Below are 69785 nucleotides of genomic sequence, written 5' to 3' on the forward strand. Positions count from 1 at the left end.
AATGAACCCAAAGAAGTGTGCTTTCGGTGTATCGGCCGGTCAATTTCTGGGATTCCTGGTGCATGAACACGTAATCGAGATCGGCCTAAAGAGTCAAGAAGCTGTGAAGACGATGAAGCCACCTACTACGAAGAAAGAATTGCAGAAGCTCATCGGTAAAATCAACTTTGTCAGACGGTTTATCTCTAATCTGTCTGGGCGCATTGAGCCGTTCATGGGTTTGGTGAAGATCAAATCTGATGATGAGTTTCGCTGGGGGGCAAAACAATAGCAAGCTTTCGATGAAATCAAAGAATATTTGTCAAAGCCTCCAGTGTTGGTTCCTCCTAAGCATGATAGGCCGTTTTATGTGTACCTATCCGTGGGTGACACTTCTATTGCTTCAGTGTTGGTTCAGAAGCATGACGGCCGGGAGAGGGTGGTTTTCTATCTCAGCAGACGCATGTTAGACGCCGAGACCAGGTACCCTGAAATCAAGAAGCTTTGCCTTTGCTTATATTTTACGTGTACAAAGCTTCGTCATATTTTGCTCTCGGCGGAAACAATTGTTATATGCAAATTAGATGTCATAAAGCACATGCTGTCGGCTCCTGTCCTGAAAGGCCGACTTGGAAAATGGATGTTTGCATTGTCAGAGTTTGATATCCGATACCAGCCTGCAAAAGCAGTCAAGGGACAAGCACTGGCGGATCTTGTTGCGGACAGGATCAGCACTGATATTGCTGCAGTATTTATTCGTGCTTGGGCTATGTTCTTTGATGGATCGGCTTGTGATGATGGGTGCGGTGTGGGAATTCTGTTGGTCTCGCCTCGTGGGGCGACATATTCCTTTTCCATCAGAATGACTGCCCCATGCACCAATAATTTGGTGGAATATGAAGCCGTTCGCAAAGGGATGGAACTACTCCTTGAAGTTGGAGCAGAAGCGGTGGAAATTTTTGGGGATTCAAAGTTGGTGATTTCTCAGCTCACGGAGGAATATAGATGTGAGAGCGAGGCTCTTTTCCCAATATGGATGCAATGCCGTGAGTTGATGTCACAATTTAGATACATCAATTTCCATTGGATATGCAGGACTCTGAACAATGAAGCCAATGATTTGGCACAGATGGCTTCCGGGTACAGGGAAGCAGCCGATGGAGTCGACGTGGAGATTCAGTTTCTTGAACCCGGAGACTGGAGAGCCGATATCTTCAATTACTTGAAGGATTCGGCTCGGGGGGCACCCAGAAGGATAAGACTCAAGGCCATGAAGTATGTTCTGATAGGGGATGACATGTTCTACAGGACCTTGGAAGGACTACTGCTCAAATGTCTGGGGCCTTCAGAGTCAAATCGGCTCTTGCATGAGGTTCATGAGGGAGCCTGCGGTACGCACCAATCGGCTCATAAGATGAAATGGCTGATTAGGCGATCGGGTTATTACTGGCCCACTATGCTTGAAGATTGTTTCAGATATTACAAGGGATGTCAAGCATGTCAGAGGTTTGGCAAAATTCAGATAGTGCCGGCATCAGTGATGAATCCTATCATCAAACCCTGGCCATTCAGAGGTTGGGGCATGGACATGATTGGACAGATCAACCCGTCGTCTAGCAAGGGTCACCAATGGGTCTTAGCTGCCACAGATTATTTCACAAAGTGGGTAGAGGCAGTGCCCATGAGATCAGTAGCATCGAGAGATGTGATCAGCTTTGTCAAAGAACACATCATCCACAGATTTGGGATCCCCCAGACCATTACGACCGATGGAGGATCGGTCTTTATATCAGAGGAGTTCAGAAAGTTTGCCGATGACATGGGGATTAAGCTGATCAGATCATCTCCGTATTATGCCCAAGCCAATGGACAGGCTGAAGCATCCAACCAGAGCCTTATCAAACTCATAAAGAGAAAGATCGATGAATATCCTAGGCGCTGGCATGAGGTGTTATCAGAAGCTTTGTGGGCATATCGTATTTCATGTCATGGGTCCACCAAGACGTCGCCGTACCATCTAGTCTACGGCCAGGACGCTGTGCTACCATGGGAAATCACGGCTGGATCAAGGCGTGTTGAGTTTCAGAATGATCTATCTGCCGAACAGTATGCAGCCTTGATGAACGATAATGTGGAGGACCTGACAGAGCTAAGGCTTTGGTCGCTGGAAAAAATCAAAGAGAACAAAGCCAAAGTTGCCCGTGCATACAACAAGAAGGTCAAGCCTAAGGATTTCCGAGTTGGAGATTTGGTTTGGGAGGCGGTATTGCCATTGGGGACTAAAGACAAAAAGTTTGGTAAATGGTCTCCAACTTGGCATGGGCCGTACAAGATTGATCAGGTTTTGCCTGGGAACACATACATGCTCGAGGAATTGGACGGCGTCAAGTTTCCTGTTGCTGTCAATGGTCAGCATCTCAAGAGGTATTTCCCGAGCATGTGGGAAGGCGAGTAATAAAAGCCGATGACATCCATCTGGCTATATCATGAAAGGCCAACACGTTGAGTTGGCCGCACAAAAAAAAATCATGACAGGCCAACACTTTGAGTTGGCTGGTGAAATATGTGAAAAGCGAACAGCCGATGTGCGACCATCGACTTAAGATGTTTTTAAAGAACAGTTACAAGTCTCAAGTTAACAGGCAGTACTAATTCTCTCTTGAGCCTATCTACTGGTTCAGGAACTCTTCTATGGCATGGATGGCTTCAGTTCGGACAGTGTCTGCTCGTGCTATAATTGCTTCGTCATCCTTGTCATCGCCTGTGATTATCTGCCGACTCAAGGTGCTGATTTCTGCAAACTCTGCTTGTATCTGCTTGGCTATTTCCTGGGTTTCTTGCTTGGAGTTTGCGATGGAGGTTTCTTCGGCCTGGATGAGTTCTTTGGTGGTACGGACCTTTTCTTCGAGTTCCGCCAGTTCTTTCTTCAGGAGGTTGAGTCGGTTCATGTTGGCAGACACGTCAGCTTTGATATCTAGAGTTGCCTTCTTCTGGTTGAGGGCCTTGCACTTTTGGGTAATGTCAGCTTTCATAGAAGTTTGGGAGCGACGTGCTTCCATCCTTTGTTGCACTTTACTGACTTCTATTCGAAAGATTGGGAGGTTGCTAGCTGACCAGAGCTTGATTTGCAATGGTTCCGGGAGTTGGGGTTCTATTTGCTCGAAGATGTTCTTTATTTTGCTGGAATCGTCAACCAGAGCGGTGATTGGAGCGGATAGAAGATCCTTGATGAGTTGAAGCTGATGTGTCAAGTTAGCCGATTGCTGCAGAGATAATGTTTCTGCTCCAGGGACAATCAGACCCATTGATGCCGGGTCGAAGGAAAGCAAACCTAAATGTCAAAGCTCTATGGACATCTTTGGAGTTAGAACAATGTGCATTTATGAAGTTATCGGCTGGTTCAGAATTGGTTTTGTAATGTCACCTGTTCTGGAGAAGAAGTGTTGGTCGGTTCAGGAGCAATCGTCCTATAAGAGCTGGTATTAGCGTCAAGAGCATCGACTGTATCAGCTTGTTCTTCATTTGTATCCATCAGTGCATCAGGAGTTGCAGCCGTCTCGTGTTGATTCAGGCCTTCTACATTGGAGGTTTCTTCAGCTGCATCCTGGAAATAGAATTATAATCAACCAAGGTACATATGTATGATATGAGTTCTTGAATGATGAGTTACCTGGTTGGTGTTGGACTCTGATGGACTTGGGGAAGCTGGCGCTAGTTTCTTGATCACTCGCTTTGTGATCATCTTCCTTTTTTTGGTCAAGACTCGGGGGGCAATGCTTGCAGAAGTTTGTCTTCGCTTGGAAGCCGACTGGAGTAAGTCTAGCTGAATAGTCATTATCACTTTCTTCATTGGTGGTGATCCTTTGCAAAAGAGTACATTAGGAGCAGTTGGAAGGAAGTGAAATGGCTCCCCAGTGCTGGTCATGGGTTCTGGACCATCTTGTTGCTGCTGTCAGGATGAGCAGGTTCAGCCAAGAGAAAGGGATAGAGGACTTAGGAAAAATGAAGTGCATAAATTCAGTACCTCTTCCTCAAGGATTACGTATTCAGGATCGATTTGCTGCAGTCGAGAACTTAGAGCCTTTCTGAAGACATGAGTTTTCCACATGTTCCACCAAGTATCAAAGCCGATTGATGAGGAGGTGAAAGGCAAATCGAGCTGGTGAGACCATCAAGTAGATCGGCTAAATCCTCATTATGCGAATTACAAGTGCATACATTTGTTTAAAGTGATTCAAACACTAATGCACACATTTAGGGGGAGCTAACTCTATAACTTATGTTTGTGTGACTAATATGCTTTACAAGTGCTATTTGTTGTAGTCACCTAGAGCTATCTCCATGAGTTCAAATTTCTTTTGAACACTACCCCTACAAGTCACAATTGGCATCACAATTGGTGTCAAGATAGGAGGTGCCACAAGCTTTGAAAAAGGGGGAGCTTGTTCAAACAAAGGGAGATATGCCAAATTTAGTGGGTATAGCACTCTATCACTAGTAAATTTCTTTTGCTACTAATACTCCTTGTTGCTAGTGGTTATGAAGCTTTTAGGTGTTTGATGACAAAGGGGGAGAAATGTACCCTAAAAGAAAACAAATAGTTTGGAGTAAATGATGCCATTAGGAAGGGGGAGGAATGGAAAATGCAATGCAAAAGGATGCATGGTGATAGGGGGAGGTACTTAGTCAATGTGGGGGAGAAGTGCAATTTGATGATCCCATAGACTAAGGTACAAAATTTTAATTGCTCATATGGTTCAAACCACACAATTGTCTTACATTGGCCACAAGCCATTGTTTCCCAATTGCTATCAAGCCGGAAGTACTTCGTCCTATGGACTAATCAAATGTCGGTAGCTTTTAAAATGAGCATTGAAATGTCATCCGAGCAAGCTAAGTAGTTTCTAACTTTTCAAATTGGTATCAATTTCATATTCTTGCAATTCATCTTGCTTGCTTTGGTTGTGTTGTCATCAATCACCAAAAAGGGGGAGATTGTAGCGAAAATGGCCTCTCATGCCATATTTCAATATAACGTTTTGGCGATTGATGACACACACAACACTTGGACTAATATATGTGTTAAGATGATCATTATCAGACTTATAGGTCCAAGGGATGAAAAGATACTAAACCCCGAAGAAATCAGGTTGAAAGAACCAAGACAGAGGTAATTTGCACTCACCGGTTAAACCGACGTGAGGCAAATTACATACACCGGTGCAATGAGTTCAGAGAAGACTCAGTCAGCAGAGTGCACCGGATGAACCGACGATGGGAAGAATGATGGCGTCGGTGCAATGGACCCATAAGCTGAGGCTAGGGTTTAGCGTCAGTTGAACCGACGACGCCTGAAGACAATATGTCGGTGCAACGGCAGAAGAAGACCAAGGAAAATGCATACATCGGTTGAACCGATGATACACCGGTCAATTGCGTCGGTGCAGTTGTCCAGAGACTCCATTTTTTGGGGGGTTTCTGAACTTGCACTCACCGGTTAAACCGACGATGAATTCAAGAGCGTCGGTGCAATTGATCAAGTAGCCATTGGAGCAGTAACGGCTAGTTGCTGGGAAATAGCATTCACCGGTTGAACCGGTGATGACAAAAATGGAGCGTCGGTTTAACCGGCGTTAAGGAATTTTGTCAGCCTTTCCCAACGGCTCTTTTGGGGTGTGTGGTCTATATATACCCCCCAAGGCCGGTTGCTGCATATGGTTGGACGCCAGAAAAGTTGAAGGAAGTGTTGCCCAAGCAAACTAACATCTCCAACCATCCTAGCAAAGCTTAGTGTCATATCTAGCTTGTGAGAAACTTTGAGAGAGTGCTTTGTGCACTTGTATAGGGATTAGTTCTTGCGAGAGCTCCCTTGAGCAAAGTCTTGCTGCGGCAAGTAATCGTGTACTCGTCGTGTGACCCTCTGAAGCGTCCCCTCATAAGAGAAGACTTAAATGTGATAACAACATCAGTCCTAGGAGGCTGATGACACATTTATTACATCAGATGGTTCATCACCGTACAACTCTACGCGGTAATGGGCAGAGAAGTGCCACTATCGCGAGGATTACAACCCACACCCACACAACGATATTAATTATAAAAAGGGGGTCATCAGAGTCTTGCACCATGCGGTATCTCCTGTGGGTGACCCTAATCCACAGGCAAGGCTGGGTGCAGGACGGTACCCTACTCAACGTCCTCTGGAACGAAGTCTGGGTCTTCCTCTGTAAAAATTAAGAATGGGGTGAGTACAAACATACTCAGCAAGTCCAACCACACCCACGGAGGGGAATAAGCAGAATATAATGCACAGGGTAATTCAAGGATAAGGTTAAGGTTTACTTTTGCGGAAAGCTAGATTTTATGCAAGGGTTCATTTGAAAGCAAGCATTTCCAAAACTAGTTTTCTTGTACCTAGTAACACGAGGGGTTGATCCACACAGGATCCAAGTTTTAAGCTGCTACCGGACTCCTCATCCGCCGTAGCACACGGCACAACTGCCGGACACTATTCCAAAACAACTCACGCCAACCCATCCCAAAATAAACACTAGTTATGTGACCACACCGTAACTCACCCAGTACCGTGGGCACGGCTATTCGAATAGGTTTTAACTCTTCAGAGGTGTGCAACTTTACCCACAAGCGGGGTACCACAACTCGAACACCGTAGCGTCGGTGCAGATCCCAACAAAGCCATTACCCACCTTAGCTAGACCTGACTAGCCATCACGGGATGCACCAAGGGGTCATTGACCTATCATAGAGGTTTTAACCGGGGCATAAGTCACACAGAGCTAATCCCTTCTCCTTGATCACCCGTTTCTCTCAGCTCTCCTGATGGCTATCAGATTAACTAGTGGGGTTTATGCTAAGCCGTTGCCCATTCAACGGTCAAGTGGTTTGCACGATAGTGGAGTTAGGTGAGATGACACACCAATTCGGTCTTTAATGGTGACAAGATGGATATCTCCCTTCCTTGCTCTGCCACACAGGCACGAGCACACCAAATGACAAATCACACAGAAATGCCAACCATCCCGTCTAAACTCATCTTTCGAAATTTCACATTTTTCTCTTCCCACACACTCACACATTTTCCTTTATAAAACAAATTGTATTGAGTTTAAGGTCCTAAGCATTCTAATAATGATTAACGTACAAACGCATTCAGATATTAACCCTGGTGGTCAAGGAATGGTTATAACAAATCAAGGAGTGGCTATCGAACCATGTTTTCAGCAGGCAAAACATATGCAATTTTGTAAAACAGGCCAATAGGTTGTGTTTATAAAAACTAGGACAAAAGCATGCATCAAAGGATGAGATTGAACTTGCCGTCTTCGAAGCCTTCCGGGAAGTCCTGCTCGAGGCACTATCCTTCGGGTTCGGGGTCGTGGAATTGGTCCTCGTTCGCTTGCTCGCAGAACTGTTCGTCGGTGGGCTCTCCTTCGTTCACACCGTGATCTACGACGCATTCAAACAAGCACACAATCAAGAAAAAGAAATAAAAGCTTTATCGTTGAGCTCGAATTGGAAATAATTAAGATATGGAGATATGAGTAATATTTTAGGGTGGTTTCCTAATGGCATGGTCAAAACTATGTTATGAGAGGCGTGGTAAAGTTTTAGGTCGATTCGAGGTTGTTTAGCGCATGAAATGATAGGTTAACGGGGTGTTCAGGGTCTAAACAGGGGTCTAGGGACATGTTTGTAATTAGTGAAAGGACTTGATTAGAATTTCGGGGATGGTTTGGGTTATTCTAGAAAACAATAGGGTTTTACTTATAAATAAGTTTATATAGTGGAGGATTTGGTTGTAAATATAATAAAGGATAGGGCTTTATTTGCAAAAGGCCAAAGGGTGAAAGGATTCTTAATTGAATAGAATAGAGAGGAAGGTTTATTTTGCAAATAGTCTAGAGAGTGGGGGACTCTTTAAGAAATATTGCAAAGGGCAGGGGGTTCTTGGCACATTTGCCCTCCTTCCTCCCCCCTCTCGCGACCAAAACAGGGGAGGGATCAGAGGCGTCGGCGACGGCCGATTCCGGCGGCCCGGGGCGATGGCGGCGGCCGGGAGGAGAGGGGAAAGGAAGAGGAGGAGGAGGTGGCTTGATTCCCGGCCTCACCTAGGGCCGGGGCGGCGTGAGGAGGCGAGACGATGGGAGCGGGCGGCGGCGGCCTCTTGAGCTCAGTGTGGCGGCGCTGCAGAGCTAGGAAGGGAAGCTTGGGGAGGCGAGCACGGATGTGGAGGCAGCGGGGTGCTCCTCGGCCCCTTTTATAGGCAGCCGAGGTGGTGGAAATGGGGGTGCGGCGGTGGCGACCCGGTGGGTGGTGCGGAGCGCCTTTAATGGCGATGGGGCCGGTCGCGATGCTGTGGAGGCGATGGCGCGTAGCGGCTGCGAGGACGGGCGTGTAGAGGGCGGTGGCGTGGGCGTCGAGGACGTCGTCGAGCATGTGGAGCGGGCCGGCGTCGAGCGGAGCGAAGCGAACGGTGAGGCGGGGTGAGCAGTGCACGCGCGTGCGTGGCCGGCGGCGAGGGCGGGCACAGGGAGGTGGTAGCGGTGGGTCTTGGGGCGCGTGGAACGTGTGCACGTGGGCGATGCACAGGCAGACGGGGCGTGCGGTGCGTGCGCGGGTAGGCGGGCGTCGCGGCGTATGTGCGCGCGTGCGGCGGCGAGCTGTGCAGCATTGTGCGGCAGCGACGAGCGGCGCGGCGGTGATGGTGGCCGCGTGGATGCGCACGGCGCGCGGCGGGAGCAGGCGTGCGCGTGGGCAGGGCAGGGGTGGCGCGCCGGCTTGCATGGGCCGAGCGGCGCTCGGGGCGCGCAGCACGGGTGAGGAAGGAAGGTGGGAGAGAGGAGGAAGGGAGGAGGAGGAGGAAAGAAGAAAATGGAGAAAGGAAAATGGAAAAAAGGGAAAAGAAAAGAAAAAGAAAAAAGAAAAGGAGAGAGAGAGAGGGAAAAGAGAGAGATTCGCGGCGAACCTTTCGGGCACGCGGCTTTGGCGGGAAGCGGCGTGCCCGGAACGAGGGGAACAGAGGGATGGAATGGGGACTGGATTCGGGTGTCGGGACAGGGGAAAAGATCTCGGGAGTTAGGGTTCAGGTTTTAGGAGGATTTGAGCTCAACGACGGAAATAATTTTAAAAGAATATTTTAGTGAGTGATTTATTCTTGATAGATTTTTGGGATGTCACAAACCTACCCCACTTAAAAGGAATCTCGTCCTCGAGATTCGGCTGGCTCCTAAACAGATGGGGAAATTCTTTCTTTAGAGCATCTTCACGTTCCCATGTCGCTTCTTCTACTCCATGTCTGCTCCACTGGACTCTGCAAATCCGTACTTCAGAGTTTCTTGTCCTCCTGGTGATAGTGTCCAGAATCTTGACCAGTGTCTCCTGATATCGTAGGTCTGGCTGCAGATCTATTGCTTCTATTGGCACGTGTTCTGCCTCGGGCATTCTCAAACATCTCCTTAGCTGGGACACATGGAATACCGGGTGTATATCTGACATTCCTTCTGGTAACTCCAACTAGTATGCTACAGTCCTGACATTCTTCAGAACTCGGTATGGTCCAATGTACTGAGGGGCTAACTTTCCTTGTACTTGAAATCTTCGGGTTCCTCGAATGGGTGACACCTTGAGATAAACGAAGTCTCCTAGATTGAATCTTATTTCTCGTCTTTTCTTGTCTGCGTAGCTTTTCTGTCGAGATTGGGCGGCCTTCAGCTTTTCTCTAATCTCAGCCACTCTTTCTTCTGCTTCCTTTATGAGTGCGGGCCCAACTAGGGCATGTTCTCCAACCTCTGACCACATCATAGGAGTTCTGCATTTTCTCCCGTAAAGAGCTTCGAATGGTGACATGCCCAAGCTTGCTTGGTAGCTGTTGTTGTATGAAAACTCGGCATAGGGTAAACTCTGCTCCCAATCTTTGCCATAGGTAAGGACACATGCTCTCAACATATCCTCCATAATCTGATTCACTCTTTCTGTCTGGCCATCCGTCTGTGGGTGATAAGCGGAGCTGAAATCCAATTTGGTGCCTATGGCTTTATGCAAACTTCTCCAAAACCTAGAGGTGAATTGAGTCCCTCTATCTGAAACAATTCTGCTAGGCACCCCATGTAACTTTACTATATTTTCTACATAAAGCTTGGCCAGCTTTTCTCCACCATAATTGGTCCGCACTGGTATGAAGTGAGCCGATTTAGTGAGTCGGTCCACTATTACCCATATGGAGTCGTGTCCCTTCTGTGTTTTGGGCAAACCCACTATAAAGTCCATTCCTATCTCATCCCATTTCCAAACCGGAATGGGTAGGGGTTGCAGCAATCCTACTGGCTTCTGATGTTCGGCCTTGATCCTTTGACAAGCATCACAATGGGCGACAATCCGTGCAATATCCGCCTTCATTCCTTTCCACCAATATTTTTGTTTTAAGTCCATATACATCTTGGTGGATCCTGGGTGGATGGAGTAGGCCGAGTTATGGGCTTCATCCATGAGTATTTGTCGGAAGTCTCCTTTTCGGGGCACACAAATTCTATCTTTATACCATAAGGTTCCCTCATTATCCATTCTAAAATCTGGAGCCCTATTTTCTTCAGTTTGTGTTCGGATTCCCATCAAGTCCTTATCCGAACTTTGAGCCTTTCTGATTCTATCCTCTAGTGTTGATTGGACGTTCAGCACGTGGCTGGAGCCTCGAGGGACAATGTGCACATTCAGTCGTGCCATTTCTTCTCACAGATGCTCATCCTTGGGTCCATAGGATTTCCGGCTTAAGGCATCGGCTACCACGTTAGCCTTGCCAGGGTGGTAATGAATTTCCACATTATAATCCTTAACCACTTCTATCCACCTTCTTTGCCTCAAATTCAAATCTGGTTGGGTGAAAATGTACTTCAAACTCTTGTGGTCGGTGTAAATCTCACACTTATTTCCAATCAAATAATTCTGCTCATGAGGCCTGAGTTGGCGGGAAGCGTATGCCACAACTTTCCCGTCTTGCATTAGTACACAACCCAATCCTTGTCGGGATGCATCACAATAGATGAAAAAATCCCGATGAATGTCTGGTAGGGTCAGCACTAGGGCGGTTGTCAACCTATTCTTCAATTCTTGAAAACTCCTCTCACATGACTCTGTCCAGGTGAATTTCTTCTCTTTCTTTAGCAGCTCTGTCATGGGCCGGGCTATCTTGGAAAATCCTTCAATGAATCTCCGATAATATCCAGCTAATCCAAGAAAACTTCTGATTTCACTAACATTGGTCGGCTGCTGCCAGTTGAAAACTGCTTCGACCTTCTCGGGGTCCACTGCTACTCCTTCCACCATTAGAATATGACCAAGGAAAACTACTTTCTCCAGCCAGAATTCACACTTGCTGAATTTGGCATATAGTCTATGTACTCTCAATTTTTCCAAAACTACTCTCAGATGTTGCTCGTGCTCCTGAACACTCTTCGAGTAAATAAGTATGTCGTCGATGAAGACTACGACAAACTTATCTAACTCGTCCATAAACACTTTGTTCATGAGGTTCATGAAATACACAGGTGCATTAGTTAGTCCAAAAGACATCACGGTGAACTCAAACTGTCCGTAGCGGGTGACAAAAGCTGTCTTTGGAATATCACTTTCTCTGATCTTAAGCTGAAAATATCCTGACCTTAGATCAATCTTGGAGAAGTACTTGGCTCCTTTTAATTGATCGAAAAGGTCATCAATCATGGGAAGGGGGTACTTATTCTTGATGGTAACTTCGTTCAGTGCCCGGTAGTCCACACATAACCTCATACTCCCATCCTTCTTCTTGACAAATAGGACTGGGGCTCCCCAAGGCGACGAGCTTGGTCTAATGAAGCCAATTCATTGCAATTATTCCAGTTGCTTCTTTAATTCTACCAATTCGGAGGCTGCCATCCTATAGGGTCTCTTGGCTATAGGGGAGGTTCCAGGGACAAGGTCGATAACAAACTCTATATCCCTATCTGGTGGCATCCCAGGAAGTTCTTCCGGGAAAACATCTGGGTACTCATTTACTACTGGGACTTCTTCCACGGACTTGGCTTCCATGCTAAACACCATTGGGTCTAATCCACTTACCCGGGTATGGCACGTCACTCGTACTACTTCCGGGTTTGTTAGGTGTACCACCTTGTCAGTACAGCCTATGAGACCATTGTGTCGGCTTAACCAGTCCATTCCAAGGATCACGTCTATTCCCTTAGACTTAAGTACTATTAAGTCTGCTAAAAATTCTACCCCACTTAAATTGATCCTTACCCGTAGACAACCTAGTTGACACTTGATGTCACCTCCAGGCGTCCGGGTTAATAGGGGTGTTTTTAGTAGTACTGTAGGTATATTGTGTTTTTCCAGAAAACTCGAGCATATGAACGAGTGTGATGCTCTAGAATCAAATAGTACTATTGCGAGAGTTGAGCTGACTAGGTACTCACCGAGCACTACGCCCTGAGCTCCTTGAGCCTCCTGCGCATTGATGTGGTTGACGCGGGCTCGTTCAAATGACTGCTGGGGCTGCCTCATCTGCTGACTGTTGTTGTTGGTGGTGTTGTTGTTGAGGATGGGCACTCGGTTGGCACCTGACAGAACTGGCCTTGGTCCATTCACTGTATTGGAGAAGGCTGATGTAGCAGGCTTGTTCTTGGCATATGGGCAGTTAGCAATGAAATGCCCTATCTCTCGGCAGTTGAAACAGACCCTAGCATTGGTGTTGTTGGTTGTGACTTGGCTTGCATTGCTTTGCGGGGCCTTCATGGTGTTCTGGCTCCTAAACTGTGTGTTAGGGGCCTGTGGGTCTGTCACCTGAGATTGAGTCCTATACTGCATAGGGGCCTGGGATCTTGGTGCAGTGTAGCTGAAACTTCTAGGTTTCTGGAAGCGATCCTGCTGACGGGACCGGCTTTCCAAAAACTTGCGCTTGTTATCCTAACTTTCTTCAATTTTGGCCCTTTCTGTAAGAATCGCCCTGTTCATCAGGGTGTTGAAGTCCGAATAGATCTGCGGAGTAAGCAAGGTCCGGAGTTCTGGGTCCAGTCCCTTTTTGAACATGTCGTGCTTCTTCTCATCATCATTCACTTCTTCTGGTGTATATCGGGCCAACTCCATGAACTGATGGGTGTACTCTTACACTGACATGCTTCCTTGCTGTAGTGCGCGGAACTCATCCGCCTTGCGCTTCATGGTGGCCGATGGAATATGATATCGGCGGAATTCCTTTACAAACTCTTTCCATGTGATGGTGGAGTCATCTTCGGCGGCGGCACAGTAATTCTCCCACCAGGCTAAGGCAGTCCCGGTGAGTTGGTGTGCTGCTAGAAGAACCTTGTCTCTATCCTAGCATTCGAACAGCTCGAGCTTTCTTTGGATCACACGTAGCCAGTCGTCTGCATCCAAGGGGTTGCTGTATACGGCAAAGGTGGGCGGCTTGGTCCTCAGAAAAGCTGTCAGCTTGTCATTCATGGTTTGCTCTCGAGGCCGCTTGTTTACGAGAGCATTGGCCAGTGCTTCTAGGATGAGGGTCTGATTGTGGATTATCTGTGCCAGGTCTCCGAGGGGTGGAGGTGGTGGCTGTGGCCCTTCTACTTGGTTTTCTCCTCTGTCCTGTCTCACTTCCTGTTCTTCCTGAGGAGGGTTCTGTCCATTAGGCTGCACTCCCGTACCAGCGACTGCAGGGTTCCGAATGCGGGAGGCCCTCGTAATGCTTTGGGAAGCCATCTGTAAATTGGGTAGAGTTTTTGTGAGATTGGGATTAAGTGATGTTTAAGTTGTTTAATTCGTATTTTTGAAAAGGTAGAATCCACTTTCTGCCAATAAGCACACAACTAATAAGCACACAAACATAGCAAAAAACAAGCACACACAACTTTATTATCGCAAGGGATGGTACAACACGGGGACAAGACTAAAACGCATACTACACGTTCGGATACAGGTTCACATTTAAGGGTACAACTTAAGCCAGTGGGGCTGGGAGGTACAACACTAGGGTGGCATCAGGTACTCTACTCGCGGGGCGATCCTTCTTCTAGGGTGGAACGTGCTTCCAGGGGAACAGAAAACTCGCCGTCCTCTAGGTTCCCATTCTCCAGGGGTTGCGTAGCAGCTTCTCTTTCACCGGCGGCAGTAGACTGTTGTCGGTCGAAACCAACCGGCGAGCAGCGATAGGCAACACGAAGAGCCGGGAGGTTGCCAGGGCGCTGGCAGGCACTGCTCCCTCATCGACGGCCCACAATTCCAGCACAAGCCGCGGCTTGTGAAGATGCAGGGCGTGCCACCTGACCTATACCCGATCAGGAAGGTACGGACGTGCTTGCAATGATTAGCCTGCATACACAAATGTGGGACCGAAGCCGGCGACCAGAGGGGGGGGGTGAATGGGAGCTGATCAAAATTTCTTCCGAAATTCAAACCGTCGGCCTATATCCCGAAAATCACCCGAGCCCTCAAGCGTTCTGGCCAAAGTTTGGAATAGCTATAGAAAAGCTAAACCAACACAAAAGACCTTGAACGAGCGAGCGAAACCACAAAGCAAATCGGAAGCGAATCGGGAAACTGCAGAACTGATCTGCATGGACCGGTCTGACCGGTGCGCTCGATCGGTCTGACCGGTGCGCTGGACCGGTCTAACCGGTCGTGCCTACCGGTCTGACCGGTAGCACCCAGAAAACCCCCGAGAAATTTGATTCAAACGTTGAATCTCGAGCAAACGACTACGAAAATCGGTGAAACCTGGGGGATTGCTTCGCTCCTACCCCGTGAACATATCCCCAAAAGATCTCGGCCTAAATATCAACGAATCTTGAGAATTGTGGGGGAGATCAAAAGGGATTGGGGTTTTCTCAAATAATCAAGAACTTCAATTCTGATGAGCTCGTGATTCCAGAAGATTTGGCACGCAGCTAGTAGCACGGGAATCACTCCAAAGAGCTCTACGAAACGTCGCAATCAAGTGCATCAAAATCGAAACGAAAATCCATCACAAAAAGCACAAGAGAGACAGAATTGGATTGATTCAAAAGCCCAGAGGGCACAAGGAGGATGGGGCCTCCTTTCCCAATCACATCCAATACAAAGTCTCACAAATCCATGGACAAATCTACTCTAAAGAGAGGAACAGGGGGAGGAAGATGTAACACCCGGTTTATAAAAGAACATAAACCGAGCAATCATATACGTGCCAGAATCAAGTCACACGTATATACAATAGGATGAACAGTATATCATAGCACATATCACGTAAAAAGATATAATAAAGCGCATACGAAAGTTATTTATTACATTAATGACAAAAATGTCTGATACAGCGGAAGCGAAGTACAAAATACGAATAAAGCTCTCCGAAGCTGAAGCAGGGCGCCACAGGGACGTCGACTGGGAGACGAACGCCTAGAAGTCCTCGTAGTCCTGGTAGCGCTGGACGAACTCCGTCGTGTCGGCAGGAACTGAGCAGCAGTAGCATAGTCGAGAGGAAAAAGTAGAGAAGAGGCAAGAGTGAGTACACAACTTGTACTCAACAAGTATAACACAAACTATGAGGCTCTAAGGTTGGCTGACTGACTGCATTAGCTTTTAAGTCTTGGCAAAATTTTATTAAAGCTATTTACTACGAGTTGATGAATTACCATTAACCCAGTTACATAGTAATTAATCAAGTTTAAACATGAAACTACTGAGAACCATACCAAAACCAAACCACCAAGGTAACCCCGAGAAGCACCTCCCTCGTCGGAAGAAGATAACTCCACTAATCAAAAGGAGGATCTGGGCCGCTCATAACCGTGAGCACGGCTAGTATACCAGTTTTACACTCTGCAGAGGTTGCACATCTTTACCCACAAGTCGTGAGCTACGCCAGTTGTTCATCACACTTCCTTAGGTGAGATGACTAGCGACTCACTACGAGGCCTTTACAAAGAATCTCGTTGGTAGGGAGTAACCGCGAGGGTGGATCAGCGACTATGGAGCAGGTCTAGTGGGCGTCAAGACACGAAGCACAGACGAGGCCACTCAGCACGAGGGCCATAGAAGCTTACCGCCCCTGCCCCGTAGGTAAGTTACTCCAAACCAAAAAGATCTAATTATTACGCCAAGTCTATCCCATTCTAGCCTTGTGGTAGCGCTGTTGTCCCAGGTTGTCGCTCTATGAACCGGTCCTTATGGAGAGTGGCCAACCAAGCACTAAGCACCGTGCTGGCCCCCTAAACCATGTTTCTACAAAAACCATATTTTAACGAGACGTGAGCCACTCAAGCACGAAGCACAGAGGGCCACTCTCAGAATTAAGTTCAAGTAAACCATTAATCAAATTAATTAAAAAGGACCAGAGTGTGTTATAGCGCAGCAACCTAGCACAACTAACCAAAATGCAACCCAAAGGTATATATAAAGGATATAAAGTGGCTAGGAACGTCCTTATAGGCATACAGTATTAAAATGCAGTATGAAAATGTATTTAAAGGTGATAGGTTGTTCATGTTATACTTGCCTTCCTCGTACTGCTCCTGCTGCTGCTCAAAGTGCTCCGAAGACGGCTGCTCCGGGTACTGGTACTGGGGCTCCTCAGATGGATCAACGTCTACTCACGAACACATGGCCAAAACAATGCACGATAATAAGCATACAAGCAAACACTAGCAAAAACTAAGAAACAGTACATCAATACATAAAAACAGCAAGAAAAACTAAGCTAAAACTATTCTACGCGTTACAACGATCGCGTGGACATAAAGAACGCTAAAAACGGAGCTAAAACGCATAAACTAGGCCTAAATCAAGGTTCAGGGGCTTATTTGTAAGAAAACGGAAGTTTCAGGGGGTTTTCTGCAAAAACTGAGGACTAAAATGTAATTAAACTAAAGCTTCAGGGTCTAACGCGCAAAACCGGCGGCCCTGGACGGCGGGTTTGATTTCTAGAAAGCTCAGGGGGGTCTGTGCAAAGTTTTGGGCCGATCTGTAATTAGTTTTGAACTGCACAGGACTGCGGGTTAAATCTGAAAGACCCCAGGGTCTCTTTAGCAAATAAGCCAGGGCGAAGGGGTACGCGCCGATCTGGATCGTTGGATCCAGATCTGATGGCCTGGGTTTTAAGGGCGCTGGATCTAATCTCAGCCACGGGTTCTAAATCGGATGGCTCAAGTGCTCCGCGGGCGACGGCGGCGGCGCGGGTCGCCGGGAAACCAATTCCCGCGGCGGCGCATCGCCGGAGAAGTCCGAATCCGGTGTTCCAGGGCTCAAAACCGAGCGGGCTTGGGTCGCGGAGGATCTACGCGTCATGCGTGATCCACTCGTGGCCTTTACTAGGCTCGGGGCGGCTTAGGGGCGAGGATGCGATGGCGGCGGAGGTTCTGAGGGCAGACCTCGTCGGCGCGCGGCGTTCCGGCGCCCAGGACAGGCCCTGTCCTACGGGAACTAGCGCAAAAGATCAGGATGGTTGGCAGCGTCTTACCGAGGGTTTGGGTTGGCCTGAGACGGAGCGCAGTGGGGTCGATGGCGGGGTCCGGCGGCGGGGTTCAGTTGGCGTTCGGGTCCGGGTTGATGGAGCGCACCTCCGAGCTCCGAGATCACACAGGAAGATCCGCGGTCGACCTGCGAACGTGGGAGGTGGGTCAATTGAACCCGAGGTACACCGACGGGGATGAATTGGCCGAGGTTGCTTACCGGAGTTTGGGGGGAACTCGGCGCGATTCCGATGACGCAGAGGCCTAGGGCTGGTGTGGAGGGCTTGGCGTGCTTCGCTGAGCCGCGGCGAAGTTATTGCGCGGGTCGCGATGGCTCTGGGTGCAGCCGGGCGGCGGTTCCACGGCGGCGCACGGCGCTCTGTGCGGCAGAGGTGGGTGGGCGCGATGGGGCTGGGGTTTGGGTGGCGGCGCTGGGGGGAATGTGATGCGGGGGTCCGTGGGGTGCTAATTAAAGGCCGGCGGGTGACCTGGGCATGCGCGCCCGTGGTTGGAAGGCCGGCGATTTCCTCGGCAAGGATCACGGCTTCGGTTGCGCGAGGGAGGGAGACGAGTCCGACAGCGGGGCCCGGGCTGTCAGCGGCTGGCGAGCACGCGCGGGCGCCGACGCCTTGGGCCCAGGTGGCAGGGAGCGTGCGCGGTTGAGGCGAGCGGGGTGAGCGGGGGTGGCGTCGCTGGCGGGTGGGCCTGAGGCCAAGCGCCATGCGGGAGCGGGGGCGCTGACGCGGAGCTGGGCCGGTAGCTGGGCCGCGCGGGAGAACTGGCTGGGTTGGTTCTTTTGGGTTCCTTTCCTTTTCTATTTCTTTTCCTTTCCCCTCAACTCAAAATTATTTGAATTCAAATGAATTTGAATTCAAACTCCTATACAAACAAACAAAACAAAACCATGCACCAGCATGAATGCAACACAAAAATTAAACCTATGATAAATTTTTAATTACTTGAGAACCAAAATTAGATTTAATGTCATCTAAGCACAATAAACCTTAGAAAATTTAAATAAAGCCAATTAAATTTATTATCAAATGCTGGAATTTAAATTAGGGTGTTACAGACCCTACCCCCTTAAAGAAATCTCGTCCCCGAGATTTAGCTGGGCTGGCTAGCAAAGAGATCTGGATAAGTCTTCTTTAGTTCATCTTCTCGCTCCCATGTAGCCTCAGCTTCACTGTGATGACTCCACTGAACTCTGCACATCTTGATGCGCTGGTTCCGAGTAACCCTCTCTGATGTCTCCAGAATCTTCACTGGATGCTCAGTATAAGTCAGATCTTCCTGCACATCGACTCCATCCAGGGGTGCCTGCTCCTCGGGTACTCGCAGACACCTCTTCAGCTGAGATATATGGAAGACGTCATGAACTCCTGAGAGGCTGAGAGGTAACTCCAGGCGATAAGCAACTTCGCCTTTCCGCTCTAGCACCTTGAATGGCCCCACATACTGAGGTGCTAACTTCCCCTTGATATTAAATCTGCGGATTCATCGCATCGGAGACACCTTTAGATACACATAATCACCGACACTGAAAGTCAGGTCCCTCCGTTTGCCATCAGCATAGCTCTTCTGTCTGCTCTGTGCAATCCTCAGATTTTCTCGCACAGCCTGAACCATCTGCTCTGCATCTCCTTGATGAGAGGGGAGATCCAAGAACCTTGGGAGAGGAAGACCTGCGTCACAAGATTGGTAGGGATCCAGACCGCTCCCTTGGCCGCCCGAATCAAGCAGGTCCGCAGCGTGGGGATGACCGTGAGCCTGAGAAACCAAGCCAACCCCTGTGCTACAGATGCAATCAAACTGGTCATCTGCGCTCAGACTGCAAGAATCCGCCTATCTGCTATAACTGCAAGGATTCAGGGCATATGTCTGCTAATTGCCCTCAGCTGAAGGTGAACAAGGGGCTTAAACTTTGTGGATTTGGACTCCCTGGCCAAATGTTCTACAGTGTGAGGGTTCCGGTGGAGGATACTGAAGCGGCCCACAAACCACTGATGGGGATCATGGTGATCAGAGAGGGGGTCGGCTCCGTCTCCAAAGTGACCACGGAGCTGCGTTATCTCATCAGTTCAACTTGGGACTGCAAAGTGAAAAAAATTGCCAATGGCTGATATGAATTTCATGCTCCTTTCTAAGGCCGAACTGGATCTGCTGATCAAATTCACTGAATTCAAGTGTAAGTGCTCTGATTTGAAGGTATCCATGGAGCGTTCCTCACTCTCTGCTGGTTCTTTTGCCTCACTCAAGCTAGTCTGGGTCTTGGGACATGGTTTCCCAAACTGGGCAAGACAGGAAAAGATAGTGGAGGAAGTGGCATATCTAGTTGGTGACCCTGAAATGGTGGATTCCAAATCCCTCTCAGGTACTGGACCGATTAGGGTGAGGATTTGGTGCAAAGAGCCTTCTGAAATTAAGGGCTCAAGCAATGTTTTCTTTAATGAGGCCGGGTATAAAATTACTTGGAAGGTTGAGCAAGAGAACAGACAGGGAGTGGAGGGTGATCCACAAGAACTCCAGGATGAGGATGAAGACCCAGAAGATGACGATGATAAGGAGAAATCTGATAGGTACACTCCTTTGCTGGAGGAGTATGCTGGCTCAAAAGAAAATCCTACTAGGGGGGATGATGGGCAAAACTCTCAGTCTACCCAACACAACAAAGGCACCACCACTCAGGGTCAATACAACAAGGCCAGTTTGGGGCAAGACATGAGCTGTGAACTGCTTGGGAGGTCCAACATTACCCCTACTTCTACTGGCATTAGCAATCCGGCCTCCGATAACCCTCCACTCTCTGCCCCTCGACTCACTAGCCACTTGCCGCATTCTGCTGGTTCTTTGGGTGGTGGAAACCAGACTGGACAGATGGCTTTGGAGGTGGAAGTGGAGATGGTGGATGTTTCTCAACAGTTGGACCAGGTGGCAAGCCAACAATCTGACCTGGGAGGTGGGGAAGTACTATCTCAGTCTCCTGCCCCTACTTCCAGCGCCCTACCCATGTCCTCTGTCCCCATTATCACTACCAGAGCTAGCTCGAGGTCCAAGGGGAATGATACTCCAATTCACATCAGGGCTGAGAGAAGGGTGGCTGCTTCCTACAGTGAAGGTAATCTCTCAACTTTTGTCGCTTTCCATGATATTGATAACTCTGCTTTAGCCTCTAGGGCTCTTGATTGTGGCATCTCCTTGGGGAGCCGACCTGATGTCATTGACAAGAACATAGACATGCTGAAAGCTAGGGAAAAAGCTCAAGCTGCGATTGCGGCAGCTGCTAGCAGCCTGCATGATCACCAAAACCCGGAACAGAGTGTGGACGGGGAGGATGAGGAGGAGGAAATCCCTCCCAATGAGGAGCATATTAAGTTGGTGGAGAGTGTTCTAATTGAAGACCACATCCTTCCTTCATAAGTTGCCCCTCTGGGTAACCATATAGCTGAAGAGAAGGACAAACCCACCCCCAGCAGCACCAAATGAGGCTCCTATTCTGAAACATTAGGGGCCTGGGCCGGAACGGGAGAAAATCCCAGCTGATCGAGTTACTTCATAAATATCAGGTGGAGGGGGTTTTCCTACAAGAAACCATCAAGAAGAGCTTTACAGATACAGAACTCGGAAGTTTTGCCAGAGGGTTTTCAGTTTAAGTGGTCCTGGATACCTGTAACCGGCCATTCTGGAGGCCTTCTGCTTGGGATAAATGAGGACAATTATTAGGTCCTTGGGGTGGTGAATAGGACTTCTACTCAATGTGTGCGGGTCTGTCGAAAGGATAATGGTGCTTGCTGGAAATTAGTGAATGTTTACGGCCCTGTCATCGACAACAAAAAAGCTGATTTCCTTGCTGAACTGTTTTTGGTGGTGGAGGAAGCTCATGACTCTTTACTGATCGGGGGGACTTTAATTTAGTAAGAGATGCTAGGGAAAAATCTACTGGCCGGATCTCTACTAGATGGGTGGATGCTTTCAATAATTTTATTTCTTCATCAGAATTGAGGGAGCTACATAGAATTGGGGGGAGCTTTACGTGGTCTAACAATCAAGCTATCCCTATTAGAGTGGTGTTGGATAGAGTCCTTGTCTCTGGCAGCTGGGAAACTCTTTTCCCGCTCACTACTGTTCAAGTGCTAACCAGAATCGGGTCTGATCACAACCCACTTCTAATGGAATCGGGGGTCAATTCCAATCGACGATCTGGTATTTTCAGATTCGAGCCGAACTGGGTGACTCATGATTCATGAAGGCTTCCATTGCTGGGTTCTGGATAAATGGCCGACCAGAAAAGACAACTACATCCTTGATCATTGGCATAGAGTTGCGGGCTGCCTTAGAAGAGCAATGAAAGGGTGGGGAGCCAACATAGGCAGTGTTCAGCGCAAGCGTAAGCAAAATCTACTGCTGAACTTAAAATTCTGGGATGAGGAAGCAGACAAAAGAAACCTGTCGGCGGAGGAATGTGCTACGCGATACTCCCAGGAGGAGCTGCTGGTGGAGATTTACAAAGAGGAGGAGATTTTTTTGGCAAAGAAGGGGGGGGGGTGAAAAGTGGCTCCTAGAGGGTGATGCAAACACTGGTTACTTCCATGGTGTAGCTAATGGGCGTAAGAGAAAATGCACTATTCTATCATTGGAAGAGGGGGAGCGTGTTATTTCTGATACGGCTGACCTGAAACGACATATCACACTCTACTACAAATCACTATTTGGGAGTGTACCTGATTCTGATTTTCACCTGTTAGAGGATTTCTGGGCTGCCTCGGGGGGACTCTCAGAGAGCGACAAAGATCTCCTTATCAGACCCTTTAACATGGAAGAGCTGGAGGCCGTGGTCAAAGAGATGAAGAACAATTCTGCCCCTGGCCCCGATGGTTTCTCCATGCTCTTTTTCAAAGAATTTTGGGGCCAATGCAAGACAATCCTTCTGGAGATGTTGAATGCTCTTCACCGAAAGGAATTAGACCTAGCCAGGCTTAACTATGGAATTATCACGTTGATCCCCAGAATCAAAGGCGCTACAAACATCAAACAATTCTGCTCTATTTGTCTGCTAAATGTCATCTACAAGATCATCACCAAGGTGCTGACCGTCCGGCTGACCAAAGTTGCTAATAAGGTTATTGGGGAGAGCCAAACTGCCTTTATTCCAGGCAAGAACATCCTAGATGGAGCGGTAATGGTTCATGAGGTGTTGCATCATCTGAAGATTTCCAAACGACGGGGTGTGATTCTAAAGTTGGATTTCGAAAAGGCTTATGACAATGTTAGATGGAGTTTCCTTAGGGAGGTTCTATCCAAGAAAGGCTTTCCCGATAAATGGATTGAGTGGGTCATGCTAGCTCTGGCGGCTGGACGAGTGGCCATCAACCTGAATGGGGAATTGGGTGACTTCTTCAGAAGTTATAAAGGGGTGCGCCAGGGTGACCCACTTTCGCCGTTGCTGTTCAACCTAGCGGTTGATGCCCAGTCAGAAATTCTCAACAAGGCAAAAAACAACGGAGTGCTGACAGGAGTTGTGCCAAATTTAGTAGGGGGAGGCTTGACGCACCTCCAATATGCGGATGCTACCATACTCTTCATAGAAGATAACCCACAGAACATCGTCAACCTGAAGTTTATTCTTTTCTGCTTCGAGGAGATGTCTGGTCTGAAAATAAACTACAACAAAAGTGAGGTTTTTGTGATTGGGGGGGAAGCGCAGCACGCGACACTTGTTGCCCAGGCTTTCAACTGCAAGACAGGCCAGTTCCCTATGAAATACCTTGGGATTCCTATTGACAAAGATAGACTGTCTAAAGAAAGTTTGAGCGGTCTTGCATCCAAAGTAGAAAAGAGGCTTGAAACTTGGAAGTGTGGACAATTGTCTTATGGGGGGAAGGCTGTCCTTTTGAACTCCGGCCTCACAAGTATACCTATGTACTTAATGGGTATGTACTGGCTTCATGAAGGAACGCATCAGCACCTAGACTCGGCGAGAGCTAGGTTCTTCTGGCAAGGGGTTGGGAAGAAGAAAAAATACCACATGATTAAATGGGGAGCGCTAGACAAATCCAAAGAGTTTGGGGGGCTGGGCTTCATTAATACTAGGGCTATGAACATTGCCCTTCTGTCAAGATGGATCTTCCGAATTGAGAGTGGTGAAAACAGTCCATGTATCAATCTGTTGCGGAGGAAATATCTTGGTGATGGTGGTTTCTTCCAAAAAAATTGCTAGGAACAGCTCGCAGTTCTGGCAAGGCTTCCAGAAAGCCAAAGACTGGTATCATTTTGGGAGAATCATACATGTGGGAGATGGAAGAACTGTGAGATTTTGGTCTGATGTTTGGGTGGGTGACTGTAGCCTTAAGATCCTGTTCCCGAGACTCTTTAACATCTGCTCAGACCAACTGGTCTCCGTGAGTGAAGTGGCAGCAAGAGGTTGGTGCCCCTGCTTCAGAAGAAATCTGGGTGAGTTGGAGGCCGGTGACTGGTCAAATCTTCAAGCGATCATTGGCTGTCAGTCTCTTTCAGAACAGCAAGATAGAGTACTTTGGCAATTTGAACCAAAAGGCTTCTACTCGGTTAGATCTCTGTATAGGTTCATAGTGGATCCGGGCTGCAGGGACTGACAGATGATCAATGTCTGGAACACAAAACTGCCCCTAAAAATTCAGATTTTCTTGTGGATGCTTTGTCATGACAGGCTCCAAACGGCAGTGCAATTAAAAAATAGGAATTGGGATGGTCCAATAGAGTGCAAACTCTGTGGAGTGGGTGAAGATCTTGATCACCTCTTCTTTAGGTGCCTTCTTTCCCACTTCACTTGGTGTTGGGTTAGAGATTCGCTTGGGTGGGGGTCGTGCCCAATATCACTAGAAGACTTCTTCTCAGAGTTTTCCCCAACCTCGGCTGGGGGAACTCAATGCAAAGCTGACATCTTCTTGTTGGCAGGGGTGTCTTGGGCCTTATGGAAGACGAGAAATGATTGGGTGTTTAATGATAAACTAATTCCTTCTCCTAACGTGCTCCCTTACAAAATAGTGGGCTTTCTGCAGCACTGGAGCAAGCTGAAGGTGGCGAAGGACGTGGTGGAGCGGGAAAAGAGGCTCTGCATGCTGAAGGAAGGTCTGCAGTTGATCCAGTGACCCTTGACGCGGGAGAAGTCTACTGATCCCTTTTAGCTGTAATCTTCCTTTTAGCTGCTGCGACAGCTTCTTTCGTTAAACTCTGGTCGAGTGGTACTCTGCTGCTTGAGCCTTGTTGACTCTGTACAGCCGGTTTCCCCGGCCTGAACTTCTCTGCTTTCAATAAAAGCTGGACCAAAGGTGGTCTTTGGTCTAAGGAGGAATCTCTCCAGATAATTTGTTGTTAGAAAGACGAAGTCAATTCAGATTAATCAATCTACCAATCTCAGCTGGTATATCTTCAGTGAGTTGATTATAGGACAAGTCTAAGCCTTCAGAAAGTGTATATATTGAAAAGAGTTCTGGTGGAATGCGTCCATATAAGTTATTGGAAGAAAGGTTCAGTTTCGTCAAATGTTTGCAACCATGCAAACTAGAAGGGATGAACCCGGTCAAATTATTTTCCTCAAAATAAAGATTTGTGAGCTGCTCCAGTTTTCCAATTGACTATGGAATTTCCCCTGAAAGTTTATTATAGGATAAGCTTAGTGTGGACAAGTTTCTGAGGTTTCCAAGTGTGTCTGGAATATATCCTGAGAGTAAGTTATTATCTAATTGAAGTTGAGTGAGGTTCATGAAGTTTCCTATCGCCGAGGGTATAGTCCCTGACAACTGGTAACCTATTAGAACCAGGACCTCTAAGCTTTTGGGGATATTAGTGATATAGTCTTCTATTACTCCTTGGAGGTTGTTTCTGTCCAACCATAAATTCGTCAGTTGGGTGCAGTTGGACAGAGAGGACATGAAAGACGAATCTCCAGCTTCAAGTCTATTATCACCTACAAGTAGGTTAACATGCTCAACGATCCCAATGAAGGAATTATGACAGTGAATGCATTGCTACGAAGATCTAAAATTTGCAATTAGGAAGCATTGGCCAAGGAATCAGGAATTGGTCCTTCAAAATTGTTCCCTTCCAGTACCAATCCTGTAATGCCTGAAAGGGTGTTGCCAATGTTACCGGGAAGTCTTCCGACCAGCTTGTTTGCAACAAGGGCGAGAAATGTAAGAGAAGACATGTTGAACAGTGCTGATGGAACATAAGCTACATTGCACTCTGGTCTACTTTTCTGAACTTGTTCAATATTTTGTGTTTCTGTTAATGGAGATCAAGAGAGGATGGATCTACCACGGTACCACCTAAAAATCTAACAGCGGCCAACTACGAACAGGGACAGAGTAGCTGGTGGTTCCATTTTTTTGTGACTCTGCAGGACTTTGACTTCTGACCTGGAATAAACGTTTCTCTAGTGATACATGGCAGTACAACTTGAAATCTACAGGTACGTAGAGAACATAACAGCACATGTGGCAGATTTCGGCATCGCAAAGATTTTGAGTAATGACAACTACATTATCACTGCAAGCATGCCTGGAAAACTTGGGTACATGGATTCATGGAACCAGGTACCCGCGGAGAAGCTGCTGCAGCAGCGCAGGCGGTGGCGCAGGCTGTCGTTTCAAGCTCGCCGGTGGCAAGAAGCGGTGAGGGTCCATGGCACTTATGGTTCACCGAGGAGACGCCCGTGCCCAGATGGCGGTGGCGTGGAACAGGGCGGCAGCCAACTTCTGTTCCTCTTCGACTCTTCGTCGTTCTCAGGCTGCTACAGCCCGGGTCTGCTCGTTCGCCGGCGGCTGTCCAGCGCACGGCCACTATGCGTTCGATGCTTTGCCTGTAAGGAGAAAATATGCCGGATGCTTTGTCCTCGACTGCATTCCTCATTAGCTAGGTGTGTGCATGCTAAACTGTTTCCAGGAGAAGAAAGGATCTTTGGGTAGTTGGGTGCTCACAAAGGGCGTTCTTGGTAAAGCACTAGCTAGTCTTCAGTGCTGTAGGGATGAACAGCAGTTTCACTAGTCTAATTCCTCAAGCTTGTCCAGGCAGCTCCTCATCAGTTTTTGTTATGGGTCTTTATTTGCGATTTTGTGCAGTTTCACTGTCTCAGTGCTCTGCCTCAACGTATATCTGCTAGATGCGTGCTGGGAGGCTGGGATAATATACTATGCATCTGGAATTCAGTGTTTATATCAATGAATAATACCTTGAATTTTCATTTTATATTCATATGTAGCATTATTATTCATTACCACGCTCAGACATTCTTACAAATAGGTCATTGTTGAGCTCTAAATTAAGTGCTGCCTCTAAAAGGGCAGGGCCATTTGGCCAACAAATATAGTTCAAAAACTTCATACATCATTTAATATGTTATAGATACACGCAAGAAGTATCAAGATAATATATTTTATTCGCGGTACACAGAAGATTTAACCATTCACAAATTTTCACAAAAACTATACCCACTATATGACACAAGCCTGCACCCATGGAAGGTGGACGAGCAAAGATACATTTTTATCCCCCAATCATGCATGCATGCGCAGAGAGACAAGAGAACTTGTGAATTCATTCCCACTGGAGTCAGCCTTTCTCGGCGGTTTGAAAACTTGCATGGCAACGCTGCTCCTGATAACTAAGGATTCGGACATGGTGGCTCATTACACAGCTGATTTGGAGGGTCCCGAGGGCAAGACACAGTACGATGATTGGGGTTTTTGGTACCTACACATAATCGAAAAGGTAAAATATCAGGATGCAATTTATCACCGTACCATGTGTTTTCCTTATAGAAAAAGCCTTGTTCCAAAGTCCATGTGTATCTATATTATTAGCTCCATACTTTTATATTTATTATTGATAAGGAAATCATCCGATCCTTTCATATAGTTCATACGCTACAAAAACTATTTTTAACGTTTTAATCTTACTATCTAAAACATTTAGAATTCTAGTTGATTAAGGCCATGACTAAATAGCGACAAAAACCGTTTCTAAAAAATGGTTGTGACCACCTCAACGTGGTGGCACCAAAAAAAAAAGACTGGCCTATAAAATCTATTTTGGACATGTCCTATATATATGTACGGCCATAAAAGTTTAATTCTTTTTTTTCTCAAATAGATTTGTGATGGTGTGAAAAGACTCTCATGCCCTCATTAGTTAATCACATCTAGTTTGTTTTGGTATGCAAATCAAATATGATCACTTAATTAGGTAGGTAGTTGAGATCCAATTTTTAGGATTTGCACTTTTTATAATTTTTTTCCCAAAATATTAAGAGTGCACTTTTCATGGAACGGAGGGAGTATATACTAATGCTATGATAGGATATTTTATCGTGTACATTGTAGTGAAGCTAAAAGAAAGGGTAAACAAATTCATGAAAGAGCAACATGACATTATGCTTGTTCAAGCAGTTTATAAAACAAGCATTCATCTGTTACTATAAATTCATTCATGGGGAAAGTGAAAAATGCTTGTGCAAGTGAGGGCCATCAGACTAGTTCATCATCGGCAATGAATAGAAAGGCCTACTCTACCAAACAAGAAAAAAGGTACAAAGGCAGTAGGCACTTACAACCGGGCGCCGAGTCCGCCATAGCCCGTGGTGCGTGTAGCTGGAAGATGCCAATCAACAACAGGAACATGGCCGCCAAAAAGCAAGACCTTGCCGACATGGTCGTGGTGTGGTGCAGACTGTTAGAGCCTGAGTTCCAGAATCGTAATGATATATATATATATATATATATATATATATATATATATATATATATATATATATATATATATAAGGGTATGGGCGTATGGCGTTGTATCTGCTTCTACAGCATCTTCAAAGCCACACACGTCTCATTCTCAATGCAATCCAGGAAGTTTCTTATTTTAAAAGAAAAGGCAATCTAGGATGGAAGAAACCAGAATGCATTTAATGTAGTCGTACGACGTGACCGCTCATTTTCTCCTGTCCAGTGAAGTTTGAGTGTGTTTTTACTGTAGTTGTAGAAAACCAACAGTAGTCCGGACTCGATTCTTGAGTTGGGTGCACCGTTGTCGTGTCATCTTTGCTGATACAACCTGCAAGGCACGTTCAATTTTTCCTGGTTTGCTGGAAATGCGGCTAATAAAGAAAATGTAACGACAACACGTAAAGGTCTTCTGATCTCAAATATTGGGAAATAAGAAAGGAATAAATTTTTTTGTGCTGTTTATCCAAAAAACGGATCTACATGATCCAACACAACAATATGATAGTGGAAAATGACACAATTTCATTGTAGAAAAGCCCAATAAATTCATTTCCCAATAAGGATTTGAACATTTCATAAATTTTCACAAAACTGTACCCACTACATGACACAAGTCTGCATCCATTGAAGGTGGACATGAAAAGAAATGTTTTCATCTCACAATCATCATGCATAGACAAGGGAACTTGTGCATTCATTCCCACTCGAGTCAACCTTTCTCACCCGTTTGAAAATGTGCATTGCAACGCTGCTCATGGCAACTAAGAACCCGGACATGGTGGACGATTACACGGCAGATTTGGAGGGCCCCGAGGGCAAGACATGGGACGCTGATTGGGGTTTCCGGTACCTATATCAAAAACGTAGAATATCAGGATGTAATATATCACCAAGCCTTGTTCCAAAATCCATGTATCCGTATTATTAGCTCCATATATACTTTCATATGTATAATTAAAAATGGAAATCATCCGATCCTTTCATGTAGTTCATAAGCTACAAAATCTATTTTTAATGTTTTAGTTTGCAAAAAAAAAAAGTGGAATTCTATTTTTTTCAGATAGATTTGTGGTGGTGTGAAAAGACTGAATGACTGATGCCCTCATTTGTTAGCCATACATCCAGTTAGTTTTGGTATACAAATTAAATATGATCAATTAATTAGGTAGGTAGTTGAAATCCAATTTCTAGGATTGCACTTTATATGAAATTATTTCAGACGTTAGGATTGCACTTTTCGTAGGACGGAGGAAATATACTAATGCTATGATATTGAGGATATTGTAGTTTGTACATTGTTACGGAACTAGAAAGCAACCAACAGGATATTATGCTTGGACGAGACAGGAATTCATCTGTTACTATAAATTCATGGAGAAAGTGAAAAATGGACGAGGCAGGAATTCATCTGTTACTATAATTTCATAGAGAAAGTGAAAAATGTTTGTGCAAGTGGGGGCGGGGGGGGGGGGGGGCATCAGACTAGTTCATCATTTGAAATCAATAGAAAGGCCCACTCTACCAAACAAGAAAAGAGGTACTAGGCACTTACAACCCCCCGGGTCCCCTGCTGCGTGTTCCAAATAGATGCCAGCAAGCTGGACCAGCAGGAACATGGCCGCCCGAAAGGACCTTGCCGACATGGCGGGCTTAGCAGTTTTCAATTTTGAACGTGCATCCTTGGAGGACGATTGTGGCGCGGTGCAGACTGTTAGAGCCTGAGTTCCAGAATCGTAATGATTTATAAGGGTATGGCGCTGTATCTGCTTCTAGAGCATCTTCAAAGCCACACACGTCCCATTCTCAATGCAATCCAGGAAGTTTCTTATTTTAAAAGAAAAGGCAATCTAGGATGGAAGAAACCAGAATGCATTTAATGTAGTCGTACGACGTGACCGCCAAAACTTAAGCATACATAGGCCTAAGTATTTGAATTTTCCTGTGGGTTTCTTTGATACACAACGAAAATTAACCGGCACAGAGGGAAATTTCAGTTTCAGTAGTGAGTCAAGCTGGACCCCTAGTGATCCAAAGCACACGCTGCCGCTCATTTGAAGTTTGAGTGTGTTTTTACTGTAGTTGTAGAAAACCAACAGTAGTCCGGACTCAATTCTTGAGTTGGGTGCACCGTTGTCGTGTCATCTTTTGCTGATACAACCTGCAAGGCACGTGCAATTTTTCCCTCCTAGTTTGCTGGAAAAAATGCGGCAAATAAAGAAAATGTAACGACAACATGTAGAGGTCTTCTGATCTTAAATATTGAGAAATAAGAAAGAAATAAATTTTTTTGGGCTGTTTATCCAAAAAAACGGATCTACATGATCCAACACAACAATATGATAGCGGCAAATGACAAAATTTCACTGTAGAAAAAACCAACAAATTCATTTCCCAATAAGGATTTGAACATTTCCTAGCTTTGTGTACCTGAATGTAAATCTGGCAGACTCTACTGTCTCAATATAACTTAATTTCATACATTTGGTCAGAATGAAAAACACAAAAAATATTTATGATTACCATCTGCCAAATTAAATCATTTAAGGTTTAGGGAAAATCTTGTAGATTATGACTGTATATTCTTATAATAAATCTTAGAATATGCAAGAATTGGTGCTAACCAACTGACCAAACCTACATAATATTTTTATGAATTTCGAAAAAATATCCAACTTGGATATGCACATTGTTCTACAATATTTCACAGTTTTGAATATTGGAAAATATCTATATGTAGACAAGTCAGATAATAAGAGGCGTAGATCAAACAACGTACCATTGCATCCTAAGGCCAGTCTCAATGGGATTTCATGAAGGATTTCATCACATTAAATATCATCAATTTTGCTGATATGGTAAGGAGATAGAAGGATAGAGTTTCATGGATTGTGAGGAGAGTTTCATCACCATGAAACTAATCTGGCGCGGTTACCTAGTTCCCAGTCTAGGTATTTGTGCCCATGAAACTCCCACTGAGATTGGTCTAACATTCATGTCAGCAATGACTAACCAGCGACTATTCGGTGAAAACATCCTTTGTTAATCGTTTAATATGTTCTACACACATGAAGTATCAAAATAATATATATTATTCTCAGTACACAGAGGATTTAACCGTTCATAAATTTTCACAAAACTGTACCCACTACATGACACAAGTCTGCATCCATGGCAGGTGGACATGAAAAGAAATGTTTTCATCTCACAATCATCATGCATTCATTCCCACTCGAGTGAGCCTTTCTCACATGTTTGAAAACATGCGTTGCAACGCTGCTCCGGGCAACTAAGAACGTGGACACGGTGGATGATATCAGGGTGTAATATATCACCGTACTGTGTGTTCTCCTTACAGAAAAAGCCTTGTTCCAAAATCCATTTATCCATATTATTAGCTCCATACTTTCATATTTATAATTAAAAAGGAAATTATCCGATCCTTTCATATAGTTTTTTAAGGAAGATCCTTTCATATAGTTCATAAGCTACAAAATCTACTTCCAATGTTTTAATTTGAAAAAAAGTGGAATTCTATTTTTTTTCCTGATAGATTTGTGGTGGTGTGAAAATACTGATGCCCTCATTTGTTAGCCACACATCCAGTTAGTTTGGTATACAAATTAAATATGATCACTTAATTAGGCAGATAGTTGAGATCCAATTTCTAGGATTGCACTTTTTTTATAAATTTCTTTTCAAATATTAGCATTGCACTTTTCATAGGACGGAGGGAGTATACTAATGCTATGATATTGAGGATATTTTAGTTTGTACGTTGTTGCGGAACTAGAAGAAAGGGTAAACAAATTCATGAAAGCAACTAACAAGATATTATGCTTGCATGAGACAGGAATTCATCAGTTACTATAAATTCATGGAGAAAGTGAAAAACCCGACGGAAACCCTGCTGCGTGTTCCAAGTAGATGCCAGCAAGCTGGACCAGCACGAACATGGCCGCGCGAAAGAAGGACCTTGCCGACATGGTGGGCAGAGCAATGTGTGGACGGTTGTGGCGCGGTGCATCCTTGGAGTTGGAGGACGGTTGTGGCGCGGTGCAGACTGTTAGAGCCTGAGGTTCAGAATCATAACGCGAGAACTAGTACTGCTAACCAACTGACCAAGCTCAGTTTGCTCTACATGATTTTTATGAATTCCAAAAAAAATTATCCAACTTGGATGTGCACCTTTTTCTACAATATGTTCACATCGTTTCGAACATTGGAAAAATATCCATATGCAGACAAGTCAGTAGTAAGAGGTGTAGATAAAACAACGTACCATCGCACCCTAACGTTCATGTCAGCAATGACTAACCCACGTTGGAAACGTCCTTTGTTGAAAGATTGCATGAGCTGATGTTGAAAGGCTTGTTTGTTTGTATCCCTGGTCTGAGCGTGGACGTGGAAGATGAATGACTAGCCAATGACCTAATATCCTAAGTGTGATTTTTATGCATAGATATATCCCAATCAGTGAAAATTACTATCTGGCATGGTTTGTAAAATAATCCGTGGCAGAAAAAATTCCAACGCACATAACGAATAATGCTTCACCGAGATCGTGTAACATTCGTAAAATAGGTAAATCTTCACTAAAAATATAAAAAACAATTCTGGGCTGCCGCGGAGAACCCACCAGTAAGTTACAAGCACCTGCGTCCCAATATGCATTGAAAAGAGCACCAAATAAGCAGCAATACCTGGTGCACTTGGTATGGAAGAGAAGACTGGCATCCTGAAAGGGAGGGGCGTGTTGTCTGTGTGGTTGATGGTAAAAAAAAAAGATAGCATTTGACATGTTCTTAGAATTTTTTATTATGGGACCAATTAAAAAATTAAATTATAAAAACTTAAGTTAATTTGTGAACTGAAAATAAAATATAGTTCAGGACATGCTAATCTAGCCATGGAGGGTGTGTTTGATGGTTGGACTATGTTTGGCAACAATTCTTAGTCTTAGTCCAGAGATGCAGTGGGTCCGTGTTTGATTGCATATGATGACTTGAGGTAAGACTGACTGTAGACTATTGGATTGACTGGCCTGCATTGCTTTCAGTCACCTCTCTTGTCTGCTTCGGTGTGTTTGATCGTTGGACATGATGATAAACTTTTAATTCTAAGTCTTGGTCCAGGGATGCAGTGAGTCCGCGTTTGGTTGCATGCAATGACTTGAGGTAAGACGACTGACCGTGTAGACGATTGGATTGACTGGCCTTCATTGCTTTCGGTCACCTCTTCACTGCCCGCACACGCACATCATCACAAGTCATGTAAATTTTTCATACGTAAATGCACGTGCGCAGTTATGAGGATTCTCACCCACGGCCTCGTGCATAGCTTTCTTACCATCCCACCTATGCATCATACGTGACTAGGGGGAGATGCATTCGTCCGTGGAGAACCATTTAGTACCGAGCCAAAACACCGACCGGTACTAAATATCACAATTCTCTCACATACCACAGACTTGGTCGGCGACTCATACCTTGGGCAAATTGTCCTCACTACGCTTCCGCGTTACTAGAGTATCACGGCCGTTCAGGTTGGGGACGACACTAGGACCTCCTTCTGGCACGTCCCTAGAAATAGATTTACAGAGGCGGGTACATTACCCACTCTTACAAATAGCTATTTATAGCTGCGAAAAACAGGAGTGGGTACCGTACCCGCCTCTACAAATGTTGTTTTATCCGCTGGTAAAAAATGTTTTTGTAGTAGCGTATGTCTTCTCGTATTGCAAAGTTGCTCATAAAAAAATATTTTTTCCTTGGTCTTACACATTTATGGAATCCACTCCCTTTGACTAGTTTTTTCTAAGACACAACTGTGTATGATGCGAGTAAAACCACTACGATCCTACCCTGTTCCATAATACTGAAAATTCTTCTTTGATGGCGATAATTTCAGCATAAGCATCTTCTGTTGTTGGCCGGTCCTTGGGTGACATCTCAGAGCATACTAGGCCAAGATTAGCTAGCTGTATGGCACAGCTTTGGATTGTGTCCACAACTTGATCAATGTCTTTACCTTCATGATATGCCGTGAGACTTGGTTCTAGAATCTCATTTATTTTATTTGGAAGAGATAACTCCACGAAGCTCTGAAGGTTTATGCCGTCCTTAAACATCTCATCTGTTGGACGCTTTCCTGTGATCATTTCTAGTAAAATAATTCCAAAGCTGTAGATATCCCCCTCAACTGAGACTTTGCTCCCCATGCCGTACTCTACATTATTATGCAAAACTTCATTAGAAATCTAAACTTTACCACAATACATCAACACATCACTTAATGAAAATAGCACAAACACATTAGATCTGCATAGAAAACAAGAATAAGACATGTTCTCACCTGGTGCAATATATCCGATAGATCCTCTTGGTCCTGCAATGCTTGATGAGTTAAATAATTCTGAGCCATTAGAAAGGAACTTGGCAAGCCCAAAATCACTAAGGTGTGCAACCATTTCAGCATCCAGAAGGACATTGCTTGGCTTGAGATCACAATGAACCAGAGGTGGAGTGCATCGATTATGAAGATAGTCTAGTGCAGCAGCAATATCCACAGCTATTGTTATTCGTGAGCCTAAACCTAGTGATTTTTCGGCGGTTTGCCTGAACATTTTGGGATGGAGCCAGCCTTCAAGATTACCATTAGACATATACTCAAGGATGAGTGCTTTAAATTCACTTCCCGTTGGGTCAAAGGTTGAACAGAGGCTAATCACTCTTATAAGATTCCGATGGCGAATGTTTCTCAAAGCCTCGCATTCAGAAAGGAAGTTGCTCGGTGCTCCAAGCTGTTGAAGCCTGAATACCTTTATGGCAACCGGGCATAGTTCAAACTCGAATTGACCTTTGTATACCATTCCAAATGTTCCTGAACCAACAACACTGTCTGCAGAGAAACCATCTGTTGCTTTGAATAAATCTGTGTATGAGAAGTTCTTGAGCATCAGTCTAGCTGATTGGTCCGTGAGTTGCTTGGCTTGATTTCTCTTCTTCAAAACAATGACTAGAGCACATCCCAATGTGACATCAACCATAATAGCAAGTGGAACTGCTATAGCTACAATATATGATGTCCTTTTCCTTTTATGTGGTGATGTCGAGCACAGTGGTACTTGTAGAATCGGAGAAGTAGCACACAGTTTCCTGTTACCTTGGATGAACACAGCACTTGAATTGGTAAATACGCCCCCTTCAGGTACAGGGCCCTCAAGGTCATTGAACGATAGATTTAGAAACTGGAAAGAGCTAAGGGACTCGAAAAATTCAGGAATTCTACCAGACAAGTTATTATGGGAAAGATCCATCTCAGCAATGCCTCGTAAGTTGATGAATGAATTTGGTATGCTTCCCTGTAGGAAATTTTTCTCCAAGTGAAGAGAATCCAAAAGAACGCACTCACCGAGTGTAGAAGGAATCTCTCCAGACAATTTGTTGTTAGAAAGACGAAGTGAGTTCAGATTAATCAATCTACCAATCTCAGCTGGTATATCTTCAGTGAGTTGATTATAGGACAAGTCTAAGCCTTCAGAAAGTGTATATATTGAAAAGAGTTCTGGTGGAATGCGTCCATATAAGTTATTGGAAGAAAGGTTCAGTTTCGTCAAATGCTTGCAACCATGTAAACTAGAAGGGATGAGCCCGGTCAAATCATTTTCCTCAAAATAAAGATTTGTGAGCTGCTCCAGCTTTCCAATTGACTGTGGAATTTCTCCTGAAAGTTTATTTTTGGATAAGCTTAGTATGGACAAGTTTCTGAGGTTTCCAAGTGTGTCTGGAATAAATCCTGAGAGTAAGTTATTATCTAATTGAAGCTGAGTGAGGTTCATGAAGTTTCCTATCGCTGAAGGTATAGTTCCTGACAACTGGTTACCAATGAGAACCAGTACCTCTAAGCTTTTGGGGATATTAGTGGTATAGTCTTCTATTACTCCTTGGAGGTTGTTTCTATCCAACCATAAATTCGTCAGTTGGGTGCAGTTGGATAGAGAGGACACGAAAGACGAATCTCCAGCTTCAAGTCTATTTTCACCTACATCTAAGTATGTTAACATGCTCAACGATCCCAACGAAGGAATTATGCCAGTGAATGCATTGCTACGAAGATCTAACATTTGCAAGTAGGAAGCATTGGCCAAGGAATCAGGAATTAGTCCTTGAAAATTGTTCCCTTCCAGTACCAATCCTGTAATGCCTGAAAGGGTGTTGCCAATGTTACCGGGAAGTCTTCCGACCAGCTTGTTTGCACCAATGGCGAGAAAGGTAAGAGAAGACATGTTGAACAGTGCTGATGGGACACTGCCTGACAAGTTATTATAGTTCAAATCTAGTTCTTGCAAAGCACCAAATTTGCTGAAGCTCTCTGGAATACTTCCATGTAAATTGTTATGTGCAAGAAGCAAAAAAGATAGGGAAGAGAGGTTACCGAGTGAGTGAGGAATCACCCCTGAGAGGTTATTCTCGGTCAACTTGAGGTACTGCAAGGGTGAAGACGATGCCTGTGTGAAAGGCGGTATGGACCCAGAAAGCCAATTTTGGGAGAGATCTATGTAAGAGAGGGATGTGCTGTTGAACAGAATTGGTGGTATTCTTCCAGAAAGGCTGTTATTCTGGAGATTCACCCACCTGAGATATTTGCTACTCCCTAAAAGTTCAGGGATGTTACCTGTGAGCTTATTGCTAGGGAAGAACAAAGCGGAGAGATTGGGAAGCAAGCCAAGCTCCGGAGGGATGCTTCCCTGAAGATTGTTGCTGCTAAGAATAATAGTCTGAAGGGCTGAACACTGACCAAGGCTTGGAGGGATGTTACCCTGAAGTGAATTGCTGTACAGGTCAATGGTCTCAAGGTGGGAGCACGATGATATCGTCTGGGGTATCTCGCCGTCAAGCGAGTTCATGCTGAGATTAAGGTACCGAAGCCGTGATAATTGGGCGATGTCAGGAGAAATGTGTCCATTGAGCTGGTTACCGGGCATGTGGATCCTTGCGAGGAAGCTGAGTTCAGCAACGCAAGGGAATAGGCTGCCACCAATGTTCTCGGATTCAAGGTCCAACGCAATGACACGCGACGCATGCTGCTTGCCGCATGTGACGCCGTGCCACTCGCAGAACTGAAGAGAATCGTCCCTCCAGGAGGCTAATGCTCCTGATGGGTCATGGAGCTAGGACTTGAGGCAGAGAAGGGCTGCACGGTCCGTGCTCGATTCGTTGCTGGCGGCAGCGGATGCAGGCAAGGGTGTTGCAGAAGGGCGCGCGGATGGGAGCATGAGGATGAAGATGAAAGCAAGGAGTAGCATGGTGGAGGTAGTCTGGATTGCAGCTCGAGGCATCATCTGCTAGCTGGACAAATGAGACGCCTCTTGAGCTGAAGTGATGTGGTGTGTCTGTCTACCACATCAATCTACTAATGGTCTAAGACCCAAACCAAAACCGCACCAGACTAATTGCTTAGATGCTCGTGGATAAAACCACACCACACTAATCTGGTTACTTCAAAAACCGAACCAAACTAAACTGTATGGGTTTTCAAACCAGCAGCCGCGACGAATCAGGCCGGTGTGGTTCGGTTTTGGTTCCCTCCGGTGCCTGTAGCTACTGGAGTTCGAGCTGCTCGTCGAAGGTCGATTTGGAGGCCAGGGAGGTTGAGCTGCTCGACGGAGGTTAAATCGGAGCGTCGGAGGTCGAGCTGCTCACCAGAGGTCGTCGATTCGCAGCTTCCTGCCGCATCGCCATTGACCCCTCTACCTGCATGCTCGATGAGCAGTCGTGCACCTCCTGGAGCTCGCCCTCCTCTCCTTTCTCTGTTGCGGCCTCCTGCGTAGTCCAACGTGAGGAGGAGACGGGAGCTGATTGAGGAGCGGATGTTCAAGACATGAATCGGAGTGGAGTCGTCGGAGCTATAGCAGATGGGACTCATGGGAGCGATGGGAGAGCGAAGGCTGCTCCTGCCTGGAGGTTGAAGATGAAGGACGGCCGCAGGATCTTCATCCGACGGCTGCAAATTCGAGTATGGTCGGTATCTACATATTCCATTTAAGATCCCATTCCAAACCGAATCAATCCGTTATAGCAGCTAAACCAGACCAAACCAGACTGGTAGACACCTTACCCTATATGCCACCGAACCAAATCAGCCCAAGTAGCAAAACGAAACCATTAAAACTGGTCTTAGCCCAAACCATTAGCAGCTTGACTACCACATCAACAATCTATCTACAACCTTATATAGAGAAAATAAAGGGGCCATACCAACTGCAGGCGATCGAGTTCAAAACTCAACTGCCTGGATTTTCAATTTGTATTGCAGGATTGGAAGTTGTGACTTCGTGTTATGTGACATCATGCTACAATAATTCATGGTCTGTCTTTGAAATATGTGTTTGGCCGTTACCTATGTTAGCGTATTTACTTTCTTCAGCGTCAACGTCAAGGATACATGATCTGAGCCCGCTAAAAGATATCTGTTTTTTAGGAAAAGAGAAATTTTATTGATTTCAAGAAGTTACATCAAGATGATACAACGGCTTAGAACTTTTCCGACCTATGTCAGAACGGCACATAGCCTAAAAAATATCTTTTTAGGCCAGTGCCGGCCTCAATGGAGTTTCATGGAGGGTTTCATGACATTAAATATTATCAATTTTGTTAGATGTTGTCTAGTACATGTAAAAATACCTTGTCTTGGATAGTTTGTCCACTTTGATTCCTACGCTCAATCTTATCATAGCAACAACAATACTTGTTCACTTGTGAGTGAATTGTCAGCCACCTATGCATAATGGAACTCTCTGTCCTCACAGCTGCAGTTTGCTTGTGTTCCTCAAAGAAAGCATGAACTCTACTCCAAAACGTGGAACGAGATTGATTGGCTCCGTTAATGGGATCTTTGCTAACATTCAACCAGCCAGAGCATATAACTTCGTCTTCCTTCCAATCAAAATTTTTTGTCCTCTTCGATCCCTTTGTGTTGCGACTTGGCTGCACTTCCACATGGGCTTGTTGACCTTCGGAAGTAATGCCTTGTGTGATCGGAATGTTGAGGTCGTCCTCCATACCACCATTATCTTGATTGAGAAGAATGTCTGTCAAGAATCCATCTCCTTCCATTTGAATGAGTCTACAAAAAAATAATATCAATGACCAGAGCCCCCCTAGTGCAAAAAAAATGAGATCAGAACTAGTCTAAACTATAGTCTGAACTAGGCTGAACTTTAGTCTGAAACAATGGGCTCGCTCAATGATTTATTAACACTAGTAGCTTGGCTATAGTCTGAAAAAAATGAGATCAGTACTAGTCTGAAATATAGTCTGAAAAAAATGAGATCGGACAATGGCAAATGGAAGGAGTTCTGCCGTTCTGGTCTCTAGTCTAAACCAATATGCTAGTCTGAACTAGTCTCAGTATCCCTAGTCTGAACCAATGAGATTGGGCTCTAAACCAATATGCTAGTCTACCAGATCCCTGCACAAATTCATCTCCCCCAAAGCTCTAAATTCAGATCCCTGCACAAGGCGTGAGCAGCAATTTACAGGGCAGCAGCAATTACAGATCAAGGCCACCACCACTGGAACATATGAACCCTAGATAGACTACCAGATCAAGGGCAGCTGGGACCGGATGAAGGTGGCCACGCGCTTCGGCTCTGACCTGGCGGCGGAGTGCGTCGTGGACTCCACGTGCGAGCATGAGTACCCAGCCACGCCACCGCAGAGCCGTCTACCACATTGACGGCCGCGTGCCAATCGACACTCCGGCGACGGCGTCTTGGACTCCGTCGGCTTCGAGCCCATCGGAGAAACAACGGCCAAGGAAAAATCAAAATCGAGGAGGAAGAACGAACCTGACCTGGCGGCCTTGACGAGGAGAGTGACGGGATCGATCTGCTGGGGAGGACAGGCAATGAAAAATCCTCGTGAGTGCGGGAGAGAGGCCGATGTCTTCGCGCGCTCGGGAGAAGTCGCGACGGGGCTGGATTTCGCGATGCGGAGTCGTATTCGCGCTCGGATATATGCGCGCCGGGAGGGGGATTTTTACCAAGTTGGTAAATTTTCCAAGCTCTTTGCCAAGCTGTTGGACACCTAATTTTCTTTTTTTGCCAAAAAAAATTAGGATGGCAAGTTAAAATGGAGAGCTCTTGGAGATGCCCTAAGAGCGCGTAGATAAAACAACGTACCATCGCATCCTAATATTCATGTCACCAATGACTAACCGGCGTCTGTTGGAAATGCCCGGGAACACGCGTTCCGCAGGCTCGCCCACACCCGCGCTCGCCCTAGCTCTCTCTCTCTCGCTGGCGGACGGAGGTAGAAGATGAACAGTAGTTTTCGGTGACGAACGCCGCGGAGCCAATAGCTCCTGTATCTTGGCCCTTGACTGATAAAACGGACTCGGCAGAGTACAATGAGGAGCGCAGGGGCTTCTTGTAGGCCGGGGAGCACATCTCCACGATGGCCGTTGCGACCGATCCTGGGAACGCGCTCGTCCATGACCGCGAGCCTTTCGCGCTCACGCCTAGTCACGGCGGCCGCCTCCGCAAGATCTGCGCCACGCACACTACTCACCCAATTTCTCCGCGACACAATCTAAACAGCACAGCAGCGGCAAAGCTATCCTCCGCGCACACACCAACCCTGACTTGACCTCGTCGTGGCTGTCCTGCGCATGCACACGACGCGACACACACGGACTCACGCACGCCCGGAATAGACCATGGCGTGATTATTCCTAACAATCTCCCTCTAAACACGAAATGGTGGACTCGATCTTCACAGCAATGTCGCCTCCTCGTCGACGTCGCACAGCAATGCCTTCTCCCTCTTCTTCTTCAGGCAGTCACGCGCCATGTGTCCACGCACGCCGCAGTCGAAACACTTTCCTCGGTAGCGGCTCCTACCGCGCTCCGAGTTCGTGCTGCTGCCGCCGTCGTCGTCATCGCGGTCACCTCCATGGCCGCCGCCGTGTTCGCCGCCACCACGACGCCCGCCGCCTCTATGCTGGCGCGAACGTGCCTCCCACTGGGCCTTGGTGAGCAGCAGCTGCTCGCCACTCCATGTCTTGGCTACCGGCTCGTCCTCGGCGTCTGCCTCCTCTGCGACCTAGAGCTGGCCGACGAGCTCGTCCAGCGTCATGGTGTTGAGGTACCCATGGATCTCGATGGAGATCGCCACCTGCTTCATAATCCTCGGAACGACATGCAGCACCTTCCTGACCACGCGGGAGTCTGGCAGCACCTCGCCAAGGTCTCCCAGGCGTGCGGTCAGGTGGTCGACGCGCACGGTGAAGTCGCCCACCGCCTCGCCGTCGCGGAAGCTCAAGTTCTCGAACTCCTTCATCAGCCGCTGCACGTTCGCCGCCTTCACGCGGTCGTCGCCGCCTCGCATCTTCTTCACGGAGTCCCAGGCCTCCTTCGCCGACTTCTTCACGGCGTGCCCGGCCTTCATCTCCGGCAGAATGCCACGGAGGATCGCGGCCAGTGCCCGCCGATCCTTGGCGCGGTCCTTGCTCGCCTCCTCCACCATGTCCCACTGCTCCAGCGCCTCTAGCAACGCCTGCATCACCAAAGACCACCGACCCTGACCTGACCTCGTCGTGGCTGTCCTGCACACGCACACGACGCGACACACACGGACCCACGCACGCCCGGAATAGACCATGGCGTGATTATTCCTAACAGCGTCTATTCGGTGGAAACATCCTTTGTTGATCGTTTAATATGTTCTACACACATGAAGTTTCAAAATAATATATTTTATTCTTGGTACACAGAGGATTTAATCATTCATAATTTTTCACAAAACTGTACCCACTTCTGCACTAAATGACACACGTCTGCATCCATGGAAGGTGAACATGAAAAGAAATGTTTTTATCTCACAATCATGCATAGACAAGGGAACTTGTGCCTTCATTCCCACTCGAGTCAACCTTTCTCACCGGTTTGAAACGTGCATTGCAACGCTGCTCCTAGCAACTAAGAACGCGGGCATGGTGGATGATGACACGGCTGATTTGGAGGGCCCTGAGGGCAAGGCACGGTAGGCTGATTGGGGTTTAGGGTACCTACATATAATCGAAAAAGGTAAAATATCAGGATGTAATATATCACTGTTACTATAAATTCATGGAGAAAGTGAAAAATGCTTGTGCAAGTGGGGGCCATCAGACTAGTTCATCATTTGCTCTACCAAACAAGAAAAAAGGTACAAAGGCAGTAGGCACTTACAACCGGGCACCGGTACCCCAGCCATAGCCCGTGCTGCGTGTGGCAGGAAGATGCCAATCAACAGCAGGAACATGGCCGCCAAAAAGCAAGACCTTGCCGACATGGTCGTGGTGTGGTGCAGACTGTTAGAGCCTGAGTTCCAGAATCGTAATGATTTATAAGGGTATGGCGCTGTATCTGCTTCTAGAGCATCTTCAAAGCCACACACGTCCCATTCTCAATGCAATCCAGGAAGTTTCTTATTTTAAAAGAAAAGGCAATCTAGGATGGAAGAAACCAGAATGCATTTAATGTAGTCGTACGTCGTGACCCCCAAAACTTAGGAGCAGCATACATAGGCCTAAGTATTTGAATTTTCCTGTGGGTTTCTTTGATACACAACGAAAATTAACCGGCACAGAGGGAAATTTCAGTTTCAGTAGTGAGTCAAGCTGGACCCATATGTTGTATATATGCCTAGTGATCCAAAGCACACGCTGCCACTCTGAAACGAACATGGCACCATTTATGCCATTTCGAGTGATTTTGGTGATCGAATGACAACACAACACTTGGACCAAATTAAATCATTTAAGGTTTAGGGAAAATCTTGTAGATTATGACTGTATATTCTTATAATAAATCTTAGAATATGCAAGAATTGGTGCTAACCAACTGACCAAACTCAGTATGCCTACATAATATTTTTATGAATTTCGAAAAAATATCCAACTTGGATATGCACATTGTTCTACAATATTTCACAGAGTTTTGAATATTGGAAAATATCTATATGTAGACAAGTCAGATAATAAGAGGCGTAGATCAAACAACGTACCATTGCATCCAAAGGCCAGTCTCAATGGGGTTTCATAAAGGGTTTCATCACATTAAATATCATCAATTTTGCTGATATGGTAAGAAGATAGAAGGATAGAGTTTCATGGATTGTGAGGAGAGTTTCATCACCATGAAACTAATCTGGCGCGGTTACCTAGTTCCCAGTCTAGGTATTTGTGCCCATGAAACTCCCACTGAGACTGGTCTAACATTCATGTCAGCAATGACTAACCGGCGACTATTCGGTGAAAACATCCTTTGTTAATCGTTTAATATGTTCTACACACATGAAGTATCAAAATAATATATATTATTCTCAGTACACAGAGGATTTAACCGTTCATAAATTTTCACAAAACTGTACCCACTACATGACACAAGTCTGCATCCATGGCAGGTGGACATGAAAAGAAATGTTTTCATCTCACAATCATCATGCATAGACAGGGGAACTTGTGCATTCATTCCCACTCGAGTGAGCCTTTCTCACATGTTTGAAAACTTGCGTTGCAACGCTGCTCCGGGCAACTAAGAACGTGGACACGGTGGATGATAACACGGCGGACTTGGAGGGTCCGGAGGGCATGACACGGTATGCCGATTGGGGTTTACAGTACCTACATATAATCGAAACAGGTAAAATATCAGGGTGTAATATATCACCGTACTGTGTGTTCTCCTTACAGAAAAAGCCTTGTTCCAAAATCCATTTATCCATATTGTTAGCTCCATACTTTCATATTTATAATTAAAAAGGAAATTATCCGATCCTTTCATATAGTTTTTTTAAGGAAGATCCTTTCATATAGTTCATAAGCTACAAAATCTATTTCCAATGTTTTAATTTGAAAAAAAGTGGAATTCTATTTTTTTCCTCATAGATTTGTGGTGGTGTGAAAATACTGATGCCCTCATTTGTTAGCCACACATCCAGTTAGTTTGGGTATACAAATTAAATATGATCATTTAATTAGGTAGATAGTTGAGATCCAATTTTTAGAATTGCACATTTTTTATAAATTTCTTTTCAAAAGTTAGTATTGCACTTTTCATAGGACGGAGGGAGTATACTAATGCTATGATATTGAGGATATTTTAGTTTGTACGTTGTTGCGGAACTAGAAGAAAGGGTAAACAAATTCATGAAAGCAACTAACAAGATATTATGCTTGCACGAGACAGGAATTCATCTGTTACTATAAATTCATGGAGAAAGTGAAAAATGTTTGTGCAAGTGGTTGGGAGGGGGGGATCAAACTGGTTCATCATTTGCAATCAATAGAAAGGCCTACTCTACCAAACAAGAAAAGAGGTACTAGGCACTTACAACCCTACGGAAACCCTGCTGCGTGTTCCAAGTAGATGCCAGCCAGCTGGACCAGCAGGAACATGGCCGCGCGAAAGAAGGACCTTGCCGACATGGTGGGCAGAGCAGTGTGTGGACGGTTGTGACGCGGTGCATCCTTGGAGTTGGAGGACGGTTGTGGCGCGGTGCAGACTGTTAGAGCCTGAGGTTCAGAATCATAACGCGAGAACTAGTACTGCTAACCAACTGACCAAGCTCAGTTTGCTCTACATGATTTTTATGAATTCCAAAAAAAATTATCCAACTTGGATATGCACCTTTTTCTACAATATGTTCACATCGTTTCGAACATTGGAAAAATATCCATATGCAGACAAGTCAGTAGTAAGAGGTGTAGATAAAACAACGTACCATCGCATCCTAACATTCATGTCAGCAATGACTAACCCACGTTGGAAACGTCCTTTGTTGAAAGATTGCATGAGCTGATGTTGAAAGGCTTGTTTGATTGTATCCCTGGTCTGAGCGTGGACGTGGAAGATGAATGACTAGCCAATGACCTAATATCCCAAGTGTGATTTTTATGCATAGATATATCCCAATCAGTGAAAATTAATATCTGGCATGGTTTGTAAAATAATCCGTGGCAGAAAAAATTCCAACGCACATAACGAATAATGCTTCACCGAGATCGTGTAACATTCGTAAAATAGGTAAATCTTCACTAAAAATATAAAAGCCAATTCTGGGCTGCCGCGGAGAACCCACCAGTAAGTTACAAGCACCTGCGTCCCAATATGCATTGAAAAGAGCACCAAATAAGCAGCAATACCTGGTGCACTTGGTATGGAAGAGAAGACCGGCATCCTGAAAGGGAGGGGCGTGCTGTCTGTGTGGTTGATGGTAAAAAAAAAGATAGCATTTGACATGTTCTTAGAATTTTTTATTATGGGACCAATTAAAAAATTAAATTCTAAAAACTTAAGTTAATTTGTGAACTGAAAATAAAATATAGTTCAGGACATGCTAATCTAGCCATGGAGGGTGTGTTTGGTGGTTGGACTATGTTTGGCTACAATTCTTAGTCTTAGTCCAGAGATGCAGTGGGTCCGTGTTTGATTGCATATGATGACTTGAGGTAAGACTGACCGTAGACTATTGGATTGACTGGCCTGCATTGCTTTCAGTCACCTCTCTTGTCTGCTTCGGTGTGTTTGATCGTTGGACATGATGATAAACTTTTAATTCTAAGTCTTGGTCCAGGGATGCAGTGAGTCCGCGTTTGGTTGCATGCAATGACTTGAGGTAAGACGACTGACCGTGTAGACGATTGGATTGACTGGCCTTCATTGCTTTCGGTCACCTCTTGTCTGCTTTGGTTAGTTTTGACTCACCTAACCGCTCTCTCTCGGCCCTGCTCTTTCCTCTCCAGGTCCGGGTCCGGGTGCTCAAGACCTCGCACATTGATGCATCGAGGTCCTAAGTCGTCGTGTGAAGTCGATCGATTTGCATTGGCCGGCAGAGCCATCGTCCTCATCGATGGCCATGTGTTGTCGGTGCTGACCAGAAGGCGGACAGCGATTTTCGAAGCTGGAAAATTGAAATCGTTGTTCGTTGTCCTCACCGGCCACCGAATCAATGCTGAAAGGCTGAATTAGGCAAGCTTGGCGGACCCATAAGCTTGGTGTGACGTCCGGGCCCAGAACTTAATATAATTAATAAGATATTCATACCAATAAGTTATAACTTTTTTCAGAAGCTAATCTCAAAAGAACTCTAAGGTTAAGTGTGTTTGGCCAGAAGGAATTTGGGGATGGACTTTTGTTGGTTTGTAAGGGCGATGTATGTTCTAAAAAGTTGTCAGATATAAGTAGGCCCGGCCTCGGGAAGGTGTGACGTTACACTAGGGAACCAAACACACCCTCCAAGAACGACAAGCGCTGGATTTTTTTAAAGTGAAAATTTATTGTATGCCATTGAAAATTATAAATATTGCTTCTATGCCATCCAAATTTGGATCATCAAAATTTTTCATCCCTTGTGTGCCATTGCACTCATAGTTCTGTTAAATGAAGGTTGAAAAGACAATGGTACCCCTGGGTATGATAAATTTTTTTCTCGTTCTCTCATCCTTTCATGCCAATAGATTCAATAAAAATTATGCATATATTCTTGACCAGTAATGATTCATGGGTTCGTGATGCACGGACCAAACAAACGCACATATATAGAGATGTCGAAGACATATAACTAGTTGCAAGCACTGATGCCCATACGTAAGCACACAACAAGCAACAATTGATCGATGTGCTCATACTAGCAGAAATTTGCAGTAAGCCACGATCACAGGGTGCCGCTCACGATGCTACCTTCTCCGGCTGGATCGGGACGAGTAATTTATCCTGCTCAAGCAGGAGCCGCGGACGCGCTCCAACGATATTCTGCGAATGACGGCTTACAGAGGAGCTCCGGCGTCCACGGAGGCTAGCTAACATTCAAGTTCAAGGTGGAGTCGATTTGCTGAGTCGATTGTCAAATCGGAAAAATGGTAAAAGATGGAGACGTTTTAACAACATCACGGTGCTTTTAATAACGGTAGAAATAATGGCAATAAGGGATGAAAAAATAGAACTGATGGCATTAATATTAAAGGGGCGGTATAATTTTGGTTGTCGTAGAAGGGATGATTATAATTTCCAATGGTATGTACAAAGAATTTTTCCCATTTTCAAACCAAACGTGCAGTGCCCATTTATCCTTAATGCTGAACTTATTAGCGTAGTTGGTGGCTGTTGGGGCTCGAACTCAAAACCCATGTCTGGAGGAATGTTCCATTATGTTATGATTTTGTGATGGGAACTAAACAATTTTGCAATTAAAAAATCCAATTTATGCATGTCTCAAAAAATATAGCGCAAAAAACGGTACTAGCTTGTAAGCAATTCTAGTTATTAGCAACAATGCTATGTACGGCATTACTTATTTCTGCCGTCCTCTCTCACCAGGCAGATTTGAAGGACCAAATGGAAGACTAGAGGGAGGTAAATAATAGCCTTTAAAAATTCTCGACTAGAACTGAGTCCTATATCCCAATTACCATCGTAAGTAACACCACACCAATAAGAAGACGCAAGTTAACTGGTGACAAGCTTAATCTATAGGAACAGTTTAGAAAAGCTTGACGCAAAGTGAAAGCAAATATAAAGCGATTCACTCGAGCGGAGCTATCACCAAAACTTCACTTGACGAAACATGCTACCATCCAACAATGATTAGCAAAGCTTAAAATCAAGTGGAAGAAAAGCTTAACCAAAAAGCTGATCAAGAGTCTCACCAAAAAGACTAGCACTAATCACTCAAACCAACTAAATTTTACTTTATTAAGTATGCAAAGATTATCAAGTGTTAGGATACAAAAGAAACTAATTAACTAACCTAAGCATGAGATCAATTAGAAAAGACACTAGTGTATCATCCCGTGCTCCCGCACGGGTTAATTAGAATTAATATAAAAATAAGTCTTATAACTAATAATTATAATTCTCTACCTCACACCATTTTTATCTATTAAATATTCAAACACATACTCTAAAATACATATTTATCATTCTCTAGTTGCAATGGATTTCATTTTGTATCGCACATCCATATGTGTTTGATATAGGTTAATTGAAGCATTTATTTGTGAATTGGTATTCTTATCTCTCCCACCACACATCAATACATGGTGACACATATCGTGGGTAGCATTTTTATATAAACAATAATATAAATAATATATTAATAATGATATAAACAGTAATTTAGAATTGTATATTGGTGCACTCTAATATTTTTTTTCTTATATAATTAAGATTCAGATTTAGGGGCTGCTTTAACTTTTTACAATGACATAATTGAATAGTTTATATGCAAATTTATGAAATTATTTATATTATTTTTATAATGGCATAAGTGGGTAATTTACACGAATATTAGGGGGTTATTTCAGATTTTTTATAATGGTAGAGGTGTGTAATTTAAACACATGTTTAGGGGATTACTTTAGTCTATTTTCATAATGGCAGAGGTGAGAATTTATTAGGAAAGATAATAGATCCAACGACTATTATGATTAGATTTGTCGAATTGATGGTTAGATGTTTCTGATTTTTATGGAAATTTCTAAGATTTATCTATTTTTTTAGAATGTCCACCTAGGATTCTAGTTGGCTTCATGTGGAGGTTTCAAAGGAGCCTCCAATTAGTAGTAGTAAGATAAGATTAGCTGTGAAGATAATAAACACACAATAAAAGTCAGATCAAACCTGAACTACCTGAGCTGTGCCGTGATCCTTGCACTCCTGGACCGAGCCGAGCTGCTTCGGGTAGCGCACACACACAGCGCTGCTGACTGCCTGGCCCTTGCTCCTGCTTGGGCCGCGTGCCACCAGCAGCAGGCCTGTGCTCGCCCGCCTGTCAGGCGCCTTTTTCTTTTTTATATTTAAAAAAAATCAAAATTTCAAAAATATATGTCTGTTTCGAAAAATTTCAAAAATATACACCGGTCGCCCTCCCCATGGGCGACAGGGGTCCTGTCGCCCAAGCAACGGGCGACAGGACCTTAATGTAATTTTTTTTGAATTTGTAAAGAAGTCCCTAGCCGGGGGTGTGTGGAGGGAGGGGGACCCGTCGCCCCCCCCCCACGGGCGACAGGGGGTCTCCCACCCTATATAAGCCTGCCCTGACCTCCATGCATCCATTCCCTTCTCATTTGAGCCTAAAAATTTAGAAAAAAAGAGAGGGGTGAGGAGAAGAAAAGCGGCGAAACTCTGCCGAATTGCGCACTTGTGATCTACCGGTAACTTCTGTATGAATTCATTGATATTGTATAACAATTTAATTTAATTAGCGGATTAGCTGAATTAGATTTGGTGATTTACAACACTCGTTTACAATTTCAGTACTATTACAGACTTGTTTTTAAATTCATTATGAATTAGAATAGAATTATAACAGTACCTTAATGATATTGCAGCCTAAGGCAATGGCTGCCTCCAATTGTGGAGCATTTTCATGGACCGACGAAAAATCTAGTATAATACTTGATATCATGACCTATCTTGTTATCAGTAAGAAGTTGGATCCGTTAGCAGATGATATGATAGAGATGGTGTTGTCCAAAATAGTAGAGTTTAAAGATTTCATATTATTTCGAGGTATAAAGGGACACCTGCTAGAACGTCGGAAGATATACATGAGAGTATGTGAACTAGCGAATTATCCTAATATCATTGGATTCTTACAAAGTTCTTGTAAGATACGGATGCGGCCAGAGGTGTATGTAAGTTAACTCTCATTCAGTTCTAATCCCGTCCGTCATTTGGAATCCATATTTATGGAATAGTAATATTGTTGTTGAATTATATGTTAGGATTACCTCGAGGACACGGAATTGATTAACAAATCGATACCAAATTTCCGTAAATTGGTATGTATCTTCGGTGGACTTATGCCGCAAACTAGACGAAGGAGGTGTATAAGATCTTCGGGTGATAGTACTCGGCCTCCGCAAGAACAGATGACCGGAGGTTCGTCGAGTCATGCTGCAGCACTTCAAGCATCAACTTGTGTTAACTGGGATGACGACATGGATGACTTCATGCCCCCCAAATCATGGCCTCCAACACATGATGTTCCTCCCCCTGTACATGAACCTAGAACAAGAAAAGAGACAAAGGGAAAGACAAGATGTTCGAAGTCATGTTGCACCACCTGCAGCACAAATTTGTGTTAACTGGGATAACGACATGGATGACTTCATGTCCCAAAACCATGGCCTCTAACACATGATGTTCCTCCCCCTGTACATGAACATAGATCCAGAAAAGAGAGAAAGAGAAAGGCAAGAGGTTCGTCGAGCCATACTACACCACCTGCAGCACCACCATCTGTCAACTGGGATGACGAACTAGATGATTTCATGCCATGATCTATAATATATGATGTTCATCGGTTTAAGATGTATTCGCATTTAGTATTGTTAATGTTGTATTATGCTCGTATGTATGTCTCGTATCTAACTTGCATTCACTGGACATGTACATAATGTCAAGTTTGAATTGTACTTAGTCGTAATGGAGCATTGAAGCATAAACATACCATCTATCGTATGTAATGGAAAATACGAGAGTGATCAGAGGCGAACGTTGATGTGTACAAACAAGTGGGGAGGCGGCCTGGGACGACCCGTGACTGTCTTCATACTGCACACGGCTTCCAAAGTTGTGCAGTACTGAACACAACTGGTCACGCTGCCTCGACCATATCTCTGTCTGCTCAAACTGGGACATTGGGGATCCGTCACGTACCCTCGTCAGGTAAGTCGAGCAGTCCGTCTCCATAATATTGCAAAGGCGAAACTGCATCCATTGAGTAAAGGAACAGTTAGTAACACATGAATTATCTTATGAATATTAATATATATGCAAATATGATCAAGAGACTCACCGCGCCGGCTAGTGCCTCCATGTGGTGCCGGGCATAGCCATCCTGAGGCCTCGCCTGGTGTGCCTGCGGGTGAGTGTCAACATAAACCAGACGAGCTCGAGTCCGAGGTAAGTACCAGGTGAGGTAAGCCCTAAAGGAGCTGTCTGTGTGTGGTCCTGTTGGATGGACCAAGTGCTCGTCTGCCTGTTCCCATTGGTCCACCCACGACTGCATCTTGTTGAGCCAATCAGCTGAGCACGGCAAGCCACTCCTTGACAACCTACAAAAGTAGACGACGAAGAATCGTTAGATTCGACACGAATGTACGAGCCAAGTTTATTCATAATTACCTGTGGTCCTGGCGACTGACACACTCCAATGCGGTGGGCACCGGAAACTCCTGGCACTGCCCAAACTGTCTCATGACTCTCCAGGGGCAATATGCTTCAACCGCGATGTCGTAAACCAGGACGTCTGTAGTAAGCCACAGGCTCGCATTCGCGGTGCAGTGTGAAGACAGGCCTGCTGGTGCACGGGTAGCCACAGCCTCTGGCTGTAAGGCTCCCAGACAACGTAGGAGGTGCTCCATCTCTGGGATTTCCGGAAGGACCGGCATCAGCAGCATCGTGAAGTGCATTCTGATGACACTTCTTGTAGTTGTGACCCAATGCTCCACATTGGCTGCAATGCTTTTGTGCCATGTTTGCCTCGGACTCGTCCATACCATTCCGAATACGATGTGTCTGACGGCAGCCTTTGCCTTTCTTAGTGGCTGGATCAGAAATAAACATTTTATCCTCATTATCCTGAATGAAAGGTCCCATTATTCCAATCCTGTATACCTCATGTCCCCATGTGGATACAGCTGCTTCCTTGCTGAAGTAAGATGAAACAAATACTCCTAACTGCAACCTAGACTCTACACATGCCGCAATGAGATGCGAGTATGGCAAATGCAATAACTTAGACTTCATGCAGGAGCAGAAGGCTTTGCCATCAACTGTAATCAAACTCTCCTGTACCACCCTAACTCTACGGATACCATGACCAGTTCTATCCTTGCATAGAACCTCAAATCTATGCTCCGTTGTACCTGTCGATATGACACGGTGCAGTTTGGCCTTTTCAATTTTCTGTTGCATATATTGTGTCACTCTTATGCAAAACTGAATTTGGGGGTTGCTGATGTTTATGCTTGCAGCCATATAACGCTCTCTGAAATACTTCATGCACCCATACATGATGAACTCAATAATTCCCACAAGAAGAAAGGCACGACAAGAACACATAATCATATTGAAACACTCTGCATGGTTCATTGTCTGAATACCATACTGTATTCCGTGGGTATCATAAAGGAATGACCATTTCTCCTTAGGTGCACCTTGAATACAGTGTGAAAATGGCTTCTCAATTGAATCCCTAGCCTCTGCAGCCTGACTCGTGCTTGTTCCTGATGCCCTTACCTTCACTTGCTCTGCAATCAACTGATCAAACATCTGCCATAACGCATTGAATTTTCTCTGTTGATTTTGGGTGCACAACCTCTTAAACATGTTCTTAAGATCCTTATTCTTGAAGTGGTCATAGAAATTTGTACCCATATGCCTAATGCACCACCTGTTTTGGACATCGGGCCACAATGGAGGCGTTGTCGCAGTTCCACGTTGCAATTTCAGTATTGATTGTAGCAGACCTGCATGTCTATCACTAAAAAGGCACACATCTGGACGTGCAGCAACAATATGAACCTTCACTCGTTCAAAGAACCAATACCAACTGTCTAAGTTATCATTCTCAACAAATACAAATGTGAGCGGAACTATTTGGTTGTTGCAATCTACCCCGATTGCAGTGAGTATCTGACTTTTATACCTTCCAGTCAGAAATGTGCCATTAATGCAGATCACCGGAAGACAACACTGAAATGCCCTAATACAGGCACCTAGACAAAAGAAAGCTCGTTGCAGAATGCTTTGCCCCCTAGTCACGGCTGGTACGAGGTATGTGTCATAAAAACTTTCAGGATTTCTAGCAGCAACCTGGAATAACATACGAGGTAGGTTATCATATGATGCCTCGTATGTGCCGAACCGCATCTCGAACACCCTTTGTTTAGCCCGCCATGCCTTCAAATAACTAATGGTGTACTGGTAAGTCTGCTCAATGTGTCGAACAATCATTTTTGGCTCATAATTTAGATTGTCCATAATCAACCCATATATTTGCTTTGCAACAAAGTCGCATGATATATTGCGATGCGAGGGAAGAACTTCTGACAGTAAACAAGTGTGCTCTGTCATAATGGAACATTTCCAGTTCGACTTCTATTTTCCCTTGAATGCATGTACTCGCCATGGACATCCATCATTCACACACTTCATCTCATATTCTTTACTGCCAGACTTTACGACTCTAAATTCTCGTTTCAATGATATTGCCCATAGTCTCACAACATTTTTTACGGCTTCAATGTTTGGATATGTTGCACCTTGCACTACCTCATTCCCTCTGTACTGCCACTCCTGATTTCGTACGTCTTCTACGACATAATTGCCAAAATCATACTCCTTCCACTCTTTTGGCAATGAATAGTGCTCGTCATTAGATGAGCCCTCATCTGATTCCATCTCCATTGCGGTTTGGTCTTCTGCCTCCATCTCGTTCACAATGCTATGTATCCTCTCTCCCTCATCAGCAAGGCCCTGTGGTCCGATGTTTTGGTTTTCTATCTCTTCTCCCTCATCAACATAGTTGGTCTCTCTTCAAATACTTGGAGTTGCTTGATCTGCACCATGTTGGATTTTATTTTGTGTCTTCTCCCGGGTTTAAACAAAAATGGCCAGAGGCCACCCACGCTCTAGAGCTGCTTGCATGTACTTCTGCCAGTCATCAGTGCTGTGTATCATCATCAATCCCCATAAATCACTTTCAACCTCCAAATTAACAAGAGACTGGACGGTCATCACATATGTCTCCGAATCAACATGGAACTCACGCTACAGCCACTTATATATGGAACCAAAACTCCTCTCTAGAGGTTTATCTATGGCGCTAGATGTGCACTTAAAGGCAGAAAAGTCTACTCCATTTGGCCCATACAAAACATTGTAGTCACCAAAAAATACTTGAAACTGCATCTTGGCCGACATATCTGTATATCACAGAATACTTATCGAGTTATACTCTTTACTTCACTACCTTATTCAATAATCCGTAAAAACTAAGTATGGATTTCAACTACAACATATAAGTATTCATAACTACGTGATGACACTCAAATTCTATACTGCATATGCGAAATTCTATTCTAAATCATAATTAATTTATAAACATGTCTCTAATAGTACTGCAATTTTAATAATAAACGCGTAGTACTAATTTTCTAAACTAATTTACTACTATGTAATTAAAATATCATTAAACTCCTACTTAAATGGTTCTACTATAGCACTAATTAAATTAAATTACTCTACAATACCAATGGAAAAATACATAAATTAAATGTACTTACCTGCAGATCACAAGTGCGCAATCCGGCAGGGCTTCGCCGCTTCCCTTCTCCTCACCCCTCTTTTTTTTCTGGATTTTTGGTGGAATTTTTGGGCTCAAATGAGGAGGGAAGGGGGGTCAAGGGCTTATATAGAGGGCCAGAGCCGGTCGCTCGAGGGGGTGGGGGCCACCCCCGTGTCGCCCGTGGGCGGGGCCCGGCCAGGGACCTCTTTGCAAATACGAAGAAAAAAATTATATTAAGATCCTGTCGCCCATGGGAGGGCGACCGAGGTATATTTTCGAAATTTTTCGAAACAGACATATATTTTTGAAATTTTGATTTTTTTTAAATATAAAAAAGAAAAAAGCGCGCCTGGCAGCTCATGCGCGTGGGCGGCCTGCTGCGAGCCTGCGTCGCTCGTGGGCTGCCCGCCGTGCCCTGGCCTGCTTGCTGCCGCGAGCTGAGCCGCCTGCCCGGCGCCAATCGGGCCGCGCGCGTCCGCCTGGCGCCGCCGCTGGCCGGTCGTTTTTTTTCAATTTAGTCTTTTTTGAAAGTTTTTTACATTTAAACTCTCGACGGAAAGATTTGTGGAAATGAACCTCAATCACAGCGGTAAATTTATAGCGCCATCATATAACAGCACCAACTGGGGCTACCAGTAGTTGCTGCTGCTGCCGTCCAAACCTGGCTAAAAAAATGCCAAAACCTTTGCCGATTTGTGGCTTGTTTAAGCTGTCAGTATACTGCAGCATCTGTACGCACTGGAGCATGACATCCAGAGATGCTCTGCTAATTTTTGAATCCAGAGATGCACTGTAGCTTGTTTTGCTTGTTTAAGTTATAGTTTAGGGGGTTATCCGAACTTTGGCTATAGTTGAGGGGAATAATTTAGACTTTTTTCTTAAGCAAAAAGTGCAGACTTTTTCTTTTACGTAACCAATCAGGTCGAGCATCGATTTGGCAGGCATAATCATCAGAGTATGGCATAAAACTTTACATTTTTTTTTGAACACAAGATAGTGCGAGTTTCTATTGATATAGCAGAAAAAATACAAGACTACAGTCCTGTAAGACCATAGACAGAAAAAAGAAAAGAAATGAAAAAAAAGACTCACCCGGTTGGATTGGGACGTTAATACGGGGAACTCCAAACATCACTCTTACGATTGGATTGGAGCATCAACATGAGGAACTCAACACCTCAACTCAACACGGGTAGACACTAAAAAATTGTAGGGCCACGGAGCCCGAGTAAGCCAAGTTGCCGCGGCAACCAACCTTGTCCTGCCTAGGAAGTCGCCGTCGAGACCCGATCTCGCGTCGATAAGAAGTTAAGAAAAAACAGACCGCATCACACCGAGGAGGCCACCGCCATGCAGGACCTGTCGCCGTAATGCCGCTGCCCCACCAAACGCCATCTAAACAGAGTGAAACCACCGAATCCGGACCTCACGCAGGCTGCGTCGCCGTCACCACCGCGATGACACAACGTGCAGGGGCCTCGCCACACCCACCGTTGGAACTCCTCGTCGCTCTCGTCGCCACACTGAAGACACCACACGCGGGGCCCCGCCACATCCGCCACAGTACTCCGTGTCGCAGATCCGTTCCTTAAGTCGGGATGATGAAAAGTGTTGCCCCATGTTCCAAGATCCCCATCAAACAGCCGAACCGCGCTCGCCGAACGACCGCAACACATTGCGCCACCCACACAACAGCCACTACCACCATAAAAGCAAGCCAAGTTGTCACTTGCGCCACCTTTCGACGATGTACCACACCGGAGTTGCCGAGCAAAGCTGAGCAACCCGCCGCAGTCCGTTGCAAGCCAAGCCGTCACATGATGATGGTGCTGTAAGCGCCGCCATCTGACGCAGTCCCACGCCGCACTGACAGTTGCCAAGCAATATCAACCGCCGCAGTCCGCTGCAAGCAGCCAGATCCAACATCCATGTGACTACCCCCGTCTGCCAGCAAGATCATGGTCGCTGCCGCAAGAGCTCAACAACCCCCTTCGAGCTCGCCACCTGCACCGAGCTACCCCGCCAAGCCACCAGCAGGTCTTCCACCGCCTGGCCGTGAAGTGTCTCCACCAACGACGCCTTCGAGAAGGTAGCGACGCCAAAGGCGCTGCTATCGCTTGTCCAACAAGTGGACAGGGTTTTCACCCGGAGAAACCTGTGCAAAAGAGATGGGCTCCAAGATGACACCCCCAACAGGGAGAACAACACCCTCAGATGTCGTTGTCATCACCACCAGCAGGAAGCCGGCGAGGCTTTCGCCCGCAGAATTCCGCCCTAGCTGCACGTCCACAACCTGGCAAAGCAAGAAGTCCCCCGGGCTGCCGGTGCAGCCGTGCCACCACGCGCCATGGCCAACTCGCACCTCCTCGCGCCGCACCACCCACGGTTGCAGTGCCGCTCACCGCCGCCAATCCGCCTCGCGCCGCCCACGGCCACCGCGCGCGGCCTCCCGCGCCGCCGTCAGCCGCAGACCAAACGCAGCACCGCGATGAGGACCGCCGCTCCTACCACCTTCACGACTGCGGGTCGGACCCATAGCGCCCAGGCCAGCTCCAAAGGCCGCACCACGCCGCCGGCGGGGTCCAGCCCGCCGCCGCCATCCTCATGCATAGCAGAGGAAGGCCGCGCCATCGCCCCGGACCGGCCGGAATACAGCTAGACCCCCGCTGGGACGTCGCTAGGCCACCGCGCCACCATCGCCGTCCGTGCTCGGCGCCCCCCCATGGTCGCAGATCCATCCGTGGGGGTTGCAGATCTGGTGATGGGGACTGTGGATCCAGCCCCCAAGTCGCCGGAGGAGCCCCGCCGTCCAGCCTCAAAGCTTCTCGATGCCGTCCGCTCCTTCGAAGCCCGCTCCGAGTCGCGGCACCAGCCACCGAAGTCCCGGCCGCCGCCTTCCTTGCCACCCGCCAGACTTCTGGCCTCGGGCTCTGGCAGCGGCAGGGAGGAGGATGGATGGGGAGGCGGCCTGGCGGCGCCGGGCCCAGTTGCCGCCCGAGTCGCCCAAGGAGAGCGGCTCGGAGGCCCTTCCTGGTAGATTAAACTTTACAATTACATAAAGAATGGAACAAATGATTGAGATTTTGAGAATTCAAAATGATATTGTTGTGTCTTCAGAAGATATTTGCAGAAAGAGCTTGGAACACCAGATTATCTGATAGCTCTACAGGAGAATTCTAGATTGTAGAATTAAATGTCAGTAAGGGTTCAGGGCAGCAAAGAGAACACAAATTTTCCTCTACACTGCTCTGCAGATTGCTTGTACTTCTCAGGATTCACAAAGCACACATGAACAGTGACCACAGAAACCATACAAGGGCCAGCAGCAGAGTAGCTTCATGCCTATAAAACATGATCGCCTAAGCCTCCGCTTTGTGACATTAAGCTCTGGATTTTGCATGCCATCGGTTGAGGGAAAGAGTACCGTCCTGTGCAGATAAATGCTTGTCTGAAAGAGCAGACCCTCAATTGAGCTCCATTGGTGCCCACTGCCCGACCTGTTTGTTTCCTCGGTTCAGTTTACTAGTTACAGACTTACTGCATCCTCCATACCGTCGAAAGAAAGCATTACTTCGTTATGTAGTTATATGTGTTGATCCAAGACTCAAATCATTACAAGAACAACACAACAATTGTACAAAATCGATATTGAATTAGTGGTACTTAAAATAACATCATAGAAAGCCTGTTTAACATAGAGAGAAGATACACACCACTGTCATGAATAAACGGGGGAAGAAAATGCTACATCCTTATGTGTGAAAGCCTGTTTAACATCAAGCACATTTAGAATCAATGCTACATCCTTATGTGTGAACTCGTACCTGATTAACGACACTCTACCAGCAATTAGGAACTCCAGCACATTAAGAATCAAGATCCCAGCGAGTAACTCCGAGTATCAGATACTCAGACCTGGTGCCAGTACTGGCAGGTCTGTTACCAGTACCTGATGCAGTACACTGAAAAATATCAATTGTTGCAGCGATTTCAGTCCCAGCGTCTGGAATGATACCGGTACAGCATGATTGAACGGCACGGCCCATTAACTGCTTTCCATCGACAAAGGAGGACGGAAACTTGCCTGTGTAACTGTGTTCAATTCAAATACGCTAAAAGTAAACTTGCCTGTGTTTCCATATACATGATCGATATCGTCTCTGTGTCCGGAGCATGGAGGAGGTAAAGATTGGCATAACATCTTCTCGGGCCACCTATGTCAGAGACCGTGTAGCAAACCACTGCGTACGTTCATGGTAGACCAATTAGCTGAATCATCAATGGCATGACAAAAACAAAAACAAAAACAAAAAACGTTGGCTGGAGCAAGACGTGCCTATGAGCCTGTGCAATGCATTGCCATGTGACCCCATTTGTTACATGCAAGGCAACGGATATTTCTGCATTCATGAAGAGTCAAATACTCAAGAGATGTTAGAGACTCCATGTTCTCAGGCAAAGAAGATCCACTCCAATGAATAAGTTGAAGCTTCTTGAGGGTCGGAGGCAATCTCGGTGGTGACTGGATATTGTAACATTTTCTGAGTGTCAATTCCTCAAGGGACATTAGGGCTTTCCATGTTCTCAGACAAAGAGGATCCCTCCCACTGCGTAAGGGTGAGCTTCTTTAGTGACTGGTAATCTTGGTAGTGACAAAATATTTTTGCAATTATTGATACTTAATTCCTCGAGACATGTTAGGCATCCCATGTTGTCCGGTACAGAGGAGCATCTGCAGTTTGAGATAACAAGTGTACGCAAATATACAAAGACTTGGCCAATCTCTGGTGCAGCACAACAACCTGACAACTCGAGATGCTGCAGGTTCTTTGGGGCCCCTTGTTCTCTCGAGAACCAACTTGGGTACGCTGATCCGCTGTAGTTGAAGATTTTCAGCGATGTGATCAGGAACGGTGGATGGAGGGCATCAAGGATATCCTCCTGAGGATCGGAACTATGATTCTCCGGCATCAAATTGGGGCTCCCATCAGATGTGTTCCATCGCAGTACCAGATCTGAGAGATGTACCTTGTTAGCTAGTTTGGCCAAACGAGCTTCCTCCTTGCTCCTAACATTTTCAAGTCCTTGGATAGTTAGGGTGCCACGAAGATTGTCCAGGTGCTCTAGCTGATGTATCTCATAACCCCGTTCCTTCCTCACCGTGAAGACTGGTAGAGTTCGGAGCGATGCCACCCTACCTATATCAGGACAGTTGAATGCCTCGAGTGCCATGTACCGCAAATTGACAAGGTTGGCTATTTCCTTGGGGATGAAATAATGCAGATCACCTACGACGGCAAACTTCTGAAGATGGTAGAGCTCGGTAAATCGGCGTGGCAGAATTATACTACTGTTAATAGCGCCCCAGTTAACAATTCGAATATAGCGCAGATGTTTCTGGTCACCAATACCATTTGAGATCACTGTTGTTGTTTGGTGGAGTTGTACTTGCACCACCCTCAGCTTCTTTAGATTCTCAAAAAGGCATCTGAAATCTTCATCATGCATCCAGTTCTGAATCAACAGAGATGTAGATGGAGAGATTATAAGAGTGCGCAAAGACTTGAAACTCAAAATCTCCTTTTTAAAAACTGTTTGGTCGTAGGACACAACAAAAATATGCCTAACGTCTCGAGGAATATTGCCCACCATGTCTTTCTCAATTCTATAGCAATCACTTCCAGCAGCTCTTCCTGCTAACTCATCTTACTATTACTAGTTGGAGGCTCCTTTTAAAGCCTCTAGGTGAAGCCACCTAGGATCCTAGGTGGACAGTCTACAAAAATAGAGAAATCCTACAAATTCTCATAAAAATCAGAAAAATCCGGCCATCCATTCGGCAACTCTAATCATAATAGCCATTGGATCTGTTATTTTTTCTAATAAATTACCCACCTTTACCATTATGAAAATAGACTAAAGTAACACCCTAAACATATATCTAAATTACCCACCTCTGCCATTATAATAAATAATCTAAAATAACCCCCTAATCTTCATATAAATTACCCACTTATGCTATTATAAAATAATATCAAATAAACTCTTAAATTTTTATACATATTATCCAATGAAACATAATAAAAAGTTAAAATAAACCCAAAATCTGAATCAAAATTATATTATTATAATAAAATCTTAACGCACATCAATATAAAATTCTAAATTACTATTTCCATCATTATTAATATATTATTTATGTTATTATTTATATAAAATATTAACAGTAATGTGTGTGTCACCATATTCATGTATAAGAGAAGAGATAAGAATACCAATTTTCATGCTGTTCACATAGCTCGCACAAAGTGTTCAATTGAATACATATCAAACACATATGAATGTGTGATGCAAAGTGAGAAAAATGTTAGTAACTAAACCTATCACATTTATTATAATTACATAATGATAAATATGTATCTTTACAATACTATATTAGAATATTTAATTGGTTAAAAAGAGCGTGAGATAGATAATTATTAGATATCTCTAACTAGCCCGTGCGGAAGCACGGGTTGATAGACTAGTATGTTTCAAAATGTGTATGCCATATTTTCTTTCTAGATTAGATGAAGTTGTGTAGATGACGGTTGCTATAGGCAGATTACGACCTGTCAGACATTCGCTTAGCCCCGGTGTGCCGTTGACCTCCACTAGTTATTAGGCATCTCAAGAGAGCCTCTGTCCACTTAAAGTTGGGAGCAGAGTGAATGGGTATCGTCTGCTTCCTGGTGTCCCACCGCTGCAACCATGATCGGGCCGTGGGTTGCTCAAGTTCGGACGGAGAGGGAGACGAAGACGCGCTTGGCCACGGGGCAATGAGAGTACCACACAAGCCGTGGTTCCACCGCACGAGCTGTGCATGAGGTCCAGCATCAGCGATGGTGCATATTGCTACCATAGTCGATGACCCTTTTTTTGAGACAATAATCGATGACCGTTGTAGTATCAACAAGGTAAGGTCAAAAGGGAAACCTAAGGGTCTAGTTTGCTTCTACTGAAAACCACAGAATCTTCAGCAGCCATGCATCTTTTACCTACATTTCTTCTCAGTTTTATAGTTCCTGTGGACTACAGGTACATCTGAATACTAGCACTTGAGGTTACTACAAGGAATGGAATCATCATCGATCATTCACTCAAACCTGTGGTTGTATGGAGTCGTTCATTCAGTCAAAAGGAGAGGTTTACGCTCTCATTCGCATCTTAATTCGTAGAATCGATAGAGCGTGTGAATCCTATTCACCCCAACCATTCATTTCTTCGTTGTTGCCCCTAATCCAATAATAGTTTCTTCACACTCCACACTCCACCCCTCCGTGTCGTCCACTCCGTATCCGCACTGGCTTATGGCCTTTCCTTTTTTTTTCATTTTTCTTTTCCTTTTTTCTTATTTTTTCTCACCCCCCTTATCGTTTTCAATGGAATATGGTTTTAGTGCACCTATTTTGTTCCTCTCTTAGCCTTGGGTACTCATTTAATCAATTCAAATATGCTACAACTGATTTGACTAAAACAGTGAGATAAACAATGGTTGACATAAGGTTGTTTCTATTTTTTTCAGCGCCATTTATTAGTTCCAACATGACTTTTGACTGAAATGTTAGTAAATAGAACACATATTAACTTTGTCTGTACATGTTTCAATTGTATGCTAAAAATAATATTACAATTATTCAACTAGAATAATAGTATTTCTCAGTAAATTGTGAGGCTACAGCTTTTCTACTTTTTCCAGCGTGGTGCTGTGGTGTGCAAATATTTTTCTGAAGCTTGTTCAGATTTTTTTTATCAATGTTTATGCCTGTAGAAAAAATGAATTAAAAATTATAATAGTAATTTTTAAGATTCTTCTATCTTACCCAACGCTAGTTGTTTGGAGTCTCATTACTATATTGGATTAGTTTCTTTATAATTGCATGGTGGACTATATTTAGTCAAATACAGTGGTATTTTGGGCCGATTTTTTTGTAATGGCAGTGGTGGCTAAGTTCAATTTCTCTTATTTTCTCCGATTAACATGTGAATTTTTAGACCTTGAGATCGAACTTGGAGGCTCCGTTTCTTGGCCAAATAATAAGATATCTCAGTACACTGTGAGGCTACAACTTTTTTACTTTTTCCAGCGTGGTGCCCGTAGCAAAAATAAATTAAAAATCATGATCGTAATTTTTAAGAATCTCCTAACTTACCCAACGCTAGTTGTTTGGAGTCTCATTACTATTTTAAATATGAGATTAATTTCTTTATAATGGCATGGTGGGCTATATTTAGTTAGACATAGATGTATTTTGGGTCGATTTTTATCATAATGACAATGGTTGGATTAATTTCTTTATAATGATGTGGTGGACTATATTTTGTCAGACATAGGGGTATTTTTGGTTGATTTTTATCATAGTGGCAGTGATGAGTAATTTTAATTTCTTTTATTTTCTCCGGTTAATGTGGGAATTTTTAGGCCTTGAGAGCGAACGTGAAGATTCGATTTGTTGGCCCATCATCATCTCACAAAGTCCAAATGAAGACAGAGTATAAAATAGTATTTGGAAACAGAGTAAATCTTTTCTTTTCCCAATTAAACTATGAATGTCAATTTTTGTGTAGCCACACTTATACTGCTATAGTGCTTTAGATCTTGAGCATCTGTGTAGTCCCAAAGTATGGACGCCAGTCAATAGTTTTTGCCACTCCTGAACTAAATTCATTTTTGGTTCTGTAAAGACACTTACCACGCACCTCCACCTCCAGTCTCATTTTCGGTTCGCCTCTCTGCTCCCGTCCCCATCAGACGTGAGCAGTTGGGATTATTTTCTCTCTCTCGATGTCATCCCTGTTCAAAGCCAGCTTAAGCTCCAACCGCGGGAGCACCACCTATTGAATTCCGCGTGCTGCGCATCGGCGCAGTAATTTCTTTATAATGGCATGGTGTGTAGAAGATTTAGGCAGCGTCATCACCTCCCGGAGGAGGCCGCGTGATGTATTTATATAAGCTAAGAACAACCCTTAGCGTGGCTTACAAGTCAAGTTAACAACCGAAACGTATTTGGCTCTATCTCTAATTATACAACTCAAACTCTAGTCTATCTCTAGCTCAACAGTTTCGGTTGTGATCATTACAGATTTACATTACAAGATCTCAACTAATCCTAACATCCTCCCTCAATCTTAGCCGGGGGAATCAAGGTTAAGATTGTCTCTAAATTCTTCCAACTTCCGACATATCAACGGTTTAGAGAAACCATCAGCAATTTGATCATTGGTAGAGATGATTCGTACATCAAGAAGTTTATCAGACACTTTTTCTCTTACGAAGTGAAAATCAACTTCGATGTGTTTTGTCCTTGCATGGAACACCGGGTTGGCTGATAAATATGTTGCCCCAATATTGTCACACCACAAAACAGTAGCCTTGGGACTTGGTATGCATAGCTCCTGAAGCAATGTCTGAATCCAAATAATTTCTGCAGTTGCATTGGCCATGGCTTTATACTCACCTTTAGTGCTAGACCTGGACACAGTTGCTTGCTTCCGAGCACTCCACGAGATAAGATTGCTTCCCAAGTATATGGCAAAGCCTCCAGTAGAGCGCCGATCCTCTAGGCTACCGGCCCAATCTGCATCAGAGAACCCACTGACCAAAGTCGACATGCACTTTGTTATCTTCATCCCAATATTCAGTGTATGCTTTAAATATCTTAACACTCTTTTGGCTGCCGTCCAATGCAAATCAGTGGGAGCATGTAGATACTGACATATTTTATTTACTGCAAAGGAAAGATCAGGTCTTGTGAGTGTCAGATATTGTAGTCCTCCTACAATGCTTCGATTATCTTGTTGCATCTTCTGGTCCCAATGGCGTGCCTTCATGAGCAGACATTTTTTCTGATGTGGACATGGGTGTATTAACAGGTTTACAGTGCTGCATCCCTGTCCTCTTGAGTAAATCGCCTGCATATTTCTCTTGTGACAATATAATTCCATTTGATATTTTCTTCACCTCAATACCAAGGAAGTAGTGCAGATTTCCAAGATCCTTAAGAGCAAATTCTGATCTTAAAGTCTCTACTAGATCTTTTGTAGCTGCACTTGACGAACTAGCCACAATGATATCATCACCATATATTAACATGAATATAGTTGTTTTGCCTTTCCTGTAGAAGAAGAGTGATGTGTCGGCTTTAGATGATTTGAACCCCAACTCTTGCAACTTCATACTGAGTCGATAATACCAAGCTCTGGGAGCTTGTTTTAATCCATATAGTGCTTTTTCTAGCTTGCAGACATGATTGGGATAGGTCTTGTCTAGATACCCAGGTGGTTGTCTCATAAATACTTCTTCCTCTAGAACACCATGAAGAAACGCGTTCTGCACATCTAGCTGTCTGAGATTCCATCCTCCTGATATGGCGATTGAAAGAACAAGTCTGATTGTAGCTGCCTTCACCACCAGACTGAATGTGTCCTCATAATCAATACCATATCTTTGCTTGAATCCTTTAGCCACTAATCGTGTCTTGTAACAATCAATAGAACCTTCAGCTTTTCTTTTTATTTTGTACACCCACTTGCAATCAATTACATTCCTCCCTGGCTGTGAAGGAACTAATCTCCAAGTATTGTTTCTTTGCAACGCCATAAACTCAGCATCCATAGCCTCCTTCCACATTGGGTGTTCGACAGCCTCACGTACTGAACTTGGCTCCCCTGCAGCTGTTAACAACCCATACCTGACCGTACCATCAGTGTAGCATTTGGGCTTGCGAATTCCACTCTGCAATCTGGTTGCTGGTCGTGCAGGAGGTGCCAAGATAGCTTGTTGTGAAGGGGGTAGTGGATCAGCAAGTTCCTCAGGTTCGCCTGCCATAGCTGATCCGCCCGGTGTATCATCGTCGGAAGGCAATGTAGACGATCCGTCTCCCCCTCTCTCAGACTGCGTCGGCAAAGGAGAGGCAGGCGGCGGATGCGACGATGACTGAGGCGCCGCTGCAGTTGGCGCAGATTCTCCTGGCAGCTGTAGGAGAACAGAAGGTTCGGTTGGCAGCATATCAGCTCCAAAATCCGTGCCTGGGACCTCTGATGAAGTGTCGCGGATATCTGCTGAAGTAGAGAGATTCTGCGAATGCAAACTTGGTGACACATTAGTAGGAACATTATGCACATGGTTTTGCACTCGATCACCCCCTAGCGTGTCAGAGATAAACAAGGAAGGTAGAAGGGATACTTCTGCTCGGAGCCTAGCACCAGCATTTGGATTAAGTTTGGCAAAAGGGAATATATTTTCATCAAACACAACATCTCTAGAGATGTAAATTCGCCCGGAGTCAATGTCTAGGCATTTGAAACCCTTGTGAAGATTGCGATAACCCAAGAAAGCACATTGTTTTGATCTAAATTGGAGCTTGTGGGAGTTATATGGCCGTAGGTTCGGCCAGCAAGCACATCCAAAAATCCTAAGTGACATGTAATCAGGTTTCATTTGGCAAATACGTTCAAGGGGAGTTTGAAACTGAAGAACTTTGCTTGGAGTGCGATTTATAAGGTAGGTAGCTGCAAGAAAGGCTTCATCCCAATATTTAAGGGGCATGCTTGACCGAGCAAGAAGGGAAAGGCCTACCTCAACTATGTGCCTATGTTTTCTTTCAGCAGCACCATTCTGCTGGTGTGCGTGAGGGCAAGACACAAGGTGAGAGATGCCTATCTGCCGGAAGAAGGAATTAAGCCTTTCATATTCTCCTCCCCAATCCGATTGCATAGCAATGATTTTCCTATCAAACTTGCGTTCCACAAAACTCTGAAACTCTCGGAAACGCTGGAATACTTCTGATTTGTGTTTGAGGAGGTAAATCCAAGTGAATTTACTGTAGTCATCGATAAAACTCACATAGTATTTATTTCTCCCAAAGGAGTCACAAGCGGGTCCCCAAACATCAGAAAAAGTAAGAGCTAATGGTGCACTGGATTCACTAGATGAACTAGGATATGGTAGTTGGTGGCTCTTGGCCCTTTGACACGAGTCACACAGAATCAAGACTCAACGTATCTAAGACGGGTAATTTATTTTTGACGACGATTTCTTGAACGACACGACTGGACGGATGCCCTAGGCGGTCATGCCACCTCTCCATGGAAGGCTTGGATGAGCTTGATGCGCTAAAGGCATTTTTATTCTTGGGTTTGAAGGATGTAGCTGGTAGAGGATATAGACCTCCTCTACTTCTGCCTTGCAGAAGAACTTTCTTCGACACCTGATCCTTGACAAAGAATACATCCGGATGAAACTCTAGATAGGCATTGTTATCAGCAGTAAGGCGATGAACAGAAATTAAATTCTTCGATGTTTGTGGAACATGAAGAACATTTTTAAGAAGTAAATCACGACTAGGGGTATGACATAATGCATGACCAATATGTGCAATATCCATACCTGTCCCGTTTGCTGCATGGATCTGTTGATCACCACTGTACCTGTCACGGATGGTGATCTTGTCTAGCTCCCCCGTGATGTGATCAGTAGAGCCTGAGTCAGTGTACCAGTTTGTATCGATGCCATAGTTGTTTGATGCTTCTGCAGCTGTCTTTTCCTCAGGTGGTACAAAATCCTCATCAAAATAGTACCAACAGTTGACTACAGAGTGGCCCTCCTTCAAGCACAATTGACATTTGATCTTGGACTTGCCTCTACTGTTGTTGCTGTTCCCACCGTTGTAGCCGCCGCGAGAACGTCCACCATTGCCACGGCCTCCACGGTTTCCTCCACGACCACCACGAGTAGCGGCATTTGCTGATGATCCTGAGCTAGTCTGGAAGAGGTCCAGCCGCTGCTCGAAGGCTAGCAACTGGGTGTAGAGCTCACCGACGGAAATCGGTTCGACGCGAGCAAGGACCGCAGACACAATAGGATTAAAATCCATATCGAGTCCGGTCAGTATGTAGGAGACCAGATCTTCATCATCTAGAGGTTTACCAGCGCTTGCCATCTCATCTCCAAGCTCACGCATCTTACTGAAATACTCCGAGATCGACATGGCCCCCTTCTTCAATGTGGCCAGAGATATTCGGGTGTTGACAGCCCGTGCCCTGATATGAGAGGAGTACATCTCCTCAAGTGCAGCCCATATTTGAGCTGCTGTGGTGCAATTTGCAACCTGTGAAAGAACATCACGTGACAGCGAGGCCACAAGGTAGATGAATACCTTTGATCCAAAACTAGCCACTTTGTGTAGTCAGGGTTCATCACTTTTGCATCCTTGCCATCCACCTTGCCATCAATCTCAGTTGGTGGCGCAGGTTTGGTGCCGTCGATGTACCCCGTGAGTTGCTCCCCTCGGATGGCCGGGAGCACCTGCACTTTCCAAAGTGCATAGTTGGACTTCGTGAGCTTCTCGGAGACCGGATGGCCAAAGGAAGTAGGAAGGGACGAGCCAGACTCCATAGATGAGGAACTCGACATTGTAGATGTGTTTGTAGAGGTTGGCTCTGATTACCATGTAGAAGATTTAGGAAGCGTTATCACCTCCCGGAGGAGGACGCGTGATGTATTTATATAAGCTAAGAACAACTCTTAGCATGGCTTACAAGTCAAGTTAACAACCGAAACGTATTTGGCTCTATCTCTAATTATACAACTCAAACTCTAGTCTATCTCTAGCTCAACAGTTTCGGTTGTGACCATTACAGATTTACATTACAAGATCTCAACTAATCCTAACATGGTGGGCTATATTTAGTCAGACATAGGAGTATTTTGGGTCGATTTTTATCATAATGACTGTGGTGAGTAATTTTAATTTCTCTTATTTTTTTCGATTAATGTGAAAATTTCTAGGCCTTGAGATATCTTATTATTTAGCACACAAACGGAGCCATATGGCAGTGGTGGATAATAGATTTCTTTACTTGTACACCATATGACTGAAGCTGGTATTGCTCTGCTCCGTGCAATTCAACAATGTGAAACTAACATTGACATATTGTGATGATTGATCATTTACGTTTAAATCAATAAATCGAGGTATTTTACCTATGCTGATGTGCATCTTTTAGTTTGCACTCTGTGTTGGAAAGTCCTCATGATGGGGACAAATGAGGAGAGTAAATGCTTATTGTGAGCAGCCCCACATGTAAGAGAAATATAGCCTAAGGTGTGGATCAACCTTAGGTGCATTTAACACCTAGTGTGCTGTCTTACAAGAGAAGTGAGAAGCCTATGGAAACAGAGAGAAAGTGAGCTACGGATTTCAGAACAGAGCCTACAAAAAGGAGAAGAAAATAGAGGGAGGAAGAAGGAGATTGGAAGGAGATTTTGCAAGGGAGCAAGGAAGATTCGTCCTCAAGGTTGTGAAGTTTCAGATCCACATCCTTGTGCCTCCAATCTGCTATTCCACCACTCCTTGGTGAGATCCTTATATACTCAAGCTTGCAGCCCCAAATCTTGTTGTTGTCCAAGATTGTAAAATCTTGATGTATGTGAGCCTCTAGTGTTATCTAGAGAAGAAATTGTTGTAATCCTGCAAGCATATAGTGAAAGAAGATTTTGTATGCTTGGTCCCGTAGCTTTCCCCTAATTTGGGGGTTTTTTTACGTTAAATATGATGTTTTTTGGTTGATGTGATGCTGCTGCGATTTCCTCTACAATAAATATAATGCATATGTTGCCTTGTTTGAATAGGTTGATATCTTGGGCTGATTTCTACTACCACTGACCTGCTGCATTAGTGTGGTTTTTCCAACACTCTGCAGCAATGGTGGTTAGGGCATCACTAGTGTATGCGGTCGTCCCGGCCCTTAAGGTGCCCCCCACCCAGTTTAAGGTCTCCTGCTCTTGTGTTTGAGACCGACACCAGCCTTTAGATGTGGGTCCCATTTTACAAAAAAAATATCATACGAAAGGACCAACATCATCGTCATCTCGTGCGCACTACCTCCCTCCCTGGCTCCCTCTTCTTTCTTTCGATTTCTTTATTCCTTGTGGCCTGGTCCTAAGCATAAGGTCGGTCCTCAAGCCTTTTCATTTAAGATCCTAAAGGTCCGCGATTTCCAACAATACTGATGCCCTTAGAGTAACGAACAGGTGCACCATCGATTTCCCATTTTTATGGAAGAAATCCTGGGTCCTCTTTGTCCCGCCTCCTATAACTGCTCATCGCACTCCCGTGCCTGCTATCCGTGGACCAACAACACGGAGTCGCCATTGTTGCCTGCAGCTTCTTGGACTGGCTCACATACGTACTGGCTCGCTCCGA

General features: G+C 45.1%; 3 protein-coding genes, 3 long non-coding RNA genes and 1 other non-coding gene across 8 annotated transcripts; 1 reads left to right on the forward strand and 6 right to left on the reverse strand.

Annotated features, from left to right (window-relative positions):
• The first annotated feature begins 19097 nt into the window (after nucleotides 1-19097).
• Nucleotides 19098-24901, forward strand: LOC120645074. Its single transcript, XM_039921824.1, has 2 exons — nucleotides 19098-20565; nucleotides 24485-24901. The coding sequence occupies exons 1-2, from the start codon at nucleotides 19563-19565 to the stop codon at nucleotides 24598-24600; spliced, it is 1119 nt and encodes a 372-aa protein (XP_039777758.1). The 5' UTR covers nucleotides 19098-19562; the 3' UTR covers nucleotides 24601-24901.
• Nucleotides 24902-26745: 1844 nt separating this feature from the next.
• Nucleotides 26746-28199, reverse strand: LOC120645076. The gene is made up of 2 exons (XR_005664116.1): nucleotides 28033-28199; nucleotides 26746-27176 (listed from the first exon to the last, which is right to left on the reverse strand). It is a non-coding gene; the product is annotated as an uncharacterized LOC120645076 (long non-coding RNA).
• Nucleotides 28200-28239: 40 nt separating this feature from the next.
• On the reverse strand, nucleotides 28240-30075 carry LOC120645081. 2 transcript variants are annotated; one of them, XR_005664121.1, is made up of 3 exons: nucleotides 29754-30073; nucleotides 28925-29051; nucleotides 28240-28529 (listed from the first exon to the last, which is right to left on the reverse strand). It is a non-coding gene; the product is annotated as an uncharacterized LOC120645081 (long non-coding RNA). The 2 variants fall into 2 exon arrangements; XR_005664120.1 differs by lacking the exon at nucleotides 28240-28529 and having other exon boundaries at nucleotides 28701-29051; nucleotides 29754-30075.
• A 3830-nt stretch (nucleotides 30076-33905) lies between these two features.
• On the reverse strand, nucleotides 33906-37609 carry LOC120645077 (receptor kinase-like protein Xa21). The gene is made up of 2 exons (XM_039921825.1): nucleotides 34553-37609; nucleotides 33906-34426 (listed from the first exon to the last, which is right to left on the reverse strand). Exons 1-2 carry the CDS (start codon nucleotides 37182-37184, stop codon nucleotides 34050-34052), a joined length of 3009 nt encoding a protein of 1002 aa, XP_039777759.1. The 5' UTR covers nucleotides 37185-37609; the 3' UTR covers nucleotides 33906-34049.
• Nucleotides 37610-38886: 1277 nt separating this feature from the next.
• On the reverse strand, nucleotides 38887-41770 carry LOC120645080. Its single transcript, XM_039921830.1, has 2 exons — nucleotides 40050-41770; nucleotides 38887-39325 (listed from the first exon to the last, which is right to left on the reverse strand). Exon 1 carries the CDS (start codon nucleotides 41761-41763, stop codon nucleotides 41305-41307), a length of 459 nt encoding a protein of 152 aa, XP_039777764.1. The 5' UTR covers nucleotides 41764-41770; the 3' UTR covers nucleotides 38887-39325; nucleotides 40050-41304.
• A 1721-nt stretch (nucleotides 41771-43491) lies between these two features.
• Nucleotides 43492-44811, reverse strand: LOC120645082. The gene is made up of 2 exons (XR_005664122.1): nucleotides 44578-44811; nucleotides 43492-43867 (listed from the first exon to the last, which is right to left on the reverse strand). It is a non-coding gene; the product is annotated as an uncharacterized LOC120645082 (long non-coding RNA).
• Nucleotides 44812-67363: 22552 nt separating this feature from the next.
• Nucleotides 67364-67502, reverse strand: LOC120646569. The gene has a single exon (XR_005664473.1). It is a non-coding gene; the product is annotated as a small nucleolar RNA Z247 (small nucleolar RNA).
• Between the last annotated feature and the right edge of the window lie 2283 nt (nucleotides 67503-69785).

Source organism: Panicum virgatum, chromosome 8K (assembly GCF_016808335.1).
Source record: "Panicum virgatum strain AP13 chromosome 8K, P.virgatum_v5, whole genome shotgun sequence".
Taxonomy (NCBI): Eukaryota; Viridiplantae; Streptophyta; class Magnoliopsida; order Poales; family Poaceae; genus Panicum; species Panicum virgatum.

Excerpts from the sequence above, each read along its gene's own strand:
- LOC120645080 (XM_039921830.1), bottom strand. The coding sequence starts at position 41,763 with ATGCAGGCGTTGCTAGAGGCGCTGGAGCAGTGGGACATGGTGGAGGAG.
- LOC120645074 (XM_039921824.1), top strand. The coding sequence starts at position 19,563 with ATGGCTGATATGAATTTCATGCTCCTTTCTAAGGCCGAACTGGATCTG. Across the intron at positions 20,566-24,484 it reads GGCTGCTTCCTACAGTGAAG|CACTGGAGCAAGCTGAAGGT; the intron begins GTAATCTCTCAA and ends GGCTTTCTGCAG.
- LOC120645077 (XM_039921825.1), bottom strand. The coding sequence starts at position 37,184 with ATGCCCGGTAACCAGCTCAATGGACACATTTCTCCTGACATCGCCCAA. Across the intron at positions 34,427-34,552 it reads TATCGGATATATTGCACCAG|AGTACGGCATGGGGAGCAAA; the intron begins GTGAGAACATGT and ends ATAATAATGTAG.